Source organism: Kryptolebias marmoratus, linkage group LG17, assembly GCF_001649575.2.
Source record: "Kryptolebias marmoratus isolate JLee-2015 linkage group LG17, ASM164957v2, whole genome shotgun sequence".
In the NCBI taxonomy this organism is placed as follows: Eukaryota; Metazoa; Chordata; class Actinopteri; order Cyprinodontiformes; family Rivulidae; genus Kryptolebias; species Kryptolebias marmoratus.
Window position 1 is genome coordinate 23,805,324 of NC_051446.1, and position 69,915 is coordinate 23,875,238.

The following is a 69,915-nucleotide window of genomic DNA, read 5'->3' on the forward strand; positions in this document are numbered from 1 at the left end:
CTCTACAACAGTACCAAGAAGACGAACAGGGGCGCCATTTTCAAGCTAGGGTGTATCGTCATCTCTTTGTTCCTGCTTCATCTCTTGGATGACTGGACATTTTCATCTGAAAACCACATGACTTTCTACGTTTTATCCTTTGGTAAAAGTGCATTTGCACTTTTAATCCCAACCATTCTGGTTCCTTGGGTTCTCTGCAGAATTTGCAAGGCAGAAGGAGATGAAAAAAGCTTGTAACTTAGATCCTACCTGACTGAAATCAATGCTAGTTTTAATCTTTTTTTGTTTAAATTGACTAAATCAGGCAAATTAGCACCAATGAGGAAGTCCAGTAATGTGGATGAGTTTCTAAAAGCAAGTTTTTAACCAACAAAAAAAGACGCACAGACAAGTGTCGACAACAGACTGCTGACAACCAGGAGCTTCAAATATATGAACAATGTATTGTCTTTGTTTTTTTAACTTCAACAAAGGCCACCCAGTCACAAGCCTGATTACCTGTACAGGTAATATACGTTTGGTTGATCTCTTTGCTTCTTAAAAAGGAGCTGCAGAAACTGCTTCAACTAAGAGTTTGCAGCTCATGTTAGATTTCTCTGACCCATCAAGAGCACGGCTTCGCAATCTACAGGTTGTGATGTTTTATTTTGGCTATCCGAATAACAGTTTTTGTTTGTTTGTTTGTTTTTGTTTTCACAAAGCACTTCCTCTTGTTTGTGTCTCATAACACCAAGCACAAACTTTCAGACTTTATTTAAGTGGTTTATATCAGAGTTTATTTCAAAGCCCAAAGTTTGGTAAATCAGTCCGTAAAAATCTTTTACTCACAGTTTGTTGTTAGACAAACATCTTAGAAAGAATTTACCAACAACACAAACATTTTCACCTCAATAATACAGATATTAACAGATGGGTAGTGATAGTAAATCTGGGCTTATAAAATTTAGGGTTTTAGGAGAATCTAAATGAAGTTATGGTGCTTTAAAATCCTGTAAAATACTTGTCTTAATATCATGTTTATAGCAGGTAATTAGCTTAGCTTGTGATGAGAACCAAAGGATAACAAAAAGCCCAGGTTCTGTTTGGTAAAACTAACCGAGCAGAACCTGTGAAGCTCGCCAATGACAATGATTAATCACATAAGTTTATTTTGTGTGTAACTTTCCAGCTGATTCGCTTGGTTATCATCTAAACTGGTGATTTAAAACCACAAACCAGCAACAATGAAGGTCTTCAGTTGAGGTATTTGGGTTAATTAGGGGTTAAATCTCTTTACAAATGAAGGAATTGCTTTTTTCTGTCTGCTTGGTGAACTTGATCATCATGTGCACTAAAAGTCCTGCAGAGGGTCGATAGTTGTTTGTTTTTTTGTTCTTTTTATTTTACTGATTGTTTTTTTTTTACAAACTCAACAAAAATGAATGATTTAGCGATGCTTTTATGAGGACATCAACAATGATTGACAGAAAGATTTTTGTAAAACTTCAGTGCCTCAGCTCTTTTTCGGTAAATAAAACCCTTTTTACAATCATCCGTCTGTAAAAGTTGTGCTTGCTTTGGAGGAGCTGTGCTGTTTTCTCCGAAGGCTTCAGACTGACCCCTAATATTTCCCTGATGGGAACAACTATCAAACATTAACCAGAGCATGCTCCCGTCACTCTGCATGGTGACTCTGCCTTTCACAACAGCCACGCTCCTTTAAGAGACGCCGAGGGTCAAGGGGCGGAAAGCGTCGCAGACAACACGCGTGTTCTTTAACGCTTTAGAAGCAGCGGCCCACGCTGCTCAGGTTGCACATCAGCAGGGGGCCAGAGGTCACCTGCACACCTTCGTCCTGTTCTTTTGCTCCCAAGTAGCTTTACCCCAAACACACATCTTTGGTCACTTTTCATGTAAAAATAAGAGACAAAAGACGAAAACTGAACCGTGTCTTTGCTTAGCCGAAGCATTTATTGATCACAATAAAGGTTTTCCCTTCAGTTCTTTGTTTATATTGCTGAGAATTTTTGTAACAGATATCTAAAACTTTTCATTTTCTGAACAGTTTGTTTCTCCTGTTGAAGAGTCAATCAATACCTGATCATTACACGAAGCGACGCGCACAACCACCATCGATCCTGCTCAGAACTTAAGCTTCCTAAATGATAACGTTTTACATCATGTACTTTTTTTAATTAACTGTCAACTTCAGCAGGGTTTCCTACTTTAAATTTTGATTTAGTGCACTTTTCCCCCTTAGAGAATGAATCTGTAAATAAGACTTCTCCTAAATATGCTAGAAATATTCATCCAAGAGTTATATGTAAATTATTGTGTTTAGAGGTAGAAATAATTAACTTAAACTGAGTTGATTCTTTGCTTTGTCCAACGGAAATACATATATGTCAGGATAAGTTTGGCATATTTGGGTTAAATGCTAAAAGATTAAGAAATATGAAAGTAGATGTTCAGTTTCTGAGCAATATGTGGTTTAATTTGACTAAAGCTTTCTTGTTTTGATTGGAAATATGAAATTATGCCTTGGTTTGGTGATAATACCATCAGGAAAAACAAAACAAATGATAATAACTGTGTATGAGGAGTAACAAAACATCACATGTAGGGCCTATTTTTGGTTTAATTTACACCAAATGTGAACTAAAGTCTTATAATCTGTTCATGTGGTTCTTTTTGTTACATAAGTTGTACGTACAGCACTTTATAGTTACACAAATGTAAATAATCTCTCAGGCAATACAGTTAACAGGGTTGGGGTTTCCTTCAGAGTCAGTTTATCTCCTTTTTATCTCTTATTTCCGATGCTTTTAGGACTCATATCTATGTGTTGCTGCTCTGCGCTGCATGTGGGGTTGGAACGGGCGGAGGTGGAGGTGGAGGTGCTACCAAGAACAGACATTACAACTGCGTCAGGGACATTCAGTAACTGTTTACATTTGGTGCACATTTGTATCAGTCAACTCAAATAAGTTCTTTTTTTTTTTTTGGTTCAGTTGCGAGACCTTATCTTATCTCCCCATTCAGTTCAGGGAAAACAACAAACATGAGCTCCAGTCACAGCTCAGCGCCTCCAACGTGAAAAACTTCAGACTGAAACAGATTATTTGGATTATATAGTACTCACAATTTTATTTTATTTTTATGTTCTCAATCTAACTACTTCTGCATTCTTTGTGTTAATTTAGTCAATCATAGATCAAAACATTCGGCTCATTCAGGAGATGGTTTATACTTTTATACTTTTCAAAATATTTAACTTTTTAAAACTTTTCCCCATAAAAATACAGATTTCTCTTCAAAACCTGCTTCAGGATACTTACTTTATTTTTGTCTTCCTATGCTACTTTTAGTCTTTAGAAAACCTTTTGCTACTTTTAACTTATTGGTTTTCTGCTATTTTCATCGTTTAGCTACTGTTTTGCTACTTTTAGCATTTAGCTAGTGCTCTGCTTCTTTTAGTTTTAACATCAGTTTCAGCTTCCTCAGCAGTTCTTCATCATTTTTACTGGATTTTTGCACAAAATTTAATTTCCCTAATTGTATACAACTTTAAACTCTAAATTCTTTGTTTTTATTTAAAAAACTATCAAACCAAAGCACAGCGCTGTGGAGTGGTGGTTGTTGTCGGTCCAAGGTTCAGATCTGTGCAGCCTTTCTGCGTGGAGTTCACAGATTCTCCTCGTGCACGTGTGTGTGTGAGTGTGAGTGTTTTTACTCCAGCCTCCTCTCACCATCCAAAACAACACACTCCAAGGTTGGAGCTCCTGTGAGGACCTTTGAGGACCTGTGAGGCCCTGTGAGGCCCAGTGAGGACCTGTGAGGCCCTGTGAGGCCCTGTGAGGACCTGTGAGGCCCTGTGAGAACCTGTGAGGCCCTGTGAGAACCTGTGAGAACCTGTGAGGCCCTGTGAGGACCTGTGAGAACCTGTGAGGCCCTGTGAGAACCTGTGAGAACCTTTGAGGACCTGTGAGGACCTATGAGGACCTTTGAGGACCTGTGAGGCTCTGTGAGGCCCTGTGAGGCCCTGTGAGGACCTTTGAGCACCTGTGAGGCCCTGTGAGAATCTGTGAGGACCTTTGAGGCTCTGTGAGGCCCTGTGAGAACCTTTGAGGACCTGTGACAGCCTTTAAGGATCTGTGAAGCCTTGTGAGGCCCTGTGAGAACCTTTGAGGATCTGCGAAGTCTTGCAAGGACCTGTGAGGCTCTGTGAGAACCTGTGAGGCTCTGTGAGGACCTAATAGTTAATTAATTAATCAAATTATTGCATGGAAAACTGAATTTTCTACATCTATGGGAGATTCAGCTCTTTGGCAGAGCTAAAATAAACATGCAAACAAGAAAACAGTTGTCCAAGTGTTGCTCAGATGCAAATATTTTTTACAGCAACACCTGCAGGCTGAAAGGTGCAACTGTCACATTCATACTAAACTAAAATAAAACATCTTATCAGCCTTTTAGGCAACTTTCCCCTCCAAAAAATTGCAAAGCTGTTTTATTTAAAAAAAATGCATTTTATTCAATAGAATAATGCCCCAACACAACAGATGCTCTGGTGATTTATGTGTTTTTACTGAAAACCACTAAGCCCATAAACATAAAACTTGTTTTCTTATTTATCTCACAACTAGAAGGTTTCATGTCGAACATTCAGAGCAGAACTTTTGTGTTGCATTTCCTAGAAATTTTCCCTCCTCGGATGCGTTGGAGAGTTGCAATATAAGACAAAGTAAAAACAAGCCACGAAGCACTGAAATTCTGAGCTTTAAAAGAACAAAACGTCACAAGGTTCCGAAGACAAAACGTTTAATTAAAATTAAAAAAATACATAGCGCTTCATGTTGTCTATGATCCACTTCTCCATTTGCTGAGAGAAATTTTTCAAGGGATTTAAAACAAAAATAAACTTACAATAAAAACAAAAAAACATGAGCGGGTGTCCATCTAAGAAACTATGTTTTCAAACTGGGCTGGGTTGATTGTATTGATGTGGGTGAATGTCTAGTTGTCCTGCAGGCGGGGAGACGAGGAAGGCTGAGACGGCTGGACGAACATCAGTACAACGCGTCGGTGTTACTGCTTCGAGGCCTCTTGATCTTCTCGATGTTCTTCAGTATCATGTCATGTAATGTTACCTTGAAAGGAAAACAGATTGTCAGGTTTAGGCAGGAACTGGAAAAAAAGGGACTTGTTGTAATAAAGATGAAAACATACGTATTGATTTCTGAGCTCTGAAACTATGATCTTCAGACTGATGTATTCCTTCTCGTCAATTTCTGTAACTGTGCGCCGGTAGTCCTCCTGGTTAGATGGAAGAAAAATAGGTTTGTGGAAAATGTCCAATAAGATGGAAGCGCTAAAGGGAAATACTCAGAGATCTGGACATGTCCTAAGATTTTTATTTACCTGTTTTAGCATCTTGACTCTGGAACAGAAAGCAAAAACTCTGCTGGATGTCAAACCAACCAAAAGCCTTTTTATTATCTCAGCAGCTGTTCTCATTTCAGGGGTCTCCACAGGGAGTCCTCCTCCTCCATCTAACTGTCTTCTGCGTCCTCTGTCCTCCAACTACCTCCATGTCCTCTCTAACATCCTTCTACCAATATCCCCACTGTCCCTCCTCTGCACATGTCCAAACCGTCTCTAACTTTATCTCCCAGTCCTTCAACCTGTGCTGGACCTCTGATGTCCTCATTCCTAATCCTGTCCATCCTCGTCCCTCCCAAGGAGAACCTCGACATCTTCAGCTCTGACACTTCTGTCTCCTGTCTTTTTGTCAGTCCCACTGTCTTCAATCCAAACATTTTAAACATATTACCTCAGTTTAAAAGACTGATTTATTCTGGAAAATCCTTTTAAAACTTGTGTAGCTTACTAGCTAAAGTATAGGAAATATAAAGTGATCTATCAGGCTTTAGCATCTTAAGGTTAAAGGTAACGACCTGACTGGGCTGTGACTGTTGGCGAAGGAAAACGTTTGCAGGGGTTCATTTTTCTCGCCTGAGTTGCAGAGTTTAAAAAACCTCCTCCAGTAGATTAAATGATAAAGACAGGGACGGCTGCCATGGTGGGTATAAAATGGGATGAGACAGGTTTGATGTGGGTGGAGGTGGACGGCAAAATAACGCAGTTTTGCAAGCCGTAAACACAGAAGCAGGCTGTGAAACTACAGCCGTGATTTCAGTGAAACTGCAGCAGATAATCTGACAAAGACCAGTCCCCAGGTGAGATAACTAGCACCTAATTAACCACACCCATAATACTCAACCAGAAACTGGCCTAAAAATGTAGATATAAAGAAATAAATACTGAGAAAATGTCTGTGAATTTGTTCAAAGTGCTAGCATTTCTTCTGAGTCAGGGCTACTTTATATAAACCAGTGGTGTCCAGTTCTGGTCCTGGTCCTGGAGGACCACCATCCTACAGGTTTAGATGTTTCTTCAGGTCTTCAGGTTCTGCAGAAGCCCGTTAATCCCTCAGTCATTTAAACCAGGGGAGTCAGAGCAGAGAAACATCTGAAACCTGCAGGATGGTGGGGATCCGGGACCTGCAGGACCAGGACCTGCAGGACGGTGGTCCTGCAAGACCAGGACCTCCAGGACCAGGACCTGCAGGACGGTGGACCTCCAGGACCAGGACTGGACACCACTGATACAGACAAACTGCTTCTCTAAGAAGCATAAATGTTTTCATTTGCTGATTGACACAACAACAAATGTAATTCTGAAATGGAGTTTATTAAATTTAACAAACAAATAAAAAATAAAAAGATAAACAGATGAGGTATGTGAACTGAAGGCCATTAGATGCCAATTTTTTTTTTTTTAAACAACAAAATGCCCAAAGCTTCATTTTCCTTTACTTTTGAACACAAAAACCTCTTTGTTATGACTGACTTTGCTACCCAGTGACTTCATTTTAATTTTTCACACTTTAAAATAGTTACTCACCACATGTGGATATTTGGCTATTTTTGACACCAGCTTTGCCCGTGTGATGTAGTATCTAAAGGTAAAAAAAGACATTTACATTAAGCCTAAGACCTAAACTTGGAAACCATTAAAAAAAAGCTCAAACTGAGTTATCTGTGGAAAGGACTGAAGCGTGAGCGAACCTGGATATCTGGTCGAGATAAGATGCCGCCTCTCCTTCGACCGTTCGGAGTTCGGCTACCGTCTCCTCCTGGATTGAAACTCCGAAGTTGTTTCCATCCTCTATTCTGGGGATGAGGAGCTGAACCCACATTTTAACCTGCAGGAAGGGAAGAACTGGGTTGAGGAAAAAAAGTCTGCAACATGTGGGAAGTAATCAGTCCAGATGTTATTAATGTTCACCTTTATTCACCTGAAACACTGACATCTGTTACTTATGGAGCATCATCTGTGTTTACGCACATTTCATAAGAATAATAATGTCAGTTTATAAACCTACTGCTGCCAAATCCAAAATATAACTCAAGTGAACAACTAAGAGGAATAAGAGACGCTGCAGTCGGGACTTACTGTGTTACATTTCTCTATGAGCGTCCTGATCTCCGGCTTCACCTTCTCAATAAGATCAACAAGGTTTCCGTTGCACTTCATCATCCCACCAGGCATGACGAAGACCTTCGTGCCCGCCACTGGGAGGCCATGAAAGAGGAGAAAAGAGCATCGTGTCTGAGACGCACGGTCCAGAAGGATCAGCGTCTGAGTGTTCGGACGGTACTCACCCACATCGTTCCCACTTTCGTCCTCCAGCTTCCTCTTTTTGGCATTTTGCTGTCAGACAAACGCGACAGGATCAGAGTCGGCTCGACGAATGTTCGTCTTAGTAAACGTTGAGGGAGCGGAGCTCTGAAACTCACCACTTCCAAGCCGTCGTGGATGTTCGAGAGCAAGATGGGGTCCGGTACCATCAGGTTAATCTCTGAGTGGATGTCCTTCAGCTCGGTGATGTTTATGCTTGGATCCTGAAGGTTCAAAACTACATTTGATTCATACGGAACCATTTATCCAAAACACAGCAGCAAGTAGCTCTTTTTTCTTTAGAATAAATGCTAAAAAACAGGTTTGATTGTAGAAAAAGTCTTATTCTGCTTCAGGAGGTTCGAATTATTGGGCTGAACCAACTGAAGAAGTAACTCACATCACTAAGATCTTTGAATGTTTGTTGTTGAAAATCACTTAAATGTTTGATTATAAAAAAAGAAAAAAAACTTTAGAAATCTCAGCAATATTAATAATTAAAGTGACAGCTTTTCCACACATAATGTCAGCAGAACTCAATGCAACTGGATGACTTGTGCCGCCTTAAATAGACTTTTATTTAAATAATTTATGTGCTCTAAAACAAACAAAAAAACCCACAACAAATTAGTTTGGTCTGATGCCTCCAGGAAATGTAAAACATGAGATCCATCTGAAGTTTATCTGTACTGTCAGAGCATCACTCAGTCTTCTTAGCAGTTCTGTTAACAGGTTGTATATTATAAATGTAAAGTTTAGTAAAGCCAGAGTGTTTTAGACATTCCAGACTCGCTCCTCTTTCTGTAAATTCAAACGTGGAAAAATAAAAAAAAAGCAGGAGACTGACCTTGAGAAAGTGATCGAGTTCCAGTAACTTCTTTGGGAAAAAATTAGCAACTAGATCCTCTGCCTGGGGGGGAAAAAAAAGACATTTTAGCAGCAACTTCCTTTAAAAGCACAGAAATGAGGAGATTGTCTGAAATTTGTCTCTTACTTCTGCTGTGATACGTTCCCTGAAAGCATCAACCTGTAAACAAAACCAGACAAAAAGAAATGGGTCAACAGAAAGACATCACAGCAGCTGTAGGAGGACAGTTAAACCAAACAACTGAGATTACGTTTACTTAAAGAATTAATTATTATTTACTGATTAGAACTTTGTAATCCAAACACATTCATGTCTAAATTAGCAAAATTAATCCTTTAAACAGCCCTGAACTTCCTTGTCACGGCAATTTATTTATATAGCACATAAAAACAACAGACGTTGACCAAAGTGCTGTTCAATTCAATGAAATAAAACAAAATAACAACAATAAGAACAAGAAAAAATATATTTTTCTTAATGACCCGACCTCACGTGACTCAAAAATGTTCTCACAGTTTGGTTGTTTAAAAATTTCTCAAAGTACAGTTTTATATTTGATCAGAAAAGCAACAAAAACAAATGAGGATCTGTTTTGGTTGACATACATGTATATAATACACAAAACTCTTTCTTTTCCCCTGGTCAAACAGGGTTAAGGAAACAGGTTCCAGTTGCGTTGAAGTGGATTTTAGTTTTGTTCACGTTAATAAAACTGCTGGCTTCAAATTCAGGTAAAACAACTGTGAGTCTAATGAGCTTATACTGAAACTACTGTAAGAAACAGAGAAAAGGGAGTTTATTTTGAATGTTAGTGGACAGATAAATCACCTTATTTTAATTAACAGCAGTGCAGGCATTTAGCATTTATGGCATTTAAAAGGCAACATTAGGGACTCTGATAAAAGTTAGAGATCTGCTGCTGAGGGAGTGGAAGGGGCTGACTGCGGACAGATAAGAGGAGGAAAACTTAAAAACAACAACAAAATAAATGAGAAACAAATGCTTTTTAAGGGTGTTTTCAAAGCAAAATCTATAATCTTTTTGTTTTGATATACTCCTAATATTTATTTTTAGTTGGAAAAATTAAAAAACGTGGGAAAAATAAAAAAACCTTTTTTAAGTTTAAAAAAAGTTTGCTATTTTTATGAAAATCCAGTTTAAACCTTACATTTTTTTGTTTTCTGAACCTTATCTAAGGAGGTCTGGACACTAAAGCATTTATTATTTTAAAATTACAGACTTCCACATTCAAATCAGCAGATTTTTTTGTTCATGTCTGAGTCAGTTTTGACTGGAAAAGATTGTAAACTTTCTGTAATTTACGAAGTTTGTGTTGTGGAGCAGTTCTTTTTTCTACATGCAAATTTGAGAAAACTCACATAATTTTCAATTTTCTTCCTGTATACTCCTGGCAGCTAAACAATTAAAGTTGCTGCATTTTTATTGATGACATCAAACATAATATAAATACGGTGTCCACATTTTCATAAATCAACAATTCAAGGCATAAAAGAAAGAGTGGACATCATAGTGAATATGTTCATCATTAAATACAATCTATGTGAAGAATAACCTGTCTATTTGAGCTACTTTTAAATAATTAGTTGCCTTTTTTATTTCTTAAAAACGTAATATATAATAGAGTCTGATAACCTTAATGCTTTCCCAGACTCTTGCCCTCTTTTTTACACTTGTGAGGCTCGGATAATTGACATAAAACAAATCAACTGTGTATAAATACATTTATTTATCCAGTTTAAGATGATCTGGTTCATATTATACAAGTCTATATATGGTGGCTTTACACCTGGACCTGGTCTGAAGTAGTCTATGTGCAAAATTGACGATGTGAATGTATGAAAATACAGCAATAATTAAGTTACAGTTCAGTATGACAGAGGCAACACGTTGAGTTAGCTCATTAGTCAAGGCCTACATTACTCAGCTTGTGCCTTTTTAGCATTATCTCTTATCAGTACGCAGAACAGCTGTAAGAAAACCCAAACCCCATCCCACTGAAGCCTAACGTCAACCAGGACTTGTGGAAAGGGTTCACATGTGTGTTGTAGCGGGCGGGAAATAAGCCGGTTATCCACAGTTAGCTGCTATCAGGCTAACCCACATCATGCTACATGTTGCTAACATGTTACGGAGCGACAATAACACGTCCTAAACCCCCAACCGAGGCTTCCGCGGGGACAAATCTCACCTTGGTTTTAATTTCATTGTCCACCTTGAGGAGTGACGACATCTTCCGGGCTCAGAGAAGTCAGTAAAGATTGTCCCACCAGCATGAAATTCGCCTGTAAACGTGTGGCTTCTCGCTCTTCAGCCACACTCGCGTCGCGCTAGCTTAAAGATGACGACGACGGAACGCGACAGCGCGGAGCCGTGTGGTGCCACTGCGCCTGCGCGAGTCGTCTCAATATTTTTTCCGCCACTGCGCCTGCGCGTGTCGTCACAGTATTTTTTTTCTTTTTTTTTTTACTTTTTTTTTCCTCGACGCAGCTGACGATGTAAACAAGAAGAGACAGTCGAGGGCAACGGGGATCAAGCAGGCCGCCGTCACCGCAAATGGTAGCCGTGAGACACGCGTAGGAAGGCCGTCATGGGGCTCCCCGTTACTATCAAAGTCAACTTCCGTGGCAACGTGAAGAGGTTCCTGGCTCAGGATTTGGACAAACTGGAGTGGGAGTCCGTGGAAGCCTGGGTGAGATGCTAGTGTTAGCTAAAAGCTGGCGCAGTTTGGGGAAGAGCAGGCCCCAGACGCGGCCTAGACACGTAAACAGCAGAAAACCTGAAGGACAATCGAGTCTGTCAACAAACCGTGTCCGAAAGTGATTATTTCCACCAGACACGGGAAGGAAAAAATGCTTATTTTGGTTTAACATTACTTCCTGTTTTCATCCAGAATAACGATGCGTCTCTGAAGGTCTGCCATTATTTATGTTTTGTGGTCATTGTGAGGGAATGACTGACTTATTACAAAACTGCTTGCCATGGTTTTAATCATAAACTCTTTTTCTTTTCTTCTTACATTTCAGATCAAAGCCTCTTTTGGGATCAACCACTTTCAAGTTAAATACTTTGATGAAGACAATGAGGAGGTGAGACACCAAATAAAATTAATCTGATCAGGAAGTAAAAACATTGGATCACCACACAGTAAAATACTTTAAACTCACAGCTTTACCTGTATTTGACCAAATAAAATAAAGCATTCAGAATAAAAAAACAAATTTGAACTCCTACGATTGCCGAACTAAAAGGAATTTCATCAATTACTGCAGTTGGTTCGAGTGGATTTTAGTTGAGCAACTCTGACCTGAAGCGTCAGTCTGTTGCTCGGATCAGTTCAGAGTTGTCTGACCTTATTCTTTGTTCTTTGTCAGCAAACGTCTACATTTGCGCTAAAGCTATCAGATAAACACGGTAGAGTTAAGAAAAGCTGGTAAAAAGTTACCGATTTAAATGCAAAAAACCGAATGCTGCAATTAAAAGGTGGTCCCAAGTATCGTTGCTTAAATTTATATAAAAATACGAATAATTAAGTAAGTTACATTTTGTCTGAGTCTGGTTAATCATTTACCTTTTTCTTTCAGATTTGCATAAACAGTCAAGGTAAGAAAAATGTGATTGAATGATTTTTTTTTTTTATATTTGTCTTGCAGGATACATGTTAATGTGTATTTATTTGTTTGTTGTTGTTTGTTTTTCAGATGAGTATGAAGAAGCCATCAAGGTACAGCATCACACAAACTGTTTACGTCATGACTAAAGCAAACACAGTCACACAAAGACGTGCATTCCTCTCTCTTTCTCGTCAGAGTGCGGAGAAGCAGGGGAACCAGTTGCACATGAACGTGTACAAGATGAAAGGGCAGGCCTGCGGAGGCCCGCTGAAGACGGAGGTGAAGGAGCTTAAAGGAGACCTCCGCCCTGCTCCTCCTTACCCATCAAGAGTCAAAACGGTGGACAAAGGCACTCAGGTCACTCCAGAGCGTGAAACTGTAAGAAAAATAAACATATTTCTCTCCCTCTCACTCATTTTTATTGTTTATAGTGTATCGATTTGAGTGAAAACTTTAAATTATGTTGGGTTTTTTTTGCACTAAATCAACCACTAGAGCCAGTTTGGGGTGAAAGATTTAAAATGTTTTCTCCTGCTCTGCTTGGAAATGTCACTAATGTAGGTATGATGTGTTTATTTTACAGGTACCAGTAAAAGACAACAAGGGGAACAAACCTGAAGACGAGCCTCCGCCCATGTGGTTCAGGTTGTACATGGAGAAGGTGAGCTTACGCTGGAGAAAGAGACAAATAAAAGTGAAGCGTGCGAAGCTCCTGCTGAAAATACCCCTTTGTGTCTTAGTTTAAGGATGAAGTCGTAAAGGAGGTGGTGGAGAGGATGTGCAACGACTTCTCCGGCCAGTGTTGTACCCACAAATCCTCCGATGGGCTCCAGGAGCTCAGCGGGGCTTGTGGAGGTCCCGTGGGGCCCACGCCGGGCCCCTCCACCTCCAATGGATCGCTCGGCTACACTCCGAACTGCAGCAGCTGCAACAAACTCACCTCTGAAGGGGCTTACAAATGCAGGTGGGCTTGAAAAGCGTTCATTTTACTTCACTTTTCGCTGGCGTTGATGTTTGTCTGTAGCCAAAATATCATCTATGAACCACTTGGCAAACTTTAATAGAACTGACAGGAAGTAATCAGTTAACTTTTGGAGTCAGCCTGATTCAAGATGGCTGCCATAGCCGAGTGACCTTGAGACACACAGACGTGGCTATAACTCATCTCTATTTTTAGATCGAGCTAAAATTAGGTGTGGTAGTAGCTGAGAATCATTCACAACACGTACTACAGACCAACTCTGTGTCACATGAGGTCGTATTTAACATCATTTACAAGATTTAACCAAAACTGCTCCAACTCTGGCTTTCCTTCAAAGAATGATTAGCTTTTTAGATTATGAAGAGGTTGGAGGAAGGAAGGAAGTGTAAAAAAAAAACTACTTTATTCAACTTTCTTGCATGATTTGTTGTTCTTCACACAGTGTGTGTCCATCCTGCATCCTGTGTGAGATGTGCAGACATAGCCATGATCCGAGTCACAGCCTCGTAAGAACCAAGACGCCTCTCTCCATCCCAGAGCATGGAATGTCAGGAGAGTTTAGGTAAACCTTCAAAACTGAGGATCATCCATCTTCTTCTTGACGTAATTTTGAAATTTTAGCTCATAGGAATGCTAGCTGCTTTTGCTGTCATATATATTTACTACATTTAATAAAGGAAAAATAACTGTAATTCATAAAATGAGTGGGGATGTTTTGTTTTTTTGTTTGTTTTTTTTTTTTTGGAAAAATAAACTTTTGATAGTCAACAAATAGGTGTTCCTGATGACATTTCAAACCAGGTTCCCGAGGCGAGGAGACAGAACTGTGCGCAAGGCCGAGAGACAGCGCCTCAAAGCTGAAAGAAGGCAGCTGAGAGCAGAAGTGAAGGAAATCAAGAAGAAACTGAGACTGGAGAAGAGGGGGCTGCAGTGGAGTGGACCCTCTACCTCAGGCAGAGCCAACTTGACAAGCATGACCTCGGCGTCCATCCAGGTCCCAGCCATGTCCCCCCCTGCCGCCTCAGAAACTGCCTCAGGGCCCGCCACAGTCCAGGGCCCCATCTCAGCCCCGGTCCCCGACCCCCAGGCCTCCAGTCCAGAGTAAGCGCCATCTTGGAAGGGCGTCCGACAGTGCTGGGTACCTCTAACCCAGCATGGATGCAAAAAGTCTCTCTTTTTTTTTTTTTTTTTTTTTTCCAAGAAAAGAAATCAAAATATGCCAACTGTGTAATCTAGTTTGTATGAGTGTTTCGCTGGCTGCTCTGGGGTGGTGGCAAATGTTGGAACTACCTCAATGTGAAAACTGCTGCTGCTGCTTCATAGATTTTCTAAAAAAAAAGAAAAGAAAAGAAAAAAAAAATACTGGGGTCCTGCTTTTTTTTTGATTCGTAGAGAAACAAAAGAGATGCGTGTTATGAGAAACCAGGACCTTTTTTCAACAATGCTCTGTACACTTGAAACTAGGGGTCCCGGGGTCTCGCACACGTCCTTGGTGCCCACTATGGCCGCCTTGTTTCTGGATGAAAATCTGCCTGATGGCACCCGTCTGGAGCCTGGTACCAAGTTCATCAAATACTGGAAGATGAAGAACTCGGGCACAATCAGCTGGACCTCAGAGACTAAGGTACCCCTCCCACTCATCGAGGGGCCAGGCTCCGCTCTCTCTTTGCCCCCCACTTTGAGTCCCCACTAAACTTATTTCCTTTCCTTATCCACTAACACCAGCTAAGAGTACTTTTTCCAGCTTTGTATTACTAATGCCCCCTTTTTTTCCCAGATATTTTTATAATTTGATTCAGTTAAATTTGTTCCGTGCTTTAAGTTTTTAAGTCTTTGTCGTCGTCTGGATGTAAACACGAGTGTGCCCCTCACTTGAATTCTTTTCCGTTGTGTGACTCTGGCTGCATGCTCTTTGTCTTTGTGCCTTTTCGCATGTGTATTCCTATTTTGTGTTTTGTGTATGTGTGTTGCGTGCACACAGCTAGTGTTCATGTGGGGGAACCTCGGCCTGGCGTCAGAGGAGAGGAGGGAGGTGCCGGTGCCCCTGCTGCTTCCTGGACAAGTGGGAGTGGTCAGTGTGTCCTTTGTTGCTCCTGTCATGGAGGGAACGTACACCTCCCACTGGCGGCTGGCGCACTGCGGGTGTCAGTTCGGCCCGCGGGTCTGGTGCAGCATTGTGGTCGATCCCGGCAACAGCCGCAGCGCGATCGGGCACCAAAGCAAACGACTGGCAAGTCTGCTTCCACAGCTGCAGCCGCTCACACGTAGATCTAGATTACGGAGAACTGAAACGCGTAGGAGCTCCTCTCTGTGACTCGTTTTGTTTACATTTGTTGGTAATTAAATTATAGTTTTATTTGTTTTTTTTTAAATAATCCAAAAACATTCAGTTTTCTGTTTCTAAAATAGTTTTTTTTTTCTAATTCGTATCACAGCACAAAAGAAATTTTGCTGCATCTGCAAGCCTCAAAAATTAATCGGGGTAAAAAATTACAACCCCGATTCTGAAAACAGCCGTGAATTTGTGTAAAATGTAAATAAAAACAGGACGCAATGATTTGCAAATCTCACAAGCCCATATTTTATTCACAGTGAACATGTGAAACACTGAAACCAAGAAATTGTGCCGTTTTTTGTTTTTTTGGAAAAAAAAAAGGGAGTTTTACGTTTTATGGCAGCAACAGATCTCAAAAAGTTGCTCCAGATGTTTCCTTCTGTGGAGCATCTCCTCTTCTTTTCCCAACAGTCTGTAAACATCTGGACCTGAGGAGAGCAGCTGCTGGATGTTGACCCATTCTGTCTGTAGAGGATTCCAGCTGCTGAACTCTTTTACTACAAAGCTGTGCCCTGAAAAGGATGGGAGCAGATGTTTCTAACGTCCACATCTGGACCCGTCTGACCTCAGAACAGTTCTCCTCTTTGGTCCAGAGGAGACACATCTGTTCACATCTGGCTTCTTCTTTGCCTGATAGAGCTTTAAGCAGCATTTGTGGACGGCACGGTGAGCTGTGTTTACAGACAGTGTTCCTGAGCAGAACCAGAACCAGCCTTGACCTTTGACCTCAGAGATTTCTACAGCTGATGGGATATTCAAAGTCTTCCTATTTTCTTTTGTGGAGGAACTTTATTCTGAAATTGTTCCACTATGTTCCACTGTGAATAAAATATGGATTTGCAAATCAGATTTTTTTCTGGAACTGGGGTTGTAAGAGTAGAGGAGATGTTTGTGACCAAGATTTTTATAAATAATGTGGCGTTAGGGGAGACTTTGCCCTTAAAATCTGTCAGTGTGTGATCAGACTTTGACCTTTTTTGTTTGCCACTGCTGCGTTTGTACACAGTAGTCTTTTTTTATTTAGATTTAAATCATATTAAAACACAACATGCCAAGTTGCATTAAAGTCTAAAACTCTGGGTCTGTAAAGTGGTAAATAAAAGAGGCTGTTATATACAAATTGGACAGTAAGGTGTTTTCAGATGTCTTATGATTATAGCTGGAAATGTCAAAGTCCAAATCTCAAAGTAAATGTTTGAATGGACGCTGTGGTGATCCTACTGACGCCCTCCCTGTTTGTGCTTTAGAAAGAGGAGGAGAAGGAGGTAAGGTCCAGGAACAGTGCTTCTGCCTTCACTGTAGACCTCCCCCATGAAGACTACTACTTTCCATCAGTGGACCTGCTGACTGCACAGGTGCACACTCAGAAAGCTCGACATTCTGCTCAGATGGGCTTCATGCAGCATCTGGTCCAAAACATGAACAAACTGTAAACTGGCAACGTGGCACCTCTTCATGAAGACGTGTTCAGATTGTTTTACGTCAGAATATTACAAAATAAGGTTTCATTTCTTTGATTTGCTGCCTCGTTCTGATCGTTGTTCCCCGTTGGAACAGGAATATGTTCCACAACAGGGAAGCAAAATGAAGAAGATCCAAATCTGATCGTTCCTGGTCTTACGTTTGATGAAAGAGTCTGTCTGTTTAGCTCAGTTGGATAAGATCTGAGCTCAAGTTCTGCGTCTGGAGGTCTTTAATCTGGACTAAATGCAGACCAGTTTTAGCCCTAAAATGATCGAGGCTGGTCCAGGATGTAGGGATTATCTTTTCAAACCGAAACGTAAAGTTAGTGGATAAAATACCACCTGCATTTCTCTGATTGCTGTAGTATTTATTTATTTATTAAGTCTAAAAGTGGGGGGGCTAAACCGCTGATTCAGGCTTTGCTGATGAACTTACAGTCCTGCTTCTGGTAGTTTTGGCGCTCATGAATTGAGCCACAGCTTCAGATCTCACCAAAAGACCAGGAGTTAACTTTGGGAGGGGGTTCTTACAGAATAACTTTGAGTGTTTTTGCCGTCCCTGGTCTCAGAACTGCAGTTTTATCTCGGTGCGTCTGTATTTTCGTGCACGCAGTCCGCCGGGTCACAAGGAATCTGATCAGTCCTCTCCGCCTGGAACAAATGATGAAATAATTTATGTCCTTGCAGCCAAAAGATTGTGAAAATATTGAATTTCCTGTTATTCATTCAGTCTCACGTCACTCTGCAGCACCATAAACTGGTTTCTGTGGGATGTTTAACAAATTACCAACAGTAAGGTTGAAATAAAACGTTCTCAGCCAATCAGAAATGTCCACCAAGCAGAACCTCCACCTCAACATTTCCTCTGGGAGGATCTTATTTCAAACTCTGAAATATCCACCCAGTCTTGTTTTAGTCCTTGTTCCTAAATGCTCATTCTTTTCAGTTAATGAAACATAAAATTACAGAAGGTAATCGACTGTGGTTGGATTATCAGATTGGTATTAATAATCTGTTATCTGCTGTTTTTTAGGATCTGCTGTCGTTTGAGCTGCTGGACATAAACATTGTGCAGGAGTTGGAAAAGGTTCCCAACAACACTCCTGTGGGTGAGTCAGACACAACGACTCAAACTCGGACAGATTAGATTTTTATTTAAGCCGTTAGACATTTATTTGCTGATTCATTTTGGCTGCACGAAGTAGAAAATTAATTTAGGTGTAAGTTCCTTCAAAAGTGCTGAGTTTGTTCTTCGCCATTTCTAGACTTGACTCCCTGCATCTCGCCTCTCCCCCACGATGCACCTGTGCTGGACAAGCTCGCCGCCCCACAGATCAAAGAGGAGGACGCCTCCGCGGTCAGAAAACCCTTCGGTGAGAAACGCAGCGCCGTTAAGACGGTTCATCGCCCGCCGCCGGAGGCCAGGGGTGACCATGCTTTGTTTCTGAGCGGGTTTGCCTGCAGTGTTAGCAAAATATCTCATGAAGCAGTGGACAGATTTACTGTCAGAAAGTAAACATCTGCAACTCCTTAACGTTTCAAATCATCCTGCACGACTGTGCATGATGTCATTTACAAGGTTTGACAGGAAAGGAGATAAACGGCCTTTCAAAGAATGTTGGCTTTTTATTTTATTATTAGAATATTTGAAATTTTATCAAGGGGGAAATAAGACTACTGAGATCTACATTTTCTCATTTTATTTATTTATTTTTATTAGCCTTTTGGCACCTTTAGCTGGCCTTTTATTGAAATGTTATAACTTAGTTTGGTTAGTTGGCCTTTGGTACTTTAGTTTAGTTTAGCTTAAGTCTACTTATTATTATATCTTAGTTTGGTTTTCCTCACTTTGTCTTTGGTATGACTTGTTTTAGGTAATTATCTTAGCTCATGTTTAAGATTAGCCTTTAATTTGTGGGTTTTATGATGTAAAGCACTTCGAACCGCCTTGTTGCTGAAAAGTCCTACATAAATAAGTTTGACTTGACTTAAATAATTTAGTCAGATATGAGCAGGTAAACCTTTGTTCTTAGCTCTGCAAACAGAAAAGTTTTGTTCTGATTGTATTTTTTTGCAGAGAAGCAGATTTATCTGATACACCTGAAGCTATCAGCGTCAGCAGCTGGCTGTGATGAAGCTGGATGTGTTTTTTCGTTTAACACTCGTTGTATTTCCCCCCAAAGGAGTGAAAGTGAGGCAGCAGGAGGTGCTGGAGTCTGTCGCCCAGGAGGAGGAGAAGGAGGAGGAGATCAGCGGAGCTCAGTTCCTCTGTGAGACGGTTATCCGCTCCCTGACGTTGGAGGAAGCCCCCGACCACAGGCCCCTTCGCAGAGCCCAGCACGGCAGCCACAAACTGCGGGGTGAGCTGCAGACGCGCTTCTGGGAGCCTCTTCGGCTGCTGAAATACTCAACGCTGATCATTTCCCCCTCGTTCCATTGTCTGCAGTTGTCTCCCGGGGGCCGGGCTTCTGTTCTGAGAAGACAGAGGCTGAGAAGACGCAGAAGAAACAAGTCAAAAACGAGCAGATGGGTTCTGACAGGGTGGAGAGTTTAGCAGCACCTGTGAACTCAAACCTCAACCAGATCATCCAGAAGGAGGAGGAGACGAGGCCAGGTCCGAGAAGAACGTCGAGTCATGTTTCACTTAAGGTTCTTTCTCTGAAATAATCCTTAAAGGTTATTTTTACATGACTGAACTGGGATTCTGTTGTTTTTTTGCACTTTCTAGTTGTTCTGCTGGAACCAGAGAAAGAAAACCTTCATATCACTTTACAAGATGAGAGCGAGGACAAAGAAGGTTTGCAGAAAGAGGAGGGAGGAGCAGGAGGAGCCGGAGGAGAGGACTGGGATGAGGTGAGTCACATAATTATCCATACGGGCACTCCTTACATTCTGGATCTCAGGCTTTAAGTTACGTATTCATTGTGTAAAGGCTGATTCACTTTGCTACTTTTAGCTCGTGGAACAGAACAAAAGCTAAAGCTGGAACAAGCAATAAGCTAAAATTAGCAGAACAGTAGCAAAAAGGTGCAAAGCAAAGATTTTCAAGGATTTGAAGAGCTCTAAGTGCATTTCTGTAGTTCAAAAAGCATAAAAGTTACCAAATCCAGAAGATGTCCTGAATGAGCCGAACGTTTTGATGTATAAATGGCTGAAAGTATCCTGAAGTAGCTGCAGTCTAAAGAACGTATAAACATCCAAACAACGTGCTGACTCAGCGTTGTCACAGTAAGAGCTGCCGCTCCTGTCGTGTAATAAAGTCCAAAACTCTTCCTGTTTCAGGTCAGCAGCCAGACGTCCTCGGTCTCCTCCAGCGATGAATACATCATCGTCCTCCCCGACTGCTTCGACACCAGCCGGCCTCTGGGGGAGTCCATGTACAGCTCGGCCATGTCGCAGCCCGACGCCGCCGCCGCGGCTGCCGGGACCTCCACCGATCTGGATCCCAGTCCCGAGGAGGAGGAGGAGGAGAAGGAGGAGGCCTGCGACTTTGAGCCGTGCAGGGAGGCGCCGCTGACAGACAGGAAGGAGGAGACGATCGCTGTGGAGGAGTTGCTGGCCACCTGGCCTCCACGCGTCTCTCCCGTCCACAGCAGCGTGAACCAGATGCTGTGTGCGTCGCAGACACTCGACGCTGTGACTCTGACCCCCGAGGTGGTGTCCCTGCCGGTCGCGCCTCAACCCCTGCATCCTCCACCCACCCTCTACTCACCCAGGTGGGACAGGGAGAGAAATCCAGGTTTAATAGCTTTTTTTATCCTGTATGTGTTCATCGATTGAGTGTCTTCATATTTCAGATCTGAGGCGCTGTACCTGGCTGAGGATCCCAGTCCTCCTGCCTGCGACCCATACGAGCCGCACCAACCGCGAGTTCACCTAAACGGTGAGCTGAACCGTAAAAAAAGTGACTCTGACCACATTACAGAAGTGCAGGATGTGCTGGCGTGTTCCTCGATGTTTTATTTCAGCTCCAGTGTTTACAGAAGTTTCGCTTTTGTCAGCTCTGTTGACGAAACCCTCTCTGCCCGTTCCGGGAAGAGGAACTCAGACGGCACGCAGGCTGTTAGGATTTGTTGCTTCAGCAAAAAGCTCTCTTCCTCATCCGACCTGAATGTTTACGTTGTTTCCTCTTCCATCTGCCCTGCAGTTTCATCTGGTCTGTCGAGGTCAGCAGGCTCAGCATCCAGTGCCTTTGAGACCTACAATCCGAGGCCGAGCAAAGCGCTGCAGCCAAGGTGCAAAAAGCTTCTATGCTCCTCTTCAGTCAGGACCTTTTCTCTCTTCTACTTTCATTTTCTAATGTGCTGTAATAACCAGTATAATCAGGGAATGTGGCTGTTTGCAGCAGGGGCCAAGGAGGCATCACGGAGGGATTCGTCAAAGGGGCCCTCTCAGTGGCGGCGTCTGCTTATAAAGCTCTCTTCACCGGACCGAACTGTTCCATACAGGTACACGGCGCAGCGGTGAAGCTCATTTAAACCCGTGTTGACCCCTGAGTGAAACCTCCTCAGATAAAGAGGCTTCTTTGCAGATGATGCTGTTCTCTCAGTAATGTCGTCAGAGTGGAAGGAACACGATGAATACTTCTCTTTTTCCATTCTGAGGGTTAGCTCATTTGCACGAACATATCTGTAAAACATGCAAGGAGTATTTTTGGTAAATTTGTCAACAGATTAGTAGTTAAAATGCCTATAATCACTATTTCTATGGATTACAAGACACCTCGGATAGGCATGTTGGGTATCCCAGATTTCTTTTGAAGTTTTTTAGCTGCTTCTTTTTAGTTAATGCCAATAAATCACTCCCTCTGCTCACAATAGACACATCCACAGATGTTCAGTAGGATTAAGATCTGGGCTCATGCAGGACCATTTAAGGACAGTTTATTCCCCCTCAGTTATTCTCGATGCTTTTAGCTGTCCGTTTTGGGTCATTATCCCGTTGAAGGATCCATGAGCTGCAGCTGAAGCAGCAGTTTCACTCCAGGGTGCCTTGATAGTCTTGAGACTTCCTTGCCCCCTGTGCAGATTCATGGTTCCTCATGCCAGATCCAGTCAAAAACTGAGCCCTTGAGTTCAGCTTTAGTAGTTTGGGATGGTTTTCTCAGCTCTTTTTCGTCCAGCTTCAGTGTGACGAACATTTGCTGACATGACTGTCAGTGATTGTCCAGCAGAGCCAATCCTGCTGCAAAATGGTTACAAGAAAGAAAACAGAGGATGGCATGAAAGTTCTTTGAATTGAAAGCATTTTCTGAGCACGCTGACTATAAATAACCCCCCCTCCCCCTCTCCTCCAGCGAGGCATCGACCCAGCCACCAGGCAGGACCCTTCCATGATGGCCATGCTGCTGGAGATGGGCTTCAAGGACCAGCGGCTCAACCAGCAGCTGCTGAGGAAACACAATTACAGCCTGCTGCACACTGTGAACGAGCTGGTGCAGATGGCCGAGGAAAGCCAGAACGAAGCGGCCGACGCTCTGCACTGAGGAGGACACTTCAACTTCAGAGCTTAATCTAAACATAATAATAATGATAGAGTTTGACTTCTAAATCTCAACACTACAACTATGTCATCGAAAATATGGAACAAAAAGCGTTAATTTTTTGGGAAATAACTAATAAATGGCTTTTCTTGCCTTTTAATTTAGCTTTACCACTTTGTTGAAATCAACCATATCTTCTACGTGTCCTTGTAGATGTTCCGGATGGTTGCCTTGTTTGTATCGGCCATGGAGCTTTACGTTTCGGGTAAAAGGAGGAAGACTAAAGTGCATCTCAGCTCTTCATCCCTGTGTTCGTTTGGCTGTTGCTGCTGCTTCCTCGGCTCTCTGTGGAATAACTGCGCTCTTGGCAGGTTTTACTCAATTAAACAGCGACGAAAACGAAAGTTGTTGAATGTCATAAGAAGAAAAAAAAAAAGAGCCAGCTCTTGTGTACAGTGATGGCGTTGAAGTTGCATGGATCTTCAGGGTGTGAAGGGTCAGCGTTCAGGAGTAAGAACAGCAGATATTTAAGACTTTTTCTTAATTATTGTAGTGAAATTTGCCTAACAATGCAATCTATTTCTGTATCAGAGTACTGTTATTTTAGATGTTGACATGTGGAATGTAAACCAAACTGTCCGAACGGATCACTGGTCAGATTCGGATGTTTTTTTTGTTTTTTTTACTGCTTTTTTTTCTTGAAGAAACGCCTGCATGACGGGTAGAAGCTGTAGAAACGAGTCTTAGCAGCGTCACAGTGGAGCAACTATCAGCTTCGCATCATCTGCTGTCATCCTGCTTGGCTGCATTTTCTCATTAAACCACCAAGTAAAAAAAAAGAAACTGTCATTTAGCAGTAATTAACTCTTATAACACATTCCTCCACCCCTCTGTGGAACCAAGTAGGTTTTATTTGAATGCATCCCTGCTGGGAGACGATTCTCAGTTTGCTGAAAGATTCCCTTGGTGTAAATCGTGTCGTGAGGCTGGGTTTATGTTCGTGTGTGGTTGAGGTTTTTGGAACCATTGTTTCTGACGTTCATGTTTTTGTTTCCTTTAAAGAAGATGCTTTTGAGAATAATTCTGAATACACTGTATCTACATGGCTTATCGAATTACTCTTCTGCTACAGAGTGTACACTTTAAACTCATTCCTCCCAATCCGCCAATAAACTGTTTGCACATTTACTTCTTGCTGTTCACGCCTTTATTTTAAGTTAAAACAAAATGAATCCGGATCAAGCCACATTCAGCACTGTAAGGTGTGGCATATTTAACTCATTCTGTTTATAATTAACCACCTTATATTAAAATGATTGCGGTCAAAGTCTTCTGATTGCACGGGTCAAAGGTTGGAGAAAAGGAGCCGGCATTTTGGGGATTTCTAAGTTTATTTTTAAAAGTCCACACATTCAAATTTTATGCCTGGGAAGAAGAAATGAAAAAAATGAGGTGGGATTTCTATAAAGTTACACATTAGCTGCTTAGCACCAAAGAAAAACAGCCTGATTAAATGCAAAATTCACCTAAAAGCACATCTAGAACTTATAGATTAATTTATCATTTCTTCAAAAGAGTAAAGTAAAGCACAAAAAGAAAGGAAGATCTTCAAAATAGTTCATGTTTGGTCAAAAACAAACCTAACAGCAGGGGTAGTTAATTAAAGATAAAATGTTAATTTATATTTTTTATTATTAGACTGTTGCTGCAGTACTTTAATTAGTGCATTTAATGATGTCAAACATACAAAATCCTAACTTTTTTGCCAACAATGTTTTTCTAAACTTGTTTAATATCTTCTTATTTTACATTTATGATCATTTTTAACGTTTGCTTTTTCATGTTTTCACCAATTAATGCTCCTGACAGTGACTCAGGCAAAGTCACAACCAAAACTCTTAATGATTAAATGATTTAAGTATAAAAATAAAAGAGTGGGACAAAGACAACCTGTACAGTAGATATAAGTATATAAAACTGACAGAATTTACAGGTAAAATGACAAATGTCTTTAAAACAAAATGACTCATTGCTAATTAGCAAATATACTTAAAAAATATTTTACTTGTACTAATTACCAGCAAATGCTGTGTATGAACTCCAACACTACTACTACTACTACTACTACTACCACTAATAATAATAATAATAATAATAATAATAATAATAGCTCAGAAACATTCTTGCCCCTAAGCAAATTTTATTGACCACCACACTCCCTGATATAATGTTTACTTTTTTAAGTAGCTCAAATGCAGTTTTTTTAAACTGTCTATAGTATGTAAGTAAATAAATACATAAACAAACAAATAAATAGAGAATAAAACAAACATAAACCTACATGTACTTTCTGAGCCCTGTGTGTAGTTCCACAGTCTGACCGCTAGGTGGCGGTAAGGATTTAAGGCTCGGAAGGTGAATCATCATAATTTCCTGCTTTTTATTAACAGATACATCTGGTCGTGCTTAAACGTACTTTTTAAAAATAAAAAAAAACGTCAACCTCTCATACATACCCCTCTTATGTGTCTGCTAAACCTACAAACTTTCAGAAAGAAACATATAAAAAAAGAGTAAAAACACGTGATCGGGTGTTGAAGGAACTGACCCGTCACCTAAAATTAAAGGAAGTGTTCCTCCTGACAAACTCAGTGGTGTTTTGACGCAGCAGCAAAGACTTTCTCCATGCTGGTTTTAGTAAAACAAACTTTAAATCCGCCACTTTATGTCTCCAGTTCGGATAGCGGCAGGAAATTACAGCTGAAAGCTGAATAAAAGGTAAGAGAAGAAGAGATTCTGTTTGCTGACGTCATGCAGCTGAAACTGAGGCGTGGAGCCATTTTTACTGCTTTAAATCCAAATATAAGCTCCCTGAAGCTGGTATCATGAAGGAAAAGGCTCTGTTTAAACTTTAGACAATATATGTGGATTAAAACAGCACTTCAGTGAGTTTAACAGAAACTAAAAGCTCCATTAACAAAGAAAATAAACAGGATTATTGTTATGTCATCATGTGTTCAGGCTTATTGGAACATAAAGGTTTGTTATAAAGCAGATTTATAAAGTAAATCTAGATTAGTTATATGTTCTGACTTATAGTCTATTGCAGAATTATAATAAAACTGTAATTAATTGTGTAAATTATCAGCAAAGTGTTTAAATGTTTCAAAAAACTCTGACTTTACATAGACCTGGCTGGCGTTCAGTTATTACTTTGTTCTTTAGGACATTTTTTAAAATATGTCATACTCTATGACACATTTCACCTCCAAACTATTTTAAAAAATGCAATATTTTGTAGAAAACCCATCTGGTTGTTTCTGTTCTTGTTCTGTGCAGCACGACCAAACAAACCTGCTCGACTTCATATTATTACGCATGGATGGAGTCCAGATCTGTTTGTGGGGCAAATATGGAAACTATTAAGAGCATTTAGAAAGTCAGAGAAGCTGCTTTATGTGTCTCTGGAGTTGCTCCTTTTTTATATGTTTATTTTTTATCATTATAATTAATTTTGAGTAACCATTAAGTGTATTTGTTTAATTTAATCTGTTTTGTCCTGTAGACGGTTTTAGTGAAAGTTTCAGGAAATAATCCCTGGAAGCAGAGCTGTCTAAGATGGCTGTCACGGCACTGACTGAATTTGGTGTGGTAGTAGCTGAGCATTAATTGTTGGGGTTGGCCCTTTTTTTTATCTGTTAGCAAAATATCTCATCCCCTAATTGAAGATGTCCGCCACAGCTGATCCTACAACTCAGCCAGTTTTGCACCCGTTGAGCTAAGACTTGGTGTGGTAGTAGCTGAGAGTCCCTCGCTGCACGTATTTTGAGCGCTGGTTGGTCACGCGACACCTCGCAGTGCCACGGGGCCGAGCACAAAACCATATTTTTAAGGTTTGACAAAAAATATACCTCCATCATTTCTCAGCCTAAGGTGATCTGAGTCTGGCGGGTGATATGCATCCCTTGGAGGAATGCTGGACTGTTTACTTTTCAAATTTCTACACAGTTTATTTTTTTATTGTATATTTCAAAGCCCACGTGGCTTTTTAATTCAGCAGGAGATATAAAAATAAAAACTACAGCTATAGTTGCTAATTAATGGTAAAAGAAAATAAGGATGGACATGACTTCCATCTTCTTATGTTTTCTGTCATCAGAGGACCATAAAAAGACACTTCTGGGTGTGTTTCCTCTCCTTTTTGAACACTTTGGACTCTGCTCACACCCTGACATGTGCTGCAGGAGTGAGCTTTTATTGATGTTTAAAAGGTTTTGCGAGGAAAGCGAGTGGATCAGGTGACCCGAGCCGGGCCTGATGCAGCCCTGTGTTCCTGTTTCAGACGGCGTCATGGATCCACCGCAGAAAGAGCACACCAGAAAGACGGAGAACGGCAGACTGTTGCGGCACTTTCCTCCGTATGGCAGCGGGGACGCCAGCGACACCTGCCCCACGTGTCGAGGCACGGGCCGCGTTCCCAGAGGTTGGTTTTGTTTCGTGACGAATCTGCTGGATTCCTCTCCCAGCCACGGAGGAAACGAGTCAAACTGAGAGACACCACAGCTTTTTATTAAAGTGCTTTCACACAAGTTTGGTGGTTAAAACAAAACTCTTTGCTTCTTTTTTTCTTCCTTTTTCTTTGCAGCCAAGGAAAACCAGCTAGTTGCTGTAATCCCGTGCAACGATGTGAGGCTGCAGCCCAGACGCACGTAAGGAATCGGAGCGTGTGGAAGTTAAAGCTGATGCTTTATAAAACCTCAGCGTCAAACCAGCTGCATTTGTGCCTTTCAGGAAGATGTACGTGTGCATCTCCATGGTTGTGTGTCTCGTTGTCTGCGCCCTGATCCTCTTCTTCCTCTTCCCACGGAGCGTCACCCTCACACCTGTCTCCGTGCTGTCAGTCATGGTTTATTTCAACCCGAAATCGGTTGATATTCAGGTCAAAGTAAGTAACAGCAAGGCTGCAGCCCGAGGTTTACATCCACTGATCGCAGGCATGAAGGTCACGCTCCTTTATGGGCTTTTAATGATTTATTTGAACCATTTTTAGAGGCTGGAGACGATTAAACAGCTTCGATGGGGGCATAAGTTTTAATTTATTGTGGATTTCTTTAATCCACACAGCCTCAAATATATCCATACACTCCCACTAATATTGCTTAAACAAAACAAAACATAAAAGAATAGCAATAATCGAACAAAAGATGCAAACAAAATCATTTTAAACAGCAATAAGTTGTAAAATGATTGAATTTTATTAATGAGGAAACACCACAGGTTGGTGCTAAAGTATAAAAATAGTAAAAACAGATAAAAATAAAATCAAAAATCAATCAGTTTGGAGTACAGAAAACCAATTAATTTCCCTAAAAGCCTGACCGGACCACAGTTTCTTCTTCTGCTGTATTCAATCGCTTTAAATCTCGGCAGAACTTAAACTGTTTGGTTTCTCAACACAAACTTCAGCTTTTAATCCCATCGGGGTTCTGGGGAGGCCGACCCAGAAGTGGTTCTGTGTCCAAGTTTCAAGCCCAGCTGTTGATTTAAGGTGAAGATTTTGGGCTTTCCTTATAATTTGTTCCACTCATGATGCTGCCACCACCGTGCCCGGCAGTTGGAACAGTGTCTCACCTTGAACCCTCCAAACGTCCTTCTTGTAAAACAGCTCATTTTCTGTCCCATCTGACCAGGAAACTTTTCTCCAGGAGGTGTTTAACTCGTCCATCGAGCGCAAAGGTGTCTCTTTAGGTCCTCTGAGTTCACGATGGACCGAGGTGGTTTCGCTGGGTTGTTCCTGAACATCCTGACCAGTTTCTGCTTCTTAGATCCTCATTGAGTTCCTTAGACTTTCCCATTGTTCTCAGCGCCGGTCAGTCCACTAAAAGCTGTCGAATAAACTCTTTTTCTGCTGGTAAAGAGAAACTCCCAGCTGCAGTCAATCATAATCACTCAGCTCACAGCTTAACAAAGTAAATAAATACAAACTAAACAATAAAACTGAGCAAAAATTGGAAATGAATAAATGAAAATTGATGCATAAAAGGACTTTAATGACAGGAACGAATGCCTTGTCAAGTTAAAAGATATTCTAGTGTAGAAAATCCACAATAAATTAAAACTTCAGCATCCAGTTCTTGTCTCTAAAACTCATTCCACTCTGGGGAAAGAGCGTTTCAGATAAATCATTAAAGGTGTGACATTTCATGTGACATTTATCCTCACCGTGAGCGAATGGAAACTTCTGACCTCGGCTGGAAATCTGCTCCGGTTTTTCCTGTCAAAAAATGTTCCCACTTTATGGGAAGGACCTGAGTTTTGAGACAGAATGACCTGGGAGGAAACGAGCGTTTGCCGCGGCCGATTTAAGAGGCTCACAATTAATATTTAGCCCTCGGTTCTTCCCACTGTGACGCAGTTATTGTGCAAGCCCAGGTTTTTACAGTTTGTGTCAGAGCTGTGAGCAGAAAGCTGCTTTCACGTGACAGGCCGACAGTCAAAGTACCCTGTGACTTTTTAACGACAGGTAGCACGCCGCTTGACAGTTTGCCTGTTTTCTGTTTTCTGTTTTCTGTTTTAGAACCTCATTAACATCACCAACGAGAACTTTGTCCCAGTTCAGATCACTGACTTTACCATTCAGGGCCTCATTATTAACACGGTGATGGGGAAGACGAAGCTGACCAACATGACCTCCATACAGCCCCGGTCGAAACAGTCGGTGAGTTTAACCCACTCTCAGATTCTGGATATATGTGTTTACATCATATGATGCCTTCTTACGTATTATTCTTCCTTCAGGACATCATTGAAATCGACCTGTCGATCGTAGACAAAGACTTAAAGTAAGAAAAAAGCTGCAGCTCGTGGCACAAATATTCAGACACATCTGATTCAGCGGATGTCCGAACATTGTGTTTCGTGTCTTTCAGCACCTACTGCAAATCAGCCACTGTCAAGATTCACACGTTGTTTCTGCAGCTGCAGTAAGTGGAAACAGAAGCGTTTTATCTCACAGCCACAGTGTTGAAGAGTCTACAAACCACAGCCCCAAAAACGGCACATCTTCACGTCTAAAATATTCTCCTTAGATGATGAAAGAAGAAACTGGTGAATTTATTACTCAGAATCACCGTTGGCTTTACAGCTTTCATTTCTGTTCTGAGTTGTCCCTTAAAAAGACACTTCTGCTTTTTGGCAGCTGTTTTTCCTCCTCCCATGAAGCTGACTGGCTCACCTTTGAACTCGAGACTCAAATAAATTACTTTAAGACAGACAGTGTATGACCTGACGAGTTAATGGTGACACAGGTTTCTGTTTTAGATCTCAAACCAGATCATAGAGCATCTGTCAGTCTAATCTTCCCATGGTAGCCTGCTGTCCTTTAAAGGTTAAAACTTGTTTTTGTCATTAAGCAGCTTTTTCTTGCCAAACTTTTGTTTTCTTATTCTCCCAACTAGCCCCTTCTCAGTCTGGCTTTTTAAGCATCAAGGTTGACAGAAAACCAAAAGAGAGAAATGATAAAGTGTCTCACTGGGCTGCGACTGTTAGAGATTAGGCAAATGTTTCCATCGCTGTCTCTCTGAATTTTAGGTGTTTGCAATCAAGTGACAATCAGAGTGGCCAGTGTTTTAAAAAAAAGAATGCTAAAAGCATTGCCAGAGCTGAAAATCTCATTTTGATACGTATTTTTTGTTCTTTTTTCCACCCAGGATGACCATGAATATTTCCTACCTTTCCCACATGGAGCAGCTCACGCGGGACACCTACAGCTACATCGACTGTGGAGCCAATTCAACCGTCCCGCATCCTATGATGACTGGAGCTTTCGATGTAAAAGATCATTCGTTATGATGGAATCCTTGGTATCGTTTGGGAAAAGTTGTTTTCCGAGGCTTCACTCACTGGGAATGTCTTATCAGTAGAGACGGAGGGATCTTGCGCTTCTTTTAGGACAAAAACACGATTTATGCCGAGTTCAGCTCTGTTCTTTTAACTGAAATCTTTTAAAATGTTTTGCAAAATAAATGACAAAGATTTATATTTTAATTTATCTAATAAGAAATCAGTCGAATGGTTTAATGAACTTCATTATTTTTAGTCATGACAGGAGACAGTCCAGTGAGCCCACTAACAGAACCTCTTTGAACAGGAAAAGATAAGTTCCGTCTCCGCTGATGTTCAACTTCCTGGCTGTCAGATTCTGAGAGTCTGACAGTGATTGCCACTTTTGATAAATCGAGAGGGACCTTGTCTCTGTTCAGTTGTTTTCATGAGCTGATTAGTCTTTGTTGTTTTTGTTTTATCTTCGTCTCGTTGTATTTCATTTAACTGAAGTTTAAAAGGGTTCGTTTTGTAAAGTCCAGAAGTAGAAAATCTAAGAAAGGCTGAAGTTAATGAGAAAACTTTTGGGCATCACCTACCTCCTCTCCGCAGTTCTGATGAGGTCCGATCAGCCTCTCAGAAAGACGGAGTGACGGCGGACCACAGCCTCGATCCGGAAAGACCGACTCGAAGACTTCCCTCCTGGTGATGAGATAAACAATGTTTGGTCTGGTTAGGACACAAGTTGATAAACACACATTTCACTTCTAATCTGACTCAGAATTATAAATATTCTTCCCAAACTCTTAGTGTTCACTTTATTTTTGTTGTTTTGATTTGTTTATTTTATTTTGATTTAATGTTGATTCATTTTAATTTTGTAATAAAACCTTAAATCTTTTCCTGATGAAAAGTTGCCAACCCTCAGCTGATCAGATCTGATAATAATAAGAGTGAATAAATCAAGTTATCTAAATATTAATGATTTTTAATAAGGTAGAGTTCAATCTGTTATTTACTGATAAATTTAATCTGGTGACGCTTTTTAACCTGAGTTTAAAACGGCGTCCTTACATCATTCACAGCAGTAAAAAACACTCTTTGTCCCTTTAATATATGATTGAGTCCTGTTGAAGAAGTTAACAGATCAAATGGTAATCAGTCACTACAGTGTTATAAATTAATACGGTTGTTTTGAATATATTTACTGTAAATTCAGAACAAATGTTTGCTCACATTTTTTGCAGTTATGTGTAAATATATCTTGGGCATTGAGCTCTAATAATAGAGTTTTATATAAATGTAATTTTATTTTTTGAAAGCTTCTATTTTGTGTAAAAGAGTTGACCTCTGGTAATCTTGTCTGCACTTTATTAAACTGATGTTTAAGGCTTCGTTTTGCTTGTACTGTTTGTTGTTATTTGACATAAACCGAGCTGCAGTAATCATTGTGAATTATTAATTATTCTGATGGATCTTTATGGCATCATTGAACCAAGTCTAAACACAACACCTCCAATTTAGTTTTCCACACACATCGGCTTTGGGCGTCTGTATATTGTCACATCATCAGCTAAATATAAACTAAAATTTCTAAAATGTACAGAATACAGCTCCAACTCTGAAAATGTTGTGTACAATGTAAAGCAGTGATTTGCAACTTAATGTTTTATTTATCTCTGAGTCAGCTTCTTATTTTACTCATTTTCTACAAAAATGAAAAACTGAAAAAAAGCATTTTTTGTCAATGTAAAATAAAATGCATTCATATAGTTTGTAAATATAAATGAAGTTTTATAAATAGTTTCATTTTATTTTAATGGTCATCAATTTACATTTTATTTATTAAAAGATGGTGAAAGTGGCTCTGCTTTAAACCCTGCAGCCCGTTAAAGATCTGTTCTTCTTGTTCTTCAGTAAATCGACCACAAAGTGGAGCCAAAGCTTCGGTGCAGAAAGTACGGTGGCCCTGAGGTGCAAACCACAACAACATTCTGTGCACATTTTAAGTCTGTTCTTCTAGTTATATACTTTCTTTAAAGTAATAATTTTATAGACTTTTATTTTGGCTAAATCACCCAAATATCAGATTAAAATGAAAAGGCCCAACATTCATCCATGTCAAAGTTCTAGTTTTATTGTGAGAAATGAGCTGAAGCTGTTTTGGTGGAAATAACACGTGCATTCTCGTGCACGCTCAGAGCATGTGTGGTGAATCACCCTCAGCTACTACTACCACATCAAGTTTCATCTCAATATGTGTAAAAAGGTTTTCAGTTTCAGATGTTCATAGTGATTTCATCCTGCGAGTTTAATTAAAATCCATCCAGTGCTTCACAAGATGTTTCGCTAACAGACAGGGTTGACTCCAACAGTTAATGGTAAATATTTAAGCAAGGTTCTCATGTAATGAGCAGCACTTGGAGTATGTGTTATGAAGGAGTCTTAACTTCGACCACAACAAATTTTAGCACTTTATCTGTAAAATTGACTGACTTTTAGCCATTGTTGTGAGTAGTAAGTTCAGTTGGCCGTGGCAGCCATTTTAAATCGGGTTGACTCCCAAAGCTGAACAGCTGTAGACGTACATCAAATGATTACAACCTGCAAGTTTCATTAAAATCCGTCCCGTGCTTCGTGAGATATTTTGCTAACAAGACACGCAGCCATGCGCCCCGCAGTTTGCCGCTCTGCCAGCAGGGGGCGGGGACTATCCCTTCCTCCCCCTCTCCCCTCCAGGTGGACGTGACGTCACCGGGGCTGAAGGTGGCGTTGGCTCGAGCTCCTCCTGAGCTCCTCAGTCAGGAGGAGATCCGGAGAGGGGCCGAGCCGCCGGGACGAGCAGCGCTTCTCGCCGATCATGGCCGCTTTTTATCGCCTGTGGACGGTTCCTGCGCCCAGCGTCTGAGCGGTATGGGTCTCTGCCGGTTCTCTGTATATTCATTCAGTTTTATTACAGCCTCGTTACGGCTTCAGACATCTTAAGTTTCCCTCATTCATTCCCCCGTCGGCTCCAGTTCAGAGGGATACATGAAGAGGAGAGGAATGTGGATGGAAATGAGCGCCGTGTGCGCGCTCTGCTGTCCTGCTGCTGCGGAATGGCTGCAGGCTGTAGGTGCAGGCTGTAGGTGCAGACTGTAGGTGCAGGCTGTAGGCTGTAGGTGCAGGCTGTAGGCTGTAGGTGCAGGCTGAAGGCTGTAGGTGCAGGCTGTAGGCTGTAGGTGCAGGCTGAAGGCGGTCCACAGGCAGATATTTGATGGGTGTCAGGATGTCAACAAGAACGGGATTAAAGCTGCAGCTGGAAGCCACCAGGCTGAGGAGAAGCCTCATGTTGGAGCTATAGAGGAGGGAAGGCTTCAGCTGCTTCAGCTGCAGGAACACAGACCGGAGCTGAGGGACGCTGCTGAAACTGAGCTGGAACGAGCCGAACACCAGCTGGAAGCTAAAAGAAAGCAAATGGTTAAGCTAAATGTGACAAAATGTAAGCTGAAGTGAGATAAAAGTAGCAAAAGGTTAAGTAAAAGCAGCTAAATGTTTTCTAAATGTAGCAAACCATTAGCTGAGAGCTAAAAGTAGGAAAACGCTGTCTTAAAGCAGATAAAGGTTCGCTAAAAACAACCAAAAGCAGCAAACAGTTAACTGAAAGCCAAAAGTAGTGAAAGATTAACTAAAAGTTGCAAAAACAAGTCTGAGCAGCATCTCCTGAACATGATTTTCTTTCAATCCTAACTCGAGCTCTCTGTGTGGTTTTGATCAGCTCTCCAGCATCACCTGATCCCGATTCGACGCAGACAGGATTAAATCCAGGATCCGCAGGGGTGAATTTCTGCCCGGAATCATGGGGAACCAGCTGACCGACATGGCTCCCAGCACGCCGTTCCTGCCGAGCTTCCAGTGTCTGCACGTGGTGGTGATCGGCCTCGACTCGGCCGGCAAAACGTCTCTGCTCTACCGCCTCAAGCTGAAGGAGTTTGTGGAAACCATCCCCACCAAGGGCTTCAACACGGAGAAGATCAAGGTGCCGGTGGGGGCGTCCCGGGCCATAAACTTCCAGGTGTGGGATGTGGGCGGGCAGGAGAAGCTGCGGCCCCTGTGGAAGTCCTACACCCGGCGAACGGACGGCATCGTCTTCGTGGTGGACTCCACCGAGCTGGAGCGCATGGAGGAGGCCAAGGTGGAGCTCCACAAGATCACCCGCACCTTGGAGAACCAGGGCACACCCGTGCTGGTCCTGGCCAACAAGCAGGACCTGGACTCGGCCCTGTCCGTCAGCGAGGTGGAGAAGCTGCTCTCCGTGCACGAACTGAGCACGTGCACGCTGCATCACGTGCAGAGCTGCAGCGCCGTGGACGGTCAGGGGCTGCAGGCCGGCCTGGAGAAACTCTACGAGATGATCCTGAAGAGGAAGAAGGCCGTGAGACACAGCCGGAACAGGAAGAGATGAGGAGACTCGTTCAGCGCCAGGACACTTCGGAGCTTAACGGCTCGCTTTTTTTTTTGTTTTTTTGTTTAACTGCAGAGTGATTTTGTGCCAACAAGCCGCCTTCGGGTCAGCAGAAATGGATTTGCTCATAACACCGAAGCAGTATTGACGTTTTTTTTTTCGGGGTGCAGTCGAGCAGCTGAACTGACAGCAGTTAGTTGTCACTAAGTGCTTCTCCACACTTGATTGGAAAGTTTCTAAGAAGACGTTCAGATTTTAACCTAGAAACACGTTTATAGAGACAGAAGTCGTTTAGAAGCTCTCTTAAATTCCTTCACTGGCTTGCACAGATTTTCTTTTCCACTGAATCACTATTTTTATTCCACAGAATATTTATTGAACGCTCCAATGTGTTTGTGTCAGACAGAGGGGATTTTCTTTTTATTTTATTTGCTGAAAATGTGAGAAATGAAGCAGTGTTACAGAATACCAATAATATTTCGTTTCTTTCCCTGTGATGAGCTCAGATGTTAAGTTTCAGTCGGTAGAATTCCAGTGTTAACACAAGTTGTACATTTTTGTAAATCTACAGACCTAATAAATCTAAGCACTGTACAGAAAATAAAAGATTATCTTTGTTTTTTTGAGGTAATGGAACCGAATGACCCAACAGCTCTGTGCTTTCTGCTTGGAGATGAAATCTGGGACTTGATTTGCAAATATTTTCCATGGAAACACATGGAGGTCTCTTCAGTTCCTTCAAAAACATTGTTCTTTACTATTCAGCTACCCTTAACTAGCGCTTTGCCTGTTTTATCTTCTGGCTACATTTAGCTTTTAGCTTTTGTTAGCTACTTTATCTTGCATTTTGCTACTTTTAGCTTTTAACTAGCCATTTGTTATTTTTAGCTCAACTCTTAAGCTCACATTTTTGCTTCTATTAGCTTTTAGCTTGTGTTCTGCTCCTTTTAGCTTTAACTTCAGTAAACTCCTGTCTTTGTTTCTTCAGGTTAATCTTTTAGTTTTACGGCTCGTGACTTGGACTGTTTTGGTTCTTTGTGGCTGCTCCGGTTAACGGCCTGCTGAGCATTAAACAGCAGCACAGAAAGGCTAATATTTCCCTCGGGAGTCAACTGAGAAAGCCGACGTGAACCAAAGTTACTATTATTGTTAAAAAAAACAAAAAACCGAAGAGTGAAAGCAGTCACTCCTCCACCTGCGGACCAGGCGATGTTCTGCGCTTCTCAAGAGTTTCAGCCTCTAATAGCAAAGAGTAGCTGAAAGTTAAAGAGGGAACACAACCATTCAGGTTTCACAGTCCTGAGTTATGAGGCTCCTTTGTATTCATGTCCGGATCAGAGAGGAGGGGGGTCCTTCCCTTCCCCCCACCTAAGACGGGACAATCCGTTTAGTTTGAGTCCCACCTTCTGCTGTCTGCCAGCAGCTTACAGTGAAACTCCGGTTGGTAGAAGCCCGTCTATCCACAAAGGAATAAAGTTATCCTTAACAGCGAGGAACAGAAATAAAAACCCACAGACAAAAACCTGAAACAAGTTGCTAGACCGCTTCAGATCAACTAGTTTGGACCAGGAGGCCAATTTCAAGATGTAGAGAAAGAAATGACAGCTGTGAAGACACATCTGGGACGAGAAAACATCAGAATCAACCTTAAAGGGTGTCAGACATTCACTTTATTCAGTAAAGGCCGACAGTAACGTAGGAATTAAAAGTCACAGAAAACTGAACTCAACAGCAGAAACATTTGGTTTGTGGAGCAGATGTTACAAGTTAAAGTAACCCTTCACTCCCAGCTCTGAAGGGAAAAGTCCGAACTCAGTGGGAGTCTATGGAAGCTTGGGTGTGTGCTCTCTGAGCTCTGGGGGGGATGTGAGAGAAAACTATAATTATGGCTTTCGTAGTTTAAACCAGCACCCTTAATTAGGTTAAAGGGCGTACAACATGACATGTTGGTCTCATGCTAACTAAAGTATCATAAAATGAACTTTCAAATAAATAAAAAAAGGAAAAACTGTGACCTCTTTTGCTCGTCTTTGTGTGTCCTGAACACAAATATCTCCCATGAGACCTGATCTGCTGTTGACGACAGTTGGGTTTGCTGGATTCAGTAATAGGTTTTAAACTAGTTCAACTAAACACAAGGTCACATGTGTGTGTGTGCAGGTGTGTACCACCTGATGTGTCGCTTTAACATGTCGGCCGCTCGCAGGCCCTCCTGCTGGGCGTCCACATAAAAGCACGCACGCATCTCGACTCCTGCGACCTCGCCGTCTACATTATTCACAACGGCGAGCTCATTACAAGTTTCAAGGGTGTCTTTTGCCGAATCATCTCGATGCAGCAGCTGGTCCCTGAATAAATTTGCATGGAGATGTGATGTTTTCAACAGCTGAGACACACTGTGGACATTTGGAGGCATCGGTCAAGTGATGCAAAACACCAAAAATATTCTGTGACTGAAATGCTGCGTCCAAACGAGAAGGTGTGAAAAACACCAAAGGATGATGCTGCAGGATCGGGAATCTGTGATCTCATGCAGGAACTGGATGAACCGTGTGGCTGGTATCTGTTTCTCTGCATTCTTTGGATGCTTCTCACACATGCTGAGCAGGTTTTTTGTTTCTGAGATGTAGAAGTGGCTGACATGAAACACTCAAAGAGCAAAGAGCCTTGGGGATGAATCAGAAAGGAAAAATACAACTCAGAAACAAACTTTAGGGGATCTGTCTGTACACGGGAATCTTCAGGTCTACAATAAAAACAGACATCTTCATACAGCTGTAATCACTGTTTAAATTTCTACTTTACAGGAAGCAATTCTGTTTTAACAAAATCCACAAAGAGCACTGGTTTTCTCTGGATCCAAACTTTCTAGTTTAAGTCACAGTTTGTAGTTTTGGGTAAACGCAGTAATGAAGGCGTCGTTTTCAGGTCTGTCCACGTTCCACATAACATGACTCTTAGAATCGTTTGAATTGTTTTTATTTTGTGTAATTGGAAGGTATGGCTGCCATTAGGTTTTGTTTGTTGCTGAATTATGATGCAAATGATGGTGAAGCCACCAAAATGTCAGGAATTTCAGGAATGTTTGAGCTCTGATGAGTCACCTTTTCTGCTGGTTCCTTCCGGCTTCCAACATTAAAACGCAGCTGCTTTGGATTGAGCCGTTAGATTATGTTAATTTATGAAGATTAACTGTAGAGGGGCTAGTGGTGGTTTAAATCTTATTAAACACAACCAAACTTATAGTCTTAGTACCAAGTACTCACCTAGTAGGTACCTTGTACGTACTCTGTGTACCCTGTAAGTACACAGAGTACTGACTGTAAGTCCCAGTACATAGCAGGTACATAAATACCAGGTAGGTACCTTGTAAGTACACTCTAAGTATCAGGTACTGTTAAGTACCGGGCTGTCATATATATTGCTACCATTTTGTTTAAATACGACTCAACAAGCAGGTGGTAGTTTTGCAGATATTTGACCTTAAATAGAGCAAGTTTAAGATTATTTTGTGTGATGTCACTGCAGCTCTGAGGAGGAAGTTTTAATAATTCACTCTGAGTAAAACATAGTACTATGTAGTGAACTTTATTGACCAAAAATACAAGATTAAAATCCACCGTTGGTGGATATTAGAGCTAAAGCTGTCATGAGTTGTTCTCTGCGGACCTTTAATCTCTAAAACTTTGAGCGAGAGTGGCTCGTGTGTGATATTTAGCTGAATTATTGAAAAGGTAGAAACTAAAGGGGCGCCCATAAACAGAAGTGGCGCAGAAATGGAAAACGAGGGAACCGTCAAAGTTATTCAGATTTCCGGGTGATAAAATCTGAATTTGTTACTGAAATATTTAAACATCCGGCTGTTAAACGCCACAGAGAACGACAAATAAATAACGACCAACGGCTATTTCTTCGCAGGCCTTTTATGATGAAAGGCAACCAGGGAGCCAGGCACAAATCCAGCCTCTCTCAACGTGCCCACCCAGGTCTTAAATGTAATTTTCTGTCGTCATGGCAACTCAAAGCCGGCAGTCACTAAAGGGTGACCTGCGAGGGCAACAATGGGGGTCAAATGACTTCTTGAGGCTGGATGTCCAATCCAGCTGAGGTTACTGAGGGGGCAGGGGAGATGAGAAAAAGAAGCTCGGATCAATACTGGAATCCTGAGATCACTAAATCAAGTTGTCTGCCTCGCTGGGGTTTTTCTTATCTTTATCTGCAACTATCTGTCCGCATTTACCTCGCTTCGGTTTCGATAATCCGTGTTCAGTTTGCTCCCGTTTATTTGTTGTAATCGCCGTAAAGATTTCTCAGATTTGGCGCTCCTTTTCTGGAGCATCCACCCCCCCCCCCCGGGATGGCTGACGAGCAGAATTGGTCGTTTGTAGGAGAAAGTAAAAAAAGGTCTTTAGAGGGTTCAGAAGGAGCGGTGTTTGTGGGAGGCCGGGATTAGTCGTTTCAGCTTTTATTGAAAGGTCGTAAAGCTGCCACTTGGCCTTCGTTTAGAGTCGAGCCTGTAGGACAGAATAGATTGCAAAGGAAGCTGAAGCTTCAATTCTTTTTACGCTCGGGGCCATAAAGAAAGAAAGAAACCATCACGGCTGTAATTCTTGGTTGTGAAACACCAATGTGGCAGTGGAATACGCTTCTGTGTTTGTGGCAAAACCCCCTTCAGCTCTGAGGTAAATGTTTTGCAAAACATACGGATCCGATTAGCTTTTTTTTTAATTTTTATTGTTTCCTATTAACTTAAGGCCAAGAATCAATTTTATTTTATAGAGGTTATGCTGTAACACATCTGGGTCCAACAGATTCAGATGGATGAATGATTCATGGCCCATAGTGGGCATGAAGCAACAATGGGTCGTAAATTTACTGCAGTTTAAATTATTTATGGCTGGACCGTTCCATGATTTGTTTGGCTGCGGCGTCAGTAAAACATACTTGTGATTTCCACAAAAACAGATTCAACAGTTCCTAAAATAATCGGATTAACTGTTTCAAAATGGTCCGACCATTCAGCCACATTTTCAAACACAAAAACAATCAATTTTACAGATATTGACCTCAAATTAGGCGGGGAGTTGCTGAGAGTCACCCTCAGCATATAATCTAATCCTAATGGATTGTTAAAAGGTCTTTGTTTAAAATGTTGCCTTTAACTGTTTAGAACAGTGGTCTCCAACCCTGGTCCTCAGGGCCACCATCCTGCATGTTTTCTTTGTTTCTCTGCTCCAACACACCTGATTCAGAGGTTAAATCACCTCTTCATGTTCTGCAGAAGCCTGTTAATCACCCATTGATTTAAATCAAGTGTGTTGGAGCAGAGGAACAAGTAAAACATGCAGGATGGTGGCCCTGAGGACCAGGATTGGACACCCCTGGTTTGGAATCAACTCTGTCCGTCTGTTAGGGAAATATTTCTTCAACCACTGAACAGATATCAATCAAACTTTTTGGAAGATTTAGACTCAATCCAATTCAAGATGGTGATAGCATAAACTGTTGGAGTCAACCCTGTTTGCCTGTTAGCAAAATATCCCAAGAACCACTGGATGGAGTATCATTGACGCACATCTACAACTTATTAACTTTTAGAGTCGATCTAATTCAAGATCGGCTCCAACTCTGTCATCTCAACATGAGATGATGTCAAACTCTGGTGATGAACATTCCTTCGAGGATTCTTAGGCATGTAATTATTAATTTAGAAGTAAGAGAAATGTTTGCAGATTACAAGTATTTTTTTACGAGGTGTGTCCACAGTTCCATTCCTAACTCCTACACTAACACCTCAGATTTTACCCCTGATCCCACATTAGGATTACCCTAAAACCCATCTGCTGTTTGTCGGCGAACTGGTTGTACTTGAACTGCTCCCAGTAGGCAGTAAACAGCAGATCCTGTTAATCCCGGCCGCTGCTGCAGCTTAAAGGCAGACAGTCCTGTAAGCTGCGCCCGGATCGATGTGGAGCAAACATGCAGGGAGGTGATCACAGCTTGTTTATTTGTGTCTGCTGACGTGGGAAGTATGTGACTCGATTGAATGCATCCAAATGGTTTACTATGACGGAGGAGACATAACTGTTGCTCTTTTTAGGATTTACTCGTCTCGGCTCAAGGCTGTGAGTCAGGGCAGGAGGAGGATGAGCGGTCACAGCTGTTAGGTTACAGACAGACTGCTAACAGAAAACCTTTTACACTGCTGGATGGTTGATGGAAATCCATCCATTCATCCATCTTCTACAGCTTATCCGTAGTCAGGTCGAAGAGGCAGCAGGTCCAGAAGACAAACCCAGACCTCCCTCTCCAGATCCTCCTGCAGGATCCCAAGGCATTCCCAGACCAGAGAGAATCCAGAATCCCTCTAGAGAGTTCTGGGTCTGCCCAGAGGTCTCTTCCCAGTGGGACATGACCGAAAAACCTCCAAAGGGAGGCGTCCTGATCAGATGAGCCACCTCAGCTGACTCTTTTTGATGAGAAGGAGCAGCACCTCTACTCCGAGCTCCTCACCTCCTCTCTAAGGCTGAGCCCCGACGCCGTATGGAGGAAGCTCATTTCGGACCAGAGTTTTGCCTTTCGACTCAACTCTTTCTTCAGATTGAAGCAACGCCATCATTACTGCAGACGAGGCCCCGATCTGTCAGCCCATCTCCTGCTCCATCCGACCTACTGCCCCAAACTCCAACATGTGTCAACATTTCCTCTAGAGCTCTGCAGGAATCTGGGACTCACTTTTGTAATAATCTAAACCAGCGGTCTTGAGTTCAAATTCAGAGATGCGCATGAATTATTTTTTTACTTTCAAAAGATTCAGATTCAGGTTCCAGTTCCTTTCTGCCATCCAAACGTGGGAATTACCGTCACTGCGAGACGAGCTTTGTTGCCTAAAATAAATGACCATAAGTTGTGGAAAAGAGTTACCTTAAACTGTAAAAAAGCTGTACTGCAAAAAATGAATTACAGTAAAAGCAGGAAAAGTTACATCGCCTAAAAGAAATGATCATAACTATGGGAAAAGGTGCACAAGTAAAAATAAATAAATATATAATGGCTATTTTTAAAAGTAATTATTTTAATCTACTGAGACTTAACCACTGATCCGGGTCCAGATAACTTTATTTGGGTCCAGATCCGTACCGCAGTCTCGCCAGTACTTTACAGAACAAATGTCAAATTAAACTGTAGACATGTGCGGTCTTTTGTTTTTACTCTAATATGTGGCCGTTAGAGAGGACATGGAGGGAGTTGGAGGACAGAGGACACAGAGGACAGAGGAGGACTCGATGTGGAGACCCCTGAAAAGAGAACAGCTGGAAGATGAAGATGTGGATTTTTTTGTTTGACGTCAGATCAAATGGATCCAAACTTTTCTTCACCTGCTTTAAAGAACTGGGAAGACCACAAAGTTACCTTTTCCTCGATGGACTGCAAATATTACTTATATATAAAAACACACGAGACTCTCTGAGCACGGCAGTGGATAAAGCTGTGTTTGGTTAGCAGACTTTAGCTGAACTGGTTGAACAGCCTGTAAAAACAAGCCGATGTGTCTTATCTTGTGGTAATATTTGCCAGCAGACAGAAGGTTGAGCGTTTCAAGGCCGGAGTGGGTGGAGGTTCTGATAAAAGTCCTGATAGAGAGGTTTTGTTGATTCTCTCAGCTGTCCTGACGGCTCTTTGCACAGACGTTGTGTCTGCGTTCGTGCGTCCGATAAACCAAACCAAGGTGCTGCAGGTCGGGATCCTGGGGTGGAAGGGGGGGTAGTTCTACCCATTGGTCAGGAAGTAAGGGTGTCGCTGCTCCAGGAAGGTGGTGTTTGAAGTCTATATGTCAGGTCATTAATGGCGTAAAGCCCTACAAACCCGGTGATTCACAGAGTTGTGAGATTTCCACCTCCGCCTAACGTGCGACCCCTGTGCTGCGGTTCTGCTGTGGATGGAGAAGCAGCTCCAGGTCTACTTCAGTCTCGAGTGTAGACAATAAAAGCACATGGCACTGAGAGCGCACGTGAGCCGTGGCGCTCGTGGCATAGCATTCACCACTTGTGTTAAAAGGTTCTCTCTGCTTGTGATAGGTTACGGTTTCTACCACGTCTCTGCTGCCACTTTTCTCTTCTCCTGGAAGCGGGACGTGGGGTTTTTCTAATAATACGTTTCAGAAAATTTGTTTAAAACTAAAATCTGTAGTTTGAACTGGGAGGAAACACAGTCTCCTGTCTGAGGATAACAATAATCCTTGAGCTGAACGGTTCATTCTTGTTGCTGCGAGATAAATTCAAGGTCCACCGTTTGCTCTGGAGGATTCAACTTTATTCATCGCCATGGCAATTTTAAAACCTTCCATCTACTTTAAAACAATATTTAGCTTCAGACTCTGCAGGACGGGTCAAAAACTACAAAACATGAATTTTCTGTGAAAATGCAGCTTGAACGGTGAGTCCTGAATGACTCGAGTTATGCTGAAAATGAGTTTTTAAAGCTAAAATGAGCAAAATACTAGCTAAAAGCTAAAAATATAAAAAGGATGGCTATGAGCTAAACGTAGCAAAAGCTATCTAAAAATATATTTTTTAAAAATAGCTAGAAATTAAGCATCTAAAATGTATCACAAGGCTTGCTAAAAGCTACAAATAGCAAAAGGTTAATTGAAAGTAGCAGAATGGCACTAATAGAAGTAAAAGTAGCAAAAGGCTAACTATAGCTACATGCTATAGGTGACATATAGCATATAGCTAGCTAAAAGTAGCAGAACAAAAGCTAAAAGCTATTAGTAGCCAAAGAAGACTGAATCAGATTTCAGAGCTAAATGTTTGATTTCAATGTGATTCTATGGAGAAAAATTGTAAATAAAGTTAAATATTTTGAAAAGAATAAAAATGACAAAAAACAAAAGTCATCCATCTCCAGGATGAGCAAAGTTTGCAGAAGTAGTTAGACTGGAAAAACTGTACAGGAGAATAAAAAACCAAGAAAACAAAGACCAGCCTGAAAGATGGAATATAAAACCACCGAAAGCCTAAGTTTGGATAATTATACAGGAACTCAAATCAAAAATATCTCAGCTTTCCAGGCGAGTTCATTCACATGCTTTGTTTCGAATCTATAGTTGCCTGAAATCTGTAGCGTGGAGAGATGAACCCTGAAAACCTGACCAGCGCTGTGAGGGGGAACCCATGCGGATCAGATCTGGTATTTGGGTCCTCCAAATGAGGCACCCGTAGCGGTCTTTGTTCATTCCAGTCATGCTGCAGTATTTAATAAGCCATCACGGGATTTCTTTTGTTTCTCTTTCACGTTATTCTGTCAAAGACTTCACTGTTTGAGGTCGGCCAGACTTTCAGACCTCCTCCCTCTCTCTTTTCTCTCCGGCGGCCATGACTTCATCGAGGATCCCGTCCAGAACTTTTTCTGTGGCAACAGAAGATGTGGTCACTGGCTCAAATCAGCATCCAACTGAATCCAGTTTCTTTTTAATGACCACCTTTAAAATGAACTTCTCTGATGCCTTGGTATTTCTTTAAATGCTGACATTGTTTTACTTCTTTCTTAACTTTTTAAATATTTTACCAGCAGGTAACGTCTAAGTGTATTAATTAAACATTTGCCAAAATGCAGCAAGATAAATAAAAAGCCTTTTAATCCGTGGTAGAGGTTAGGATTAGGGTGAGGTTGGTTTATGAAGGCAATTTCTCTCTGGGCTGCAACTGTTGGCGACAAATTGTGAAGGAAATTTGCTCTGGAGGTTCCTGAGCGTTCACAGTTTCCTCTACGTGAGTTGCAGGGCCTTACTCTGGTGTTGCAGGAATTTTGAACTTTTGTGCAACACATTTTTCTTGCAAAATGCTCACATAGTCGTTACAGGCGCCTGGAGCCGGTCTCAAACTCTTTTCACTTTAGTTTTTTATATTTTTAGAGTGATAAAGCTATATTTTTGGCAATATGTATGCAAACCCATGACGATGTTTGGCCCAAACTTGTGCAAATTGTCAGGTTTGGTGGAAAGTTGGAACCAGAAAATAAATAAACAAAAACAAAAGCTGACGTGGCAGCAAACCCCCCAAAACTCAAAGACAAATAACGTCACAAAGAGACACACAAACACCCAAACCTTCACCGAAGAGCCGGCAACCAAAGACTGAATATAAAAGCTGGGCTGACGAGGAAGTGGAAACAGGTGAGTGATTACAAACAGGAGACAGGTGTGGATGGCTGCCATGGAAAATCGCCGAGGTGAAAATGGAAACTGAAACTAGAAATACACAAGAATAACTCTAATAATAACACACAGAAACACAAAGGCCTAAAACACAAGAAACAGGACTCCAAAACAAAGATCTCAAAGGAAAACAACAATCAAGGAGAGAGCTGAGATGACTGAAAAGAACGAAACAAAAACCCATAAAACAATCAACAAGAACACCCAGATCCTCACACAGATGTGTCCTAAAGTTTGACCTATTCACCTGAATGTTGACATCAAATACCAAGTTTTAACTTCTTTAGCTCCTTGCTAATTGTTTTTATCTAAAATATTAATGTGCCAAAATAAAAAACACAAATCTATTCAGGTTCTTTATCCAGAATTATGGTTCCTTATAATCTAAATCAGGCCCTCCAGCCTTTTTCTCAGGGTTTGATGTTTGTTTCCCAACACATCTGGATTTCTTATCGTCAGGTTCCTTTAATGGAACATGTTAAAGCTCGGAAACATCTGAAGCTGTCTCAGCCGTCCTCGACAGACTCGCAAGGTCAAAAGAAAAAGCAAAGAAATCAAACACAAGTTTTCATTCTGACTGCAAACCTGACTGAACGACTCGGGAGGATTTTATGTTTCCCCCTCGTTGATTAGAACAAAACTGCTTTCGTCCTTCAGGAACACGGTGCATCTCTACGGTACCATCAAGCAGCACACATCTGAGGACAACCTGGGTTTGTAGGTGACACAGACCTTCAGTGTGAAGTTAATCCTGTTACAAAGGCCTTAATCTGGGAATGTTGCCACGAATCACTGCTGGAATGAGACTACCAGGTCACAGAACAGCATTAAGTCCCGTCTAGACAGGAAATCTAATGGATGGTAAGACCCTGAGTGCATATACAGACCCACGCGTCCTGCCAAGAGGGAAACCAAACGGAAACAAAGACACGCAGGATTGTGATCATTTAAAAAAGTTCTGATTTTATTCAGTGTGCTGAAATAAGAACATCCTATTTTTGCAACTTTGTCTGCCACCCAGGAGCAAAACATGTCAAAACCTGACAGAAAACTCTTCTAAAAACTATTTTTAATGTTTAAACTCAACCAGATTATGGTACTGCCTAAGCTTAAACAAACAGGAAAGAGTAGAATAAACATTAATTTCTCCCTCCGCAGGGAAACTCACACATCAAGATACAATAAACCTGCAAAGAAGTAAAACAGGCACCGAATACAAAGTAAAAAAAGGAACCAGGTGGAAGAAACTGAAAATAGAAAGTGGGGAAAATAAGTTTAATTTGTCCAGACGAACATCGGAATCATTTTATGTACTTTTAGATTTTAACTATTAATCAGCATTCAGACAACAACTGCTCTGGAATCAGTGTAAGAACGTTGTGATCACAGGTTAGGCTTCTCAAACAGCCTGAAAGCTGAGCTGGACTAATGTGGACCAAACATTTCTGTAACACAGAGGACAGAATATTGTCCTCTACACCTCGACAGCTCATTAGCATAAAACCTCTTCCACCTGTACCCACCTTTCTCGAGCAATTCACGAAAGCGACGATTGATGCAAAGAAGAAGAAAAAATGCACAGATTGCTCAATTTTCTTCATTATCCCAGCTTCTTCCAGGTTTCATTTTTTCTCACATGCTGCAACAAGGTGAAATACAGTAAGTTGCCACATTATCCTTGCTCAATTTAGCCTGCAGCTTTCTTTAATTTACAAAAACACCGCAGTGCACGCTCTTTGCTTTCCTGAGACTCCCTCCTCCGTGACTGTAATGGGAGAAGGAGAGAAAACAAATGGAAAGCTTCTGTGTGAACGCTTTTTGAACGATATCCCATGGTGTCCATTTGAAGCATCCAATGATCCGTAGCCATGTTGAAAATATTGACCTAAAGAGCTTCAATCGACCCTCTTTCATGAAGAACTTATTAAACCTGAACGTTCAAGAGTGCAACATTAAAAACAAGCCTGACTGGGACTAAATAAAGCTAAACACCTTGTCATTTTGTCAAGGGCGTGCTGTGTTTTTAGGGGAATGCATCTGAAACTGCAGCTTGGCGCTTGTTTTTACTTTGATGAACTCGGGGCAGCAGAGACCACAATTTGCAATTCCATTCATTATTCACCAGCTGTGTTTTATCCGTGTTAAAGCACACACGCTGGGTCTGAGAACATGAGAGCTGCGTGAAAACCACAAAGAGTTCAGCAGGAAAATCCACTGGATGTCTAAGAAGACGTTGGAATAAACAGAATTTATTTCCCACAGATTTGCACGTGATCACAAGAAAAAAAAACCCAAACAGATTTTCTGTTGCTGGGGGCGAAGAAGGAAGGCAGCAGGGCAACAACTCTACTTTCTCATCTCAGATGAAGCTCGCAGCTACGAGCGTGTCGTGGGATAATGGGGAAGAATCGTAATGTGCTGCCCAGTGGTGTCTGCAAAGACAAAAAGACGACACACCTGACAGTTTCAGACTCTGCAATGCAGAAAATATGAGCATGAAAGAGGAACCGAGACGAATACACAAATACAGCTGCACACCGACACCAGCAACTCCTGCTCTGTGGTGTAAAATAACTATAATCAGACAATCTCACACTGACATGATTGACTGGATATTAAAATGCATGAATAGGTGTTTTCCAGATTCTGGTTCGCCTGATTACAAGTACACGTTCAGTTTAACGATTTAAACGTAAAGATATATGAAAACTGAAGTTAGCAGATGAAGAACAGGTGTGTGATTAACTGAAGGCGAAGACGACGGAGGGAGATGATGGCCAGGGACGGAAAAATGAATACGTGAAAGTGTCTGAACGCAACAAAGAAAAATATGACTGAGACAAAAACCCAAACACAAAACCAGTCAAATCTGATATAATGTTGTCCTGCTAATTTTAAAATTTCTCCCACAACTTTCTGAGCTTTCAATCTGTTGTAACGTAGAACATATTCACAGCTGTCAAACCAACGGCCGTGAAATAGTTTTATGGCTAAAGTGACAACAATGCAGAGTTCATTGTTGAATCAGTAAAATTAGCCATCATTAGCTAATCGTTCCAATCCCAACAAAATCAAAACAAACCCAGAAATCTTTCACAGTTCATAGAAAACCTTTGCATCACATTTTTATTCTGTCAGAAATATTGGGATCCTCCTGCAGGAAATGCTCCAGGCACACGAGCTGCTACAGCTAGCTGCTGCTGCTGCGTGCGCTGGAAAATAACCACGCAGTGGTGGAAAGAAATGAAACACCTCCAGCCTGAACCTCTCTGAGGTCTGGTTTAGGGATCCTTTTTTACTGCCTTCACACCTTTTCACTATAGGAACCACAAATCATGACACTTCTACCTCCATGCTCCTCAGAGTAAGAGGGGCAAGACAACTTTACAGTTTATTTATCGGAGCAGAGCACTTTTAAATGATTGTTTACTGGTTGAAACGCTTTATTCTGATGTTTCTGAGGTGGTTAATTCTGGACGATCTTAACGAATAAATTTAAATACTTCAGTTCAGTTCAGTTTTAATATGTAGCTCATTTTCTCAAGTCATTTTAGGACATTAAACACAAAAAAGTAGAGGGTTTAAAGTCAAAATGAATAATATGCAATTCAGTTGAACCCAAATTCTTTTAAATAAAGTCTGATTTAAAACAACCTTTTCATATTTATGCATATTGTTGCAGCTAACTTCTTTTAATGGTGACGAGTTATAATTTTTGACTTTTTTTTAGTTTCTCTTTTGAAACATCGTAACCCTCGTCACACATCTGCTTGATCTGTCAGCTCTCAGAAAAATCTACCAAGAGAAGAATCAAAGACTTGGTGTTTTTGCAGGGATGTTGCAGCGTTGTTGCACCATATTGCACGTCTCTCCGTGTGTTTCATTTGTTTTCTTTAACTATGCTTTAATGAATCAGCAAGAGATACTTAAAAGGTAGAGTGTAAGGTTTTATTTCTGTTCAGCTTATGAACAACACACCAACAGGAATACTTCTGTTTCAGTCATTTCTTTTAGACTTGACGCTCCTGGAAAAAACACGAGAAGAAAATTATGTTTTCAGACACTAAAGCCTCGTGGGAACTGGTTTTTCAGGACAAACTTCTGATCTTATTGTTCTGGACTTGTCACTTTAGCCCCACTAAGCCAGCAGTTAACATAGTTAAGATGATTGCCCAGGCTATTTCTAGGCTATTGGATTAGAAAATAAGGCCGTATTGGAGGTTAATTAGCTCCAAAGGGTCACTTTTGCTTTCGTCACAAACCTTCGTAAACAAAACTGCAGCAAATAACACGATAAAATGTTCACCATATCTCTGAAAGGCATCAGCAAAGTGATACGCATCAAGAATCAGAATGCCTTCCACATTATTAGTAAAATATTAGCATGCAATATAAACAGGCTGTTAGATACAAAGGTGCTGAGTTATAATTGTGTTTCATTTCTTCATTTTTTATAATGTGAGAGCTGACTGCAGCCTGAATTCACATTTTGGACCAGCAGGAATAAGAGTCAGGATCCTGTGAGGCTCATTGGTCAGAAGTTGCCTTCAGGCAGGAATCCGGGCCGCTCCGAGAGCAAGAGTCAGTCTTTCGCTCCGTGCTGAAAAACAAACATTAGTTTCGTGTTTTTTTTATTTATTTTTCATCCCAGAACTGGGTTCCTTCCTCTAATCTGCCCAGTAACAGTTACGGCTGCGTGCAAGTTAGTGAGTGTGCATGGGTTTGACGGTTGTGTGCAAGCATGCATGAAGTGTGCATGCTTGCATGTGCAGCCAACAGTGAGTAGGCTGTGGAGAAAGAGGAGGAGGAGGAGGAGGAGGAGGAGGAGGAGTGAGAGGAGGCCAGTGGTAAAAGCTTCAACAAAAGCTAAAGATAGCACAGTGCTCGCAGGCACTCGGCGAAGCTTAGCATTCTCTGTCAAGGTTATCCACGAATACATGCAGGAGGACAGCAGCACGGGCCTGAGAGGATCCACAAGCTCCGTGCAAAAAAAAACACATTTCCAATAATCAACGCTACAGTAAACTGCAATGAATGGAATTGTACCAAATCAGTATTTATGATTTAATACAGAAAAGAAATGGTCTGAATATTCTGTGAAGAGCAAAATATGCAAATCAGACAATCAATGCAAAACATCAAGCTAACGTGTTCCGACACTCATTCCAAAGTATTACTGCATAAAACGACACTTACTGCTTTCTCTCCTTTTATCCTCATATGTAATTTTGACATCCTCCTCGCAAATAGTAACATAATTTTACACCAAAGTAGAAGTTTCATTTAGTCCTGATGGCATTTTTTTAAAGAACTAAAAGGTTTCTTCAGAATAAGCTTGACTACCTTTTCACTGTTATTAAAAATGAGCCAAAACAAACCAAGTCAGCTGGAATATAAAACTACATCTTTTATTCTCCTCTGACAGGTGATTTAAAACCACAGACAGAGAACTGAAGCTAAAATGGATTAAAAAGAAACTTTTGCTTTATTTAAATTTGGCAGAATGGCACCTTCCCACGGTGTTGTGCTGAAATGTGAGCTCTTTTCTTTTAAAACCAAAAACAGTTGTATTATTCTTAGTTTCACACCTTTATTCTCTCAGTTGCTGCTTTAATAGTAGCAGTTGTAGCCGACAAATAGGAAAATGTTTTGTTTGAGATTTTTGAACCTGAGCTCACAGAAATGTGTGACAATAGATTTAGTGATGGCCAAACCAAGCGCAGACATCAGGGACACATTATGTCAACCAGCGGTTCCCAAAGTTGGGGTAAGGACCCCACTATGGGTCGCAAAACATCAAGTTTGGGGTCTTGAGACGATTTCCAGAAAAAAAAAAGAGAAAGTGATTACATATTTTATCTACAAGAGATCAAATGTGTTGTAATAACTAAATAAAACAGTCTAATGGTGGTTGTGGTCATTATGGCGTTATTTAATTGACCTAATTGTGATGTTTAACCAAAGATAAATTGGGTCACGTTTGTATTTTTACTGTCGCTTTTTTCATTTTCTTACTTTCTTTGATTTTACTTTTTATTTATTTTTCTGTTTTCTTACATTTGGTAAAAAATATATCAAATTTCAACTACTAAACTGCTTGTTTATGATTTAAATAAGTTGAAATCTTGGCATTAATTGCAAAACAACAGTATATATTTGGTTCTGCTCACAGAAACAGCCTGGGAGCAGATTTGTTTCCCACTTATACAACACTTGATGGACTTTATGGAAAGATTTCTCAGCTTTTTTTTGATAACAACATGAAATTGTATCACAGTGAAGGCATTCATCATGTAATACAGTAAATCAGACGTCATTTTTGTTTCTTATTTCTCGTTCCTGTCCTCTATCTTCTGGTCACATTTTACACAAGTTGATTTATTTAGAAACTACATCCTCCTCTGAGGCGGCCGGTTCAGCCACATGTTGATAAATTTTGCCAACTCAGTTCAGTTTACTAATAGCTCATATCCAAAGATAGAGCAGAGAGTGTGGACATTATCCAAACGTCCGCTAATCTCAGCCACGAGGTCAGTTACACAGCCAGTTTAAGACTCCGAGGAGCTCCTTAAAGCAGCTTTTTCATGATTGCGACAACCATAAATGACAAATTGTTTTAAAAATGGGGTCAATTGAACACCTTTATCTCATGTTTCAATTCAGTTCAGCTGATCTGAATTCAGTTTTTATAAATAGAAGGTATTCACAATAAAAGGTGAAAAAATAAAGCAAACCCAATTCATTGTAATTGTCCAAACAATTCATTACAATCCATTTTAATCTCGGTAAGTTTTACGCAGTCAAATTCATTGTATTACTAATCATAAAAGGCCAATTTATAAAGCAGTGTTTAAAGAAATTAAAGCCTCCTGAGCATGCAGCCGAGGAGAGGAAAACTTCCTGCTGACAGGAAAAGATCTCCAGACTCAGGAAGGATGGCCGTCTGCAGGACGAGAAGACAGGAAAAGGATACGACCAAACACAAAGGGCTAAACATGCTACAAAACAAAAACAAGCTGATTCGCTTACATTATGTCATTCTAATTTTAGAAACTATAGGAACCACAACTAAACCCACAGCTGAATGTGAAAGGGTCTGTTTGGAAAATAGAAACACAGAAATATCTTTACGATACAAACTCTTTACAGAAAAAGAAGAATTTTAACATTTATTCTGGTCAACACAAAGAAGATAAAATAGTAGAAATATTATTTTTTGTTAATAATCTCAATAAAGTCAACTAGAGGCTTTTCAGTGGGGCTCCTGATGATTAAGAATCACAATAGTCCAGCCTGGAAATAACAAATATGTGTGCTAATTTTGAAAGAAGGTGAAAGAAGGAGGTCCTAGAAACATAAAAAAGACATATTCTCGTTGAGCACTAAAGTTTGACACAGCAGAAGCCAAATTAATGTCATCTAATGTAACTAAATGGCCACAAAGTGTTGCTAAGATGCTCAGATTCAAAGACAAAAAACGATATTTTGTTTGAATTTAGAAACAAAAAACCCAAAAAGTAATCTAGACATTTATAAATATATCAGTGTATCGTCTGCATAGCGTTGTAATCATAAAATATACTCTGTTTGGGATGTTGGCTCTTCATATTGTATCATTTATGATGATTACATATGGTAAAACACAATGCTCTGTACCTGTGGAGAGGAAGAAAGTATTTTCCTGAAGGTTACGCTGGTGAACACCTTTGAAGCAGCTGGAATTTACAATTTCTCTCAGAGCCTTAATTAACCACAACATTCTTCCTTTTTGACAAATTGGAACGTCAGAGGAAGCTTCGGGGATGGCAGTAATGTGCCCCAGCTGGTTTAGGTGTGGTCAGCAGAGAAAGAACATGATGAAGAAACACCAAAAGATGTTGTAACAAGCTTCAAACCTGGCAGGCTGGACGGAGTGATAACTAAAGATCAAAAAGAAAAAGCAAACAGGAAGTGATACCAAGGTGCTTCGTAATGTTTCAGCATGTAAGATTCACACACCCTGGGCTGGCAGCAGACCAAACGAATGTTCTGGGGACATCTGAGTCAGCACTAACTGTGAGTTTACAGCCTAATATGGTGGCGTAGATTCTCAGTCATCCAGGTAAACCCAAAAAAGGGTTAGAAAACAAAAATAACTGGACTTCTGCTCTGCAGCTGAAGACGTTTGGGTCCTCATCCGAGGAGCTTTCTCAAATCAGAAAGCAGAGAGTGTGGAGTTCAAGCTTTTAAAGCTGAGATGATGTAAACTGGATTCACCTGCAGATTAACTCTCTCTCCTCACAACAGAGGCTCATTAGGGCTCACAGATGGGCCACTCTGGTCACATGAATGTAGGCGCTGATTAGAGAGAAACTGACTGGAGATCAGGTATCTCCTCGGATGAGATGCGAACTGCTACAGAATAAAAGTCCAGGTGCTTTTTTAACCTTTTTTTTTGGTTTTAAAATGGTTTCACAAGCAGGGAGGACATCGTTCTTCCAAACTGGGAGCTGGTTCCACGAGAAAACACTCCGATATCTGAAGAGTCGGATTTCTATTTTTGGAAGCTCTATTGTAAACCTTCGCCATGTTTGGTACTACGAGGCACAGGAGGTCTGCTTTTGTCTTCTGGCAGCTGGAAACATAATTTAGTTCTCTCATACAGTAAGTCCCAGTAAACAAGAGGGAAAGAGTTAATGGCTTAGAGGATAATGAGCCTCTCTTTGCAAAAAAAATGGGAGTTTATTCAAATTCAGGCAACAAATTCGGAAAGTTCTTTTCCACTTATAATTAATTACCTTTTATAGAAAAGCTGATTGCTCAAAAATGTGTATATAAAAATTACAAATATCTGCATAAAATTAAGAAATTGATCCAAATGACTCTAATACATTAACAGAAAAGGCTTTTATTAAGAGAAGCAAAAAAAAAAAAAGTTGAATGTTCACACTTATGTTTAAAAGTAGTTTAATGTTGCTTTTTAATGATTAAATTTAGATATTAAAAACAAAGTAGTTTGGGTTAAATATGTGAAAAATTAGGCAGACTTTACAGATTGCATTTCAGCATTGATGTCATGATTAAAAAATTACTGGCATCTAAACGGCTCAGAAAGAAAAAAGTGCTGGAAACACAACTCTGAATCCCTTATTTTGTATTTTTGTGTCGTCTGTTTTTGTGAAGATTTCATGTGAGCAGAATGACTCGACTGGTCTAACTGATCGCCAGAAAAACGTTCAGTAAGCCAAAGTGAGAATGCTGTTTATATGTATTTTTAAAAGGAAGAGAGGGAGAGTCTGGTTGGTTTCTGCTTGGATTGCCTCACACACCCTTTTCCTCAGAATCTGAAGCGAAACAGATTACCCGAGACAACACTGTGTGGTAATCACGTTATCACCCCGTAGTTCAAATAACACCCGGCTTAAACAGGGTCTGACAAAGAGGCTTTTGTAGGCGAAGCACAAACATGGAGGCTGTAAATTACACCGAGAAAATGGGGGAGATCTCCTCCAACAGGCAATGCTGTTTATAAGATGAGGGGTTTGTTTAAGGTGGAAAGTGAGAATGAGCGCTTGGAGGCAGAATGTTATCAGTTTTCCCAGATGTCAGCAGGTTAAGGCTCCGCGCCCGACCCTCTAATCGCTTTAAGAGTGATTCAACTCTTCAGTGAATAATGGGACAACAAGAAGTGAGTGTTGGACCATCCTCATATAAACTACAAGAGGACAAATTAGTGCTACAAGGTAATATGAAAGACTTTACTAAAAAGTGTGTCTATGTTTATAGATCTGCAGGAGAATGAGGTTGAGGTAAAGATGTGTTCGTTCACTTATCTTCAAAAAGAATGTATAAAACAGAAAACTGTAGAAGAATAAAGAATGAGAACTGCAGCCAAACACGTTTCAAACAAACACGGTTATCTTAAGACCTAATTCAATATATGGATGTAATGTTGATCTAAAAGGAAAGGAAAGGCTGACATATTTTTGTCACATTTCTACAGGATCCAGGATCAGAACATCCCTTTAGAGCTCCTCGTTTGGTTTGATCAATTGTTTCTTGTCTTTAATTGCTTTGTTTGCTGCTTTATTTTCTATTTTATTTCATGTAAAGCTCTTTGGTCAGGGGAAGACATTTCAAATATGCTTTTTAAATCCCTGCCTTGTCAGTTTTGTTGTATGCAGTGAGCCTCCATCTTCCAGGCGGTGTTTCTCTTTTAAAAATCATTCCTACAGCTTTGGGCTGCAACGCAGTTTTAGATTCTGTATGTTTGACAAATGATGAGAGGTAAAGGTAAAGGCCTAAAGCAAAATAATAATTCTTTAGCCCAAGATGAAACTGTGAATATATCGTCATAATATCATACTGATGGGCAGCGAATAAACTCTCTGAAACTGATACAGAAGGGAAAAATTCAAAGTGTTTATTTACAATAATTATAATGTGCAGAAGTGGAGCAGGGGATCCTGAGGTGTGGTCACTAGAAAAACAGAGAGAAGGAATCTTCCCTCAAGGTATTTGTAAGAACTTGCTGTGTCTTACTAACTCTTGCTTCTCTTTGAGGAATGAGGAGAGGAAGCGAGGAGCCAGGAGTCTGAGGAGGCGATCGTGGAGAGTGGGCAGGCAGGTGGGTGACTGGGGAGTATTTTCCTTCTTAGGGGACAGACGGATGGAGGAAAACTGATTCTTCTACGACAATGAGCATGAAACGGGATGATTTTCCAGCCATCAACTCACTGCAGAAAAAAAAACGATCTGACGGTATGGTTGGAGACTCATTGGTGACTCAAACTTGTGAGAAAATATGTAAATTTTCTGTTGCAGTCCCACTGAACTCTGAATGTTTGCAACCAAGTGACCAATGAGCCGTGCGGCTGCCTTTTGAATTGCCATTTTTTTCCTATTTTCATGTTTACAGCTTGCAAAACTGCATTATTGGCTGTGGACATTATTTTGTTGCCCACTTTGGCACCCATCTCCATGTTTAGGATTTAATCTGCTGCAGCACAGTGCTGAAGGCAGACTTGAACCAGTTTTTCAGTAAATACTATTTATCATCAGCGTGGTTTCTAGAGCAGGACATTTGCCTCAGATGTTTGCTGTTAAAGGAGAGCTCCAGTGAAGGTGTCTAAATCCAGCTTGAGACGCCCACAATGACGCAGATTTATTTTTAACGGGTTCAAAACTGAAGCGACAACGCCGAGCGCCTCGGCGACTCACGCAAAAGGCCCGGCAACTAATCACAGCTCGGTGAGATCCCACCTTTAGATACAGGTATGACACCTGGAGCAGGGTGCGAACCAGGAAGTGCAGAGTAGCAGCTCAGCCTGCCCACAGCACCACCTAGAGGCAAGGGGGGGAAAATTAGGGAAAAATTATGAGAGAGGCTGGGAAGATTTCAGATTTCAGCAAAGAAATCTGGCTAACTTTGGGTAAATTTTGATTTCATCACAAAAAAGGCACATATGAGGTCAAGAGCACTTTGCTTAATTGTGAGATTAATGTGAAAACCTAAAAGGTTCAACCAACATGTTTACACAAGCAAAATTTACAGGTGCGCAATCAAATAAGTATTCAAACGATAAAAATGATCCTATTTGGCTGAAGCTTCTGCAGTGTGATGGTTGTTTTATTCCCCAGTAATTTAATTTTTTCACAATCTTTGGTTTCTCCTAAGGCATCTGGATAAAGATCACCTTCCACTTTAATGAAGGTAGTCAGGCAGATGGTGTTATCTAACACTAATGTTCTTTTTCTCCTTCTTTACAAATCTCTATTGTTAGAAATCCTCAGACGTGAGACAAATAACTCTCTCCTGAGTGTCTACAAAAGCTTCTGGGTCCAACCGGACGGAGCGGTGGTCACTGCAGATAAAAGGACCTCAGATTGATTGAGATGCACTGATTCTGCTATGAAAGGAGCTCAGGGCTAAAAAGCACCACGTGCAGATATGCATTACAATGGAGTGAGAATGTAGAGACAGCTCTAAATGATAGAGTACAGCACATGCAAAGACCATCTGGATAATTCAGCAAAAAAAGATGCTGCGGGGGATAGAAGCTTCCATCTCCAAGAGTCAATGTGAACCAAGAAAAAAAAGCTTTAAAAACTAATGTCTCAGATTTTGTGAAGTGGATCCAGAGTCTTTGAACCAGTTTATGCTCCATGAATGATAAATAGTTCTCTGATGTTTTGCTGCAAACCAGAAAATCAGATTTCCTTCTCATGTTTCCACCTCTGAAGGTGCAGCAGTGATGAACGTAGACCTCTGCTGGTGTTTCCAGGAAAGTCATGAGTGGGATTGTAAAGAGGGTCCCGGGTGTCGTAGTACTAAAGCATGCAAGTCCAAACTCGTTAATTCAGGTTTCACCCACGCAGCCACCGAGTTTAGTTTGTAATAATTAAATGATTTTGTCTATTTTTGTTTGTTTTTGCATCTTCCATGTTTAAAAATGCAAATAAATCTCTCATTTGAGGTAACAACTAAGAAAAATAATGATAAATAAAAAAACACTTAGATGCAAGTCTTTAAATCGGATTTGAGCCTCCTCTTTAATTCCACTTCCTGTCACTCGCAGGAGGACTCAGGTGGTGGTCATCCAGTTAACCGCTCAGGGAGTGCAACGAAGAGCGGCCCGTGTCGATGAAGATGCAGCTGAATCAATGTTAATCTCTAACCCCAACCCTACCAGATGTGTCTGGCTGTAGCTCCTCCCCCACCTTCAGATTTGATCAATTCAAGAGCGTCACGTTGAATCAGCCCTCCACTTTTCATGTCTGTTTATGCAAACAAATTACTTCTGCATGCTTTGAGGTATTTTAGCCATTCGTACATCAAATCAGGAGATGAATGTTGTGACTTTTAATTTTGTAACTTTTATACTTTTCACAAAATTACACTAAATATACAAATATTTGCCCCATAGAAATAAATCCTTCAGAATCATTCTTCTGTTTAAAATCTATGTCTCTATATTTGCTCTGTTTTTGTCTGATTAGTGCTTAAACTAACCTAATTAGCTTAATTAGCTCCAGCCCTGCTAATTTTAGCTTCTAGCTAGCCTCTTGCATCTTTCAGCTATTATTTTAGTCACATTCTCTGTTTTCCACATTAAACACCAAACAGCCGCAGAGAATCCTGCAAATTATTAGAAGAGTAGAGTTAAAGTTTTTTTTGCAGACATTTTGGTTTAATACGAAAGAGTTAAACTTTGATGTTTCTGAACCGAAGAGCAGAAATCTGCCTGTTGGTGTAGCAGAAATATTTCAAACACATTTAACACCAAATTAAACAGATTGGAGCTTTAAAAAGGAGTTTGTTAGGTGGGTTTTTGGGAGTTTGAGTTGGGAATTTGAAGTGAAACAGGGAAGGACTTTGGTGGAAGTGCAGCTTATCTTTTGAAATATTTGAAAAAGTGACAAAAACTTCAGACGCTGACTGATCAGAGGATGTGTACTTCACAAAGTATTTGTACGTATGGACACACACACACACACACACAGGTGTACACACAACAAGGAGCTCCTATCTGCTTCCACAGGATCTGTTGTTGCCATGGCGCTGCGCTGACTGCACTCCCTTACGTCGCCATGGAAACGACAGGCACCGGGGTGTACGTGTGAAGTGGGTCAAGAGCAAACAGGTAAAGTCACCTTAAACAACAGAAACGCCTCTCAGGTTTACAGGCCTCCAACGGCAAACCAGACCCAGATCCGAGCTTTGGCAGAGGGAAACGAAACCCCAGATTAGTTAAACCCGACTCGTGGAATCCGTCACCCAGACCTCAGGCTCATCCTCGAGATAACTCACATCGACCTCCGTCAACAGCAGTGAGGTTACACAACAGGGAGGAGAGATGGAAAATACTCCCAGAAAGGACAGGTGAAAAAACTGTAAGTTAAATAAAACAATAAACCTGCTTGAGATCATAAAACTATATTTTAAACTGGTAGCAAACAAATCCTTTGAGTTATTATTCTTTAACAAGCACACACTCACACACCTTTGATCTTGTATTTCTGAAAGCTACAGGTCAAAATGAGCTTTATGTTGTGGATTTAATAGAAAAGAGGCTCCATCTAGTGTTGATAAGTAAAACAACAGTTTCTGGTGAGCTTTCTGAGTGTTGCAGAAGAAAAGCTCGCCTGAGTTTTATTCTGAAGCAGAAACCATGGCCTCCCAAACGCTGCTGAGAAAATGTGTCTTAAAATATCTGTAAAACGTTGCACTAGTTCCTGACAGGTTCTGAAGTCAAAGGTGAAAGAAAATCCAGTTTTTAGGCCATGACTGCTCAGTGAAGCATTGTTGTACTCAGATACAAAAATGGCTTCATGCGGCCTTTCACGAAAAAATATTAAAAAATTACAAATGCAACAAAGCTCGTACAGACCTGACTAACTCAACAGTTTAAAACAAAACAAAACAAGAAAAGTCTACCTGTGGAAATGGGGTTCTATAGAGAGGCTGTGAACAATTATTATCATACCTGTCGTAGACAGCTCTTTGAACAACTTTGGTTTGGAGAAAAAGACTAATTCTGACCTTTTGACTTTTCCTTCAACTACATTGATTCAACAACTAATTAATTAAAGTAATCATAGTTAAGCTGTACGGATCAACCACATGATTAAAAATACAACGTTTGCGTCTTAATTTCTATGCTCAGTCATGTCCTTTTTGAATTAAGTACACACACAACTTCTTCGGCGTTCTAAGCAACATCTTTTTACTTGTTTAACAGGCTTCTGCAGAACATGAAGAGGATATTTAACCATGAATCAGGTGTGTTGGAGCAGAGAAACAAGTAAAACATGCAGGATAGAAGCCCTCGAGGACCAGGGTTCCCCTCCTCTGCTTTAGACTCACATTCATTGCATAAAAATCTGTTGAAATTTCTATGATTTTAAGTCTTAAAATGTACCCAGAAACATCTGCTTTGGTACAAACCCATCATGAGATCACTAAAGTTGACATTATAGTTAAATATTTTCCTAAATTGGGTTCAGCCTAAATAAATACTCCACTCTCAGAGACTATCAGATGCCAGCTGTTTGATGTAAAATCCTACCAGACATGCAACAGGCCGAGTGTTTGCACTTTCCGAGCAGCACCTGAAGGCAGCACGCTGCCCACCTTTGTTGTTGTCCTCCCCCCCGGTTCGGTTCTGGTCTCCAGAGCGTCGGCCCGCCGGTGTCTGCTGGAGATGGAGGCGGAGGAAGAGAAGAAAGTCAAGTTACCCTTAATTTGACAAGCTTTCACAGGAAGTGAGGTGGGAACATCTTTCAAATAAAAGCCTTGAAACGTCTGCACCTTTTTGTTTTTGTTAGCTCAGATGTTAAAGGGACATTTGTTAAGGGTTGTAATCATATTAAAGCTTTGTGTACTTTTAATTTTTAAATTTGCATTCCAAATCTACAGCAATGTTCAGGCCTTAAAGTTAGGAAAACCCCCTTTGAACAACACTGAGCAGCTGTCAGATGCTGAACCTGAGCAGTTAAATATCGACTACTAAATAATCAAATCATCATGTTTTGTTTTAATAGGTTTGAAATGAATACTTTAAAGATTCTGCTCAAGCTCATTCTGACAATTCAAGACTAAAGAAGAGAGTAGTAAATCGTCATCATCACTCATCATACCGTACCCCATTTATACACGACAATAACATGAATGAATCTGAAACTATCACATAAAAGGGTGAAGCTGACATAATAAAATCTGTTGTCTAAAGCCTAAAGTTCAAGTACTGAAGCAATAAAATAGACGTGAAATGGAATACATACGATCTAAAACAAAATAAGAGCATTAGTTCCCAAAAACGGGTATTTATACAGGAAAGATATGTTATGTAATAAGAATTTAATTTACATTATGTTGATTGGGAGCTGATTCTGATGTAAATAAATAAAAAAAATGATACAAGAGACAATAAGATAATTTAAAAGGAAAAAAAATCTAATTTGGTTGTCAAAATAAACCCTGAACCTAGGAAAAGAATATCTGGATCAGACGTGGAAGCTCAGTTCTGGCACTAATGAAAAAAAAAAGATTATCCAAGTCAAAAATATGAAATAACAGCTCAGAAATATGACTGAACAAGTCATAAGTATGACTCAAACGTCAAAATTTTGGAAATGGCATTTTCATTTATGAAATACTAAATCTCTTATCTTAATTATGAGATACTAAGTGATGACTTAATATGACTTTAATCATAAATATAAGATGCTATGTCCTAATTATGAGATAGTATCTCATACTTATGTGGCGCTGAGGTAAATTTGGATATATTGGTAGAAGGATATTAGAGCTGCAGCTGCCAGAAAAAAGACAAAGAGATATATGGATGCAATTAGAGAGGACATGGACATAGTTGGAGTGAGGACAGAGGACACAGGACAGAGAAAGAAGAAAAGGGAATAGCTGATAGAAAAAGAGGAGCTAATAAATATGAGATACGAAATAATATTTATAGGATGTAATTTCATCATCATGACTAATAATATATTTTTTCTTTAAAGTAGCAGAAATGGGCTTTCATAAAACATATTTAAAGCAGTAATTAAAATATACAGAACACATTAAAAATGCTTTAAAAAAATAGGTTCCTCGAGAATGTCTTTTATTTTGAAAATCTGGCCGGAAATACTTACCGGTACTTCTGTTAGCTTGTCGCCGCTAGGAGCGACTGAAGGTCTCCCGCCTCTTCGGACACACCTTGCAGAACGTCGCGCACGACTCACGCGCGCAGGTAAAAATGCAGTTGAGCAGCCGGCGGAGGCTCACTTCTCAGACGCCGGTTGTTGTCTAACGTTTGGAGAAGAAAAAAAAAACAAAAATAAAAATAAAGGAGCCATGAAGAAACATTCGAGTCCCACGAAACAGCAGCAGCATCCGCCGCCGCCGCCGCCAGTCGCCCCGGTTCCGAGCGGCGAGGTTTCCGTCCAGCAGCTCAACAAGATGCTGTCCGACAGCAGCGGCCTCTACAAACTGCCCACCGAGCACTTCAACGAGGTGTTCCCCAGGATTTACATTGGGAACGGGTGAGTCGTTTTACCCAGGAAATGTAAAAAAAAATTGAAAATGACCGTCTCGTGCGCTGACCGTTACCCCCCNTTCCCAATGACGACAGTGTCGCATGCCGGGCAGCCCGCGCTCAGGGCGGGCTGCTTGTTTCGGCGGCTCCGCCGGGATCCTCGGAGAAGCGACAGCCTGTTGTTGACAACAAAACAACCGTGTTTACCGCACAGGTGGCTGCCGTGACACCGCAACACAACAGCGGCTTCGTTATGTTTAAAAACATTAAAAATGTCGGCGCCGAGCAGAATTACTCAGGCTTTTTACTGAATAAATGGGTGTTTTGAGAGGAAAGCCGCTCCCCTCTCCTCCAGCTGGGATGGAGGCTCATCGCGTCCAAATGGCCTCATTTGCCTCTTTAAATATAAAATAATAAACCACAAATAACAGTCTTTCTGTAGGCTGCTGCTTCTGAGCAGACTGGAATAATATTAATCAGAATGGCTTGTTTATTATGATTCTTTAAGGTCCCTGATTACAACTTCTTTTAGCATTTTTATTTATTTATTTGTTACAGGTTATTTCCTCATTAACCCCTAAATGTTGCCAAAATATTCTACTTTTAATCCCCTTTCAGATGTTATCAAATCTTCCAAAAAGTGTTTTTTTTGCCATTATTTCAAATTTACAAATCAGTTAGCTAAATATATTTACCTCTCTTACATTATTGTTGTTTTTTTTAATTCTGAGTAGAGAAAGTTTTTTATTTTTATGATTAGTGTTTATATTTGATTGATTAATTTGCTGAAGATTGAGATCTAAACCTGCAAACAAGATGGAGATCTGAACTAAAACCCTTAAATTAGTGTTTTGTGTGTCTGCCTGTCTGTTAGCAAAATATCTCACCAACCACTGGATGGGTTTCAATGAAATGTTAGAAAGTAATGACTGGGTTGACCTTTGTCAGTCCAGTTCAAGATGGCTGCCACTGCTAATAAACATTGCAACACTGATGGAGTTATAGCCAAGTTAAAATTCGATGTGGTAGTAGCTGAGGGTCATCCTCAACGCCTACTCGAACACAAGGTTTGACCAGAACGGCCACAACTCTGTCCCCTTTCATCACAGGACGGTCTTAGTTTGGGACTGGCTGCGGGTGATAGGCATTCCTTCAAGCAATGCCAGGCCTTTAATGAAGGGAGCATTGATTCTCCTTTTTCATCCATCCATCCATCCATCCATCCATCCATCCATCCATCCATCCATCCATCCATCCACTTTACCTGCTTCTCCTTTCCGGGGTGCGGGGAGCTGGTTCCTGTCTCCAGCAGTCACTGTGTGAGAGGCGGGGGACACCCTGGACAGGTCTCCAGTCCATCACAGGGACACATAGAGATAAACAACTATTCACACTCTCACTCACACAGTTTTAGAGTTACCAGTGAACCTAACCTGCATGTTTTTGGTCTGTGGGAGGAAACCAGAGTACCCGGAGTAAACCCACGTGCACACAGGGAGAAGATGTAAACTCCACCCAGAGAGGCCGGGAATCGATCCTGTGACCCTCTACCTGGATCATTTCCCCTCAGTTAGAAACTTTGTAAAGGAAAGGAAACTTCTTTCACACAGCAGTGTAAAACATCTATGTGACGTATATAGTTGTCAGATTCAGTATCTAGTTGGAAATGTCCTCTGCGTGTTCGTGTGGCAGAGATGTCCAGCAGGGAGCTGGTTGTCTCCGAGCTGTCCATCACGAGGCTCGGCTCTGCTGGCGGAGTGGTTGAAGATGACTGCCTGCTGGCGCCGTGGCTCCAAACAAAGGGCAACACTGCGGCTGCGATTCAGGGTTCGGGTTTTCTCTGAGGGAGATGAGGGTTTGATGTCTGATGAAGAAGTGAATGCGGTTTCCTCTTCAGATCCTACATCGATGTTTACAGACGTTTTTTCCTGATGCATTTTCTTAAAGACTAAATCCAAAATAAGAAAAACTGCTCCGACAAGTGGAACATTTTTCACTTTTTGTTGCCTATAAGAGATGGACGAAGGACCACGATGTTCACTTTTAGTTCACTGACCACATCAAGCCTGGACTTTATGGTGTTGTCCATCACTATCTTTGTTTTTGAGTTTCTGATGGAGAACCTTTAGGCCACTTAAAGGCAACATATGGCCTGAGGGCCAGAAGTGGCCCTTGGATGATTTCCATCAGGCCCTCGATTTCTTTAAATAAAAAAAAATGCAGTGTGAATGATGAGTGCTGAAGGAGTTGTAATGGAAATTTGAGGATTTCTCAGACAAGAAAAGTTGATATTGATTGTTTATCAGCACCTTCTTTAACCATTTCCACCTCAGGGACCTGGTAAGTAATTAATTATACCCTGACCGACACAAAATGAACCAAATCAAATGTACAGATTAGGTCAGTGTGGCTGTGAGGCTTTGTTTGATAGTTTATGACTCAAATTAGAACAAAAAAAAAAAAAAAAAGAAATCCGGCCTGGAAAATATTCATTATAACAGCGTCTCCCAGGAATTTGTCCCATTTACTATTTTCGGGCATAACGTATAGTTTGATTGCAGCAGATTGTAAATCAGTATTTTATTTTCAGGTCATGACACAGTTCAGTTAATTCTGCAACGTTTTAATGGCTCCCCAGCGAAGGCAGAGCAATCATGTTTTTGACCCGCTGGACGGATTTGAATGAAACTCAGTGGATACGAATCCATCGCTGCCGCATGGAAGCGACGTTTGCTAACATAAAAACGGCTACAACTAAGTCAGGTTTACAGATACTGAGCTGAAAGCTGGCGTGGTAGTAGCTGAGAGTCGTTCACATCACATACTCTGAGTGGGACTTCTCACAGTATCGTATGAGATTACATATAACAGTATTTTCAAAGATATGGGCTGAAAATGGCTGCCACTCAGGCCTTTAATCCAAAGTTTTGCCCCCCCCCCTCTCCTTTTCTTTGCAGATCCACAATCTCCCAGATGTTAATTTGTGAGTCAGTTCGGTGAAGAAGACAATGAGTTGAGCAGCACTCGTGTTTGCTCAACTCGTCCGTGAGGTGTTTCCGTTGATAAATGGATTACGGCCGCGCTCTGCAGACCTGCGCTGTTTTCAGATCAGTTGTAGTCAGCACTCTGACACCCGGCGTGCGCAGCCCAGGGACAGGTTTGAGGTGTGGTTGTTTGCTGTGAGAAATGCTCGGGCTCTTTGTGAAGCTGCTCTTTAATAATGGATGTGTTGGGACTGCAGATCCCAGGGTGAGGAGGCTGGGACTCAGGAAGGAAGGAAACCATTGGCTGTGAACCCAGCTGAACCCTGAGTGCCTCCGCATTGGCTTCTTGTGTAGAAGTAGAGTAAAGTGTGCACACTTCACTACTCTTCACTCTTCAAAATGCTGGAAATGTAAGCTTTTGTTGAATCATTCATGAGCAGCAGCTCTGTCAGATCGCACACAGGACTCTGTGAATGAAACCGAAGAAGACGTCTGTTTGCTCTGCTTCATCTCTGCCCTTCATTTGACACACGGGCAGATGGGCCTGCTTCGTCCCGGGGTTTTTTATTAGTTCTTGGAGTTGGGGAGGGAGGGGCTTTGTTGTCACCATCTCCAGGGATCCGCTCGGGTCACCCAGCCTCGCCTCGCCAGCCTTATATCGACTTGAAGCAGATATAGCAATAAAGGCACACAAAGCTGTCAGAGCGTGCACTTCAGATTTATAAAGATTTATGGTTCTGAACTCAATGTATCTTGCAGGATTTGTACCAGAACGTTACCATCATATGAATAATTCCTGCAGAAAGTAATCCCTGGATTGATCTACAGCTGATTAACTTTTGGATTCAAGATGGGCAAGGAATACACACCAGAACTCTACCATCATCATAATTTGTCTCCCTTTCAATTCTTTTGAAAAATAGACATTTTCCTTGTGTATAAACTGCTATATGGTGTTGTTGTTTAAACCTAAATTGCGTCCAATTAGTGAAGCTAAGTGCTCCATAAAACCTCGAGACAAGTTGCAGCCCTGCCACACAAGGAGACGTTTTACTCCCAATCAATGGGCAGGGCCTTCAGCCAGGTCGGATGGTAAAGAGGAGTCGGGCTCTGGGCCAATGAGTCCGGAGCTGCCGGATCCTGGATGTCTTTGTTGTAGTTTGTTAGCTGTGTTGTTGTTCATAAAGACAACGTTTATTCGACTTATTGTGTTCTGGAAGTAGAGAGGATGTAGATGGAGCCGAAGCTGCTGGTGGATCTTTTTCATTTAATAGTTTTTTTATTCTTTTTGTTTTTGCAGTCAGTCTGTTCTTTCTCCTTTATTGTGGTCTCATGATCCTTGCCCCTTGTTTGTTCAGTACAGATGGTATTTTCATTTGCTTTTATCTGAATTAGTATGAAATCAATCAGTTAAACGTCTCATTAGAAAATCACAGGAGAGTTTGTGTCTCCAGCATGCGCTGATGCAGGTCGCTGTAATAAAGCTGCATATTTCTTGGAAATGTCCCTGTGATAAACCAACATGCCTCTTTGTGCATTTTTATTGCTGTTAAGCAACAGCTTTATATTCAATTCTACGTTTTTACAAGAGTACAAACCTATTTGAAATGCTGCAGGATCTCCTCCCCCTCGTATGGCAGGACATCAACAACCTGCTACATGATTGATCTTAACTCTGTGGTTTTTTTTTAGCTCTAATTATTGATCTGGCCCTCTCAGGTTTGTTGCCCACAACACGATGCGCCTGCAGAAACTCGGCGTGACGCACGTCCTCAACGTGGCGGAGGGCACCTCCTTCATGCACGTCAACACCCCCCCGGAGTTCTACGCCGGCACGGGCATCACGTACTTTGGCTTCTCGGCCAACGACACAGAGCGGTTCAACCTCAGTGCCTTCTTCGAGGAGGGAGCTGATTTTATCGACAAAGGACTAGCACACAATAACGGCAAAGGTGAGCCGTTATTTCCTCGTACCTGATGGGTTAATTTGTTAAACCAACAGTTTCCCAGTCTGCCTAAGAGCACCTAAAACCAAGGGGAATAAAGAGATTATTTTTAAACAAAAACCTTTCAGAGGTGGAGGAGATCAAAACGGTAGCAGGAGGTCTTTCTGGCTTTAGTAGCTCCTCGTATGGCTAACAAAAACTAAACGGTTTTAGGGGTCTTTTAATAATATCATTGAGGCTAATAGTGTCACACTCTTGATCCGTGCTCCTTATTCTGTCATCACATCAGATCTCTGGTTGTCTACACTGTCAAAAAGGCTTTTCATGCCTGTATCTCAGATTAGTTAAGTCAAATACTGCTTTTAGACTGTTAAAAAAACAGGAATAACCAGGAAGCTGAGCCTTAAATTTGGTCTAACCACCTGATCAGGTGTGCTCTGCTGGGACCACGATTTATCTCCAGTTTGGACACAGGAAAGCATCCTTATTACCAGGCAGTTTGGCCAAACCTGCTCCAGCGTGGTGGTAAATGACGAGTCGAGGAGAGTTGAATCTCTGCAGGAAGACGATGAGCTCTGTGCTGCATTAGCGGTGGCATTTTGTGACTCTCAGCTGCGAGCTCTGAAAAGGTCACGGCCAGGATTTTTAATGAGGAGCTGCACCGATGCATTCTTTCCAACACAAAGGCTACAGTGTTCTCAAAACAGATCAGCTGATTAAATCTGGGCTTAGAAATGATTTCATGCCAGTCCTTAAACGAGGGAAGTGGAACCCAGTCATTCATGTGGTAAATGTGAGGCTGCCAAGAACGACTATTTTTAGTTGGATTCATTTATCGACTTATTCTTTTTGATTAGTCGATTAATCTAAATGACTAAAATCTAAAATCATAATCAGCATTTTTACAGAACATTACAGAATAAAATAATGCAAAGACTTGCGAATTAAAAGTACAAATTATAGGTTTAAAGAGCCGACTCCGGCACGATAAAATAAATAAAATGAAACTTTTATTTAATGTATTTGGAAATAAAAAGTCTGAACATTTAGCAGGTTATAAGGACACTGTTTATAAGAACAGCAGCAAACTGAGGGGAGAAATCTTTATGCAGGAAACTAAACGGCAGAAAGAGAAACTGAAATATTTAAAATGTTTAAATGGAGACTGTAACATTGACAAATGTCCTTTTCACTCAGCCTCATCTTTCCATATCATATCTGAATCAGATTTATTAATTTTATGTATTAAATATGAATTTGATTGGTGTGAAATTTATTTATTTTGCTCGTAACTGCTGTATCTATCAGAGTGTTTCCCCTGATAAAACGGACAAAATGGGGCCAAAAAGAAATCAGGAGTTTTAGCATTTTACTTAAAGTACTGAGAATAAGAGACAAACAGAACAAAGCTGGTGGGAATCGGATCTCGACGGGAAAACAGAACTTGACACAACACCGGTCCGATGTTAGGGAACATGGGCCCAGGTTCTGCTCTTAGGTTTCCTCAAACATTCAGTTATTGGAAAATGTTTTGGTTTGCATTCAGTGACAGTAGTCCTGCAAAATAGAGTCGAAGGAGGGGTTTGTTTTGGTGTAACATCCAAAAACGTCTCTGTTCAGCCACAAATGTTGTAAATATATTAAATATTCTTCATATTAATACAGCACAATCCAAATCTGCCATTTTCAGCATGTAGGTTGCAAAGTAGGAGATTGTTTTTTTGCAGTTTTGTCTTCAAACGTTGATGCTTCGTTCTGACTGTCAACATTAATTAAATCAGGCTGAACTCAGAAAAGGCAGAAACTGGCGAAGTTCAGTTTCCAGAGAACAAAAACAGAGAACTTTAAATCCAAAGGGGTGAGAAAATGAGTGAAGTTTTGTGCCGGAGATCCGGCGTGTCTAACGAGATGATACACTGGATTCAGTGGCAGGCGGGAGGATTAGGCGCCGAGGAGGTCACGCCTTTGGCAGGAGGAGATCCCGGTCAATACAGAAGACGAGAGACGAGGAGAGGAAATGGTATAAATAGAAGGAGGACACAGAGAGGGGTTGGGCTTTAAAGAAAGAGCAGAATCTGCTCTGCTCTGTGATGACGGCGTAAAATAAACTCATCACAGGACAGTAAACATGTCGTATGTCCTGAACACGCACAGAAAACTCTCCTCTCCGTCGGGGCGTGGCTTTGCTGAAGCAGTGAAGATGATTGACTTTGCTGAGTCTGCAGCAGAGGTCAGGTCTTACATTTGCATCTCCTGGCAGAGAAACTGCTGCACTCAGCAGCTTGAGTTACAGCATGTTTCCAACTTTTGTTTTCTTTTTTAATTCGTTTCCTCCTCCCGAATTCTTTATTTCCCCCTTCAGCCTTTCTGCTTTTGTTCTTCAGCACAAGAGTAAAAAAAAACATTGAAGGATGCTTTAAATGTTTTGATTTATGTGTAAAATTTAAAAAATGGTTCATTTAAACATGAAGTCTGGAAACTTCATGTTTCCTGGTTGGTGATTTATTTTTCAATTAGTATCATGGAAATACCCATCCTTCTGCTCCCACACCAACAATTACTGTTTTTATTCCCAAACCAAAATAAGATTGAAGTGCACAAGTTGTTTTTTGTGTTTGTTTTGCAACAATATTAGATTTAAAAACCTAATGTTCCAGTAAAATGTAAACTCAAGCTCAGGGAGGACTGAGTGAAAGAAACTAAAAAAGCTGACAAAGCAGCAGAAACAACAAAGGCGGCAAGAACCAGAACGGAGAAAAACATAAAGGAGGTTTTATTTTTTCAGTACTGAATATTTGATCGAAAGCAGAACTATTATTTAAACTTTCCCCCTTTTAAGGGATCACAAACTAACTGCAACGCAATAACAAGTTGTAATTATATAATAATTCAGAGCGACTCAACATTTTAGTTGCTCTGAATCAACAAATTAGTCATTTTAACCCAATTTATGAGTCAAAACTCAACCCAGTGTGTCGGGTCGAACTGATAACTGAACCCTG

At 41.0% G+C, this 69,915-nt stretch overlaps 6 protein-coding genes across 8 annotated transcripts in view; 5 read left to right on the forward strand and 1 right to left on the reverse strand.

Moving 5' to 3' along the window:
* g6pc1a.1 (glucose-6-phosphatase catalytic subunit 1a, tandem duplicate 1) overlaps positions 1-1,531 on the forward strand; it is a 3,964-nt gene extending 2,433 nt beyond the window's left edge. The window contains exon 5 of the mRNA XM_017433418.2: positions 1-1,531. This exon is cut by the window's left edge and continues 272 nt beyond it. Coding sequence (XP_017288907.1) covers positions 1-237 — 237 coding nt within the window. The 3' untranslated portion in view covers positions 238-1,531.
* A 3,014-nt stretch (positions 1,532-4,545) lies between these two features.
* Positions 4,546-10,970, reverse strand: psme3 (proteasome activator subunit 3). The gene is made up of 10 exons (XM_017434516.3): positions 10,800-10,970; positions 8,717-8,749; positions 8,570-8,632; positions 7,842-7,946; positions 7,707-7,755; positions 7,498-7,616; positions 7,110-7,246; positions 6,946-7,000; positions 5,209-5,295; positions 4,546-5,129 (listed from the first exon to the last, which is right to left on the reverse strand). The coding sequence occupies exons 1-10, from the start codon at positions 10,839-10,841 to the stop codon at positions 5,049-5,051; spliced, it is 771 nt and encodes a 256-aa protein (XP_017290005.1). The 5' UTR covers positions 10,842-10,970; the 3' UTR covers positions 4,546-5,048.
* Positions 10,971-11,075: 105 nt separating this feature from the next.
* Positions 11,076-23,672, forward strand: nbr1a (NBR1 autophagy cargo receptor a). 3 transcript variants are annotated; one of them, XM_017437870.2, is made up of 22 exons: positions 11,076-11,300; positions 11,635-11,697; positions 12,193-12,211; positions 12,310-12,332; positions 12,418-12,600; positions 12,806-12,883; positions 12,963-13,186; positions 13,647-13,766; positions 14,006-14,305; positions 14,669-14,828; positions 15,186-15,434; positions 16,787-16,894; positions 18,036-18,111; positions 18,268-18,375; positions 19,186-19,362; positions 19,449-19,616; positions 19,731-19,855; positions 20,285-20,718; positions 20,800-20,885; positions 21,150-21,237; positions 21,348-21,450; positions 22,299-23,672. In XM_017437870.2, exons 1-22 carry the CDS (start codon positions 11,199-11,201, stop codon positions 22,485-22,487), a joined length of 3,183 nt encoding a protein of 1,060 aa, XP_017293359.1. In that variant the 5' UTR covers positions 11,076-11,198; the 3' UTR covers positions 22,488-23,672. The 3 variants fall into 3 exon arrangements, with proteins under 3 accessions (XP_017293359.1, XP_017293367.1, XP_037836611.1); XM_017437878.2 differs by having other exon boundaries at positions 21,351-21,450; XM_037980683.1 differs by lacking the exon at positions 14,006-14,305.
* Positions 23,673-25,083: 1,411 nt separating this feature from the next.
* tmem106a (transmembrane protein 106A) lies at positions 25,084-31,700 on the forward strand. Its single transcript, XM_017434222.3, has 8 exons — positions 25,084-25,262; positions 26,827-26,967; positions 27,130-27,193; positions 27,276-27,429; positions 29,062-29,202; positions 29,283-29,326; positions 29,414-29,467; positions 30,194-31,700. The coding sequence occupies exons 2-8, from the start codon at positions 26,835-26,837 to the stop codon at positions 30,333-30,335; spliced, it is 732 nt and encodes a 243-aa protein (XP_017289711.1). The 5' UTR covers positions 25,084-25,262; positions 26,827-26,834; the 3' UTR covers positions 30,336-31,700.
* Positions 31,701-33,060: 1,360 nt separating this feature from the next.
* arl4d (ADP-ribosylation factor-like 4D) lies at positions 33,061-35,390 on the forward strand. Its single transcript, XM_017434316.3, has 2 exons — positions 33,061-33,216; positions 34,063-35,390. The coding sequence occupies exon 2, from the start codon at positions 34,144-34,146 to the stop codon at positions 34,747-34,749; it is 606 nt and encodes a 201-aa protein (XP_017289805.1). The 5' UTR covers positions 33,061-33,216; positions 34,063-34,143; the 3' UTR covers positions 34,750-35,390.
* Positions 35,391-61,656: 26,266 nt separating this feature from the next.
* dusp3a (dual specificity phosphatase 3a) overlaps positions 61,657-69,915 on the forward strand; it is a 14,279-nt gene continuing 6,020 nt past the window's right edge. Inside the window, exons 1-2 of the mRNA XM_037980601.1 lie at positions 61,657-61,990; positions 66,687-66,919. Coding sequence (XP_037836529.1) covers positions 61,803-61,990; positions 66,687-66,919 — 421 coding nt within the window. The 5' untranslated portion in view covers positions 61,657-61,802. The remainder of the gene's footprint in view (positions 61,991-66,686; positions 66,920-69,915) is intronic.

Coding starts and splice junctions, on each gene's coding strand:
- psme3 (XM_017434516.3), bottom strand. CDS start 10,841: ATGTCGTCACTCCTCAAGGTGGACAATGAAATTAAAACCAAG. Junction 8,750..10,799: donor ACAATGAAATTAAAACCAAG/GTGAGATTTGTC, acceptor TTTTGTTTACAG/GTTGATGCTTTCAGGGAACG. Junction 7,617..7,706: donor CGAAAGTGGGAACGATGTGG/GTGAGTACCGTC, acceptor ATGGCCTCCCAG/TGGCGGGCACGAAGGTCTTC.
- nbr1a (XM_017437870.2), top strand. CDS start 11,199: ATGGGGCTCCCCGTTACTATCAAAGTCAACTTCCGTGGCAACGTGAAG. Junction 15,435..16,786: donor GGCACCAAAGCAAACGACTG/GCAAGTCTGCTT, acceptor TTTGTGCTTTAG/AAAGAGGAGGAGAAGGAGGT. Junction 21,238..21,347: donor AGCAAAGCGCTGCAGCCAAG/GTGCAAAAAGCT, acceptor GGCTGTTTGCAG/CAGGGGCCAAGGAGGCATCA.
- tmem106a (XM_017434222.3), top strand. CDS start 26,835: ATGGATCCACCGCAGAAAGAGCACACCAGAAAGACGGAGAACGGCAGA. Junction 27,194..27,275: donor AGGCTGCAGCCCAGACGCAC/GTAAGGAATCGG, acceptor TGTGCCTTTCAG/GAAGATGTACGTGTGCATCT. Junction 29,327..29,413: donor ATCGTAGACAAAGACTTAAA/GTAAGAAAAAAG, acceptor CGTGTCTTTCAG/CACCTACTGCAAATCAGCCA.
- arl4d (XM_017434316.3), top strand. CDS start 34,144: ATGGGGAACCAGCTGACCGACATGGCTCCCAGCACGCCGTTCCTGCCG.